General features: G+C 35.9%; 1 protein-coding gene across 1 annotated transcript; it reads left to right on the top strand.

Moving 5' to 3' along the window:
- The first annotated feature begins 16568 nt into the window (after positions 1-16568).
- Positions 16569-62363, top strand: SLC5A7 (solute carrier family 5 member 7). The gene is made up of 9 exons (XM_020979510.2): positions 16569-17167; positions 18589-18819; positions 25182-25295; positions 27332-27487; positions 36407-36555; positions 45484-45627; positions 49574-49727; positions 55835-56052; positions 58473-62363. The coding sequence occupies exons 2-9, from the start codon at positions 18642-18644 to the stop codon at positions 59100-59102; spliced, it is 1743 nt and encodes a 580-aa protein (XP_020835169.1). The 5' UTR covers positions 16569-17167; positions 18589-18641; the 3' UTR covers positions 59103-62363.
- Positions 62364-72089: the final 9726 nt, after the last annotated feature.

The raw sequence follows: 72089 nt of genomic DNA, 5'->3' as shown, positions 1-72089 counted from the left end.
CAGGGTGCATGAAGAATTCAGACAAACAGGACTTACGTGAAGATACACAGTGACAAAAACAGACCAAAACAACAAAAGAGTATATATACATATGTGTGTCAATGTATATGTATATATACATATATACATATACATACAAACAATACATATACATACAAATACCTGTATATATGTATATGTGTATATAAATAAATACATACATTATATACAGTGACAACAATATAAATAAAGAGAATATTATGAGGCAAAACTTAGGCCAACTACAATAGACAAAGTCGGTATGATACTATAAAAGCATGAATTTTTATTTTCTGCTAACAATTGTTAGGCTGCAAAAGTGGAAGGTATTAGCATGGTAGAGTAGAAAGAGCATTTGCTCTGGGGTCAGAGGATTTGGGTTCATAATTCTGCCTCTGACACTTAATCTGCGTGATCTTGGACAAGTCACTAACTTCCCTGGGCCCTAGTGTAATCTCTCTTCCAACTCTAGACCCATGAGCGTATGATTTCTAAAGCATTAGTTGTAATCATGCTATGCTTTATTGAGGGATTCATTTAGTTTTTTGTTGGTATTTGTTCAGTCCTTTGATGCTCAGTTATCTCTGGCATGTCAATCTTTACTAAACAACTCTGCAGCTAGACATCTTTGCTGATTAAACAATTGCCATTGATGCTGGATGGCTTTGATCAGTTGTTTTGTGATATTTGTCTTCAGCTATGAAATCTCTCCAGGTTCTTTGAGTACATCTTTCTTTCATAACTCAGTATTATACAGTAGCTAGCAAAAATTATGGGTGGCACTATAGGTAGAGCTCTGGGCCCGGAGTTAGGAGGACCTGAGCTCTAATTTGACCAAACTACGTATTATAGACAAACCATTTATTCTACAAGTCAGACAAATAAAAATCAACATAAGTCAATGCAAAGAAATATTAACTGTACAATAAAAAAGATCTACATGAACTGACACAGCATGAAATAAACAGAACCAGGAAATAATGCACATAATGAGGACAACAATGTAAATGAAAAGAATGTTAACAACAAAAATAACAAAAGGGAAATAATATTATGTGATTATACTGACTGAGCTTGATCCTGGAGGAGAACTGAGAAAACACACGTCTTCATTGCAAGATGTAATTAAGTCTAGATATAGAAAAAAAAGTATGTACAGTTAAATGTGATGGAGGTATTGGTTAGTTTTGTTTCACTGTTTTTTTTTCTTTTCTCACTTTAAATTTTTGCTACAAAGGTTAACTTTTTGAAATGGGCATATTCAGAAATGAAAGTGTTATAAAAATAAAAGGCATCAATAAAACAAGATAAAATATTAATAAATGTATAAATATGCTTCTGTGAACGTTTTTGTATGCATGGGTTGTTTGTTGTATAACTTGGGGATATATTCCCAGAAGTGGGATCTATGGGTCAAAACATATGAAACACTTTTCATCTTGTCTGATTTCCCTTATCCAATTTGATCAAGAACTCTTCCTGTATCTACAATTGCAAAAAATATCTTCTTCCCTGTTCCTATCATTTGTTTATAATGTGAGCTTTTATCACTATGCCATTATGCATTTTAGCTTATAAAATCAGCATATGAAATACTATTCTAACCCTAATTTTGGCCAATCTGCTTTCCAGTTTTTTTAGAAGCTTTTTTGAATAATTATTTTCACCTCAAGAATAAGCAAATGATTTGCCCAGGGTCACCTGGTAGCAGCTGTCTGAGGCTGAAATCGAACTCAGTTCTTACTGACTTCAGTCCCAGTGCTCTATCCATTGAGTCACCTAGCTGCCTCTGGGCATCTGAGCAATTGTAAGTGACAATCATATCTTTCTTTGCTTTTTGTTTGTTTGTTTGTTTTGGTTAGGCAAAATAGGGTTAAGTGACTTGCCCAGGGTCACACTGCTAGTAAGTGTTATGTGTCTGAGGTCAGATTTGAACTCAGGTCCTCCTGACTTCAGGGCCAGTGCTCTAGCCACTGCACCACTAGCTGCTCCAACAATCATATCTGTGATAATACTCCAGTCCCAGTACAGTTTGGTTGTTGCCTTCTCACAGAGAGTTTGGGGTCTATATTTGTAGAATGGTGATTCGTTATTTGTTACTTTATGAAGTATAGTATGTAATATCTCTCTGAGTATTTGGTAGGGTCTAAATTTTTGCAACCTATAGTGGAATATTACATAGTTCATTATGATATATTTCTAGTGCATAATATGCATATTCATATCTTCTCTCCATTTCATGAACATCCACAGTTTGCCCTCTTTCATAGTCAGCACCATCTGCATCAAAATATTTTCAATAGGTGAGCAGCAGAGAACCATAGGAAAGGAAAGAACCGTAGCTCAGTAGACAAATTAGCTTGCCCAATGGCAACACCAAAAGACATCAAAGATTCTGCAGCCCTTGAAGGAATGACTTTTCCCAGCCATGAGGTATATATATGACTTGGCTACATATGTTTCCCACAAATGTACTCTGCCACATCATTTCCTGTGTACCTCCTACCCCACTATTTGTAACCTGTTTGAGAGTGTATATTTGTGTATAGAGGAGGAAGTTCAGATCTGGTTTCAATCACTTACTGTGGGACCCTATATAAGTCATTTATCTTTTGTCTGTCTCAACTTCCTCAAGTGTGAAAGGGAGAAAATAATAGCACCCAGGGTTGTTGTGAAAATTCAATGAGACAATACTTGTAACCCATGTAATACTGGCTCATGTGACCCTGGGCAAGTCACTTAACACTGCCCCAGTTTCCTCATCTGCAAAATGAGGTGGAGAAGAAATGGCAAAGCACTCCAATATCTCTGCCAAGAAAACCCCAAAAAGGGGTTGGACACAACTGAAAATGACAACAAATAGCATAAATCTGGCATACAGTAGACACTTAAATGCTTATTTCCCTCCTTTCTTTCTACAATCTGTGTAAACTCCACCTATGATAGTGTCATGATGTATCACTTTATTAATCCTGTCAAAAAATGGAAATGGGGTTAATCAAGCATTACCTTTTCTTAGGGAAGCCAGGCTGGCTCTTTGTGATCACTTTCTTTTTTTCAGATGTTCACTAACCATCCCTTTTATCACCTTCAAAAATGTTGCCAGTAATCAAAGTTAAGTTCATTGTTCAACATTGTATAAAATCCATTCACTTTGATTTTTAAAAAAATATATACAAACAACACTTGCCTCTCATAATCCTGGAATGCCTCTCTTCCAATATAGTATTATAAGGAATATTAACAGCAATCACATCTACCAATTCTTTCAGTATCCAATGATGTCATTTATGTGGGTTAAGTGAGAGTGTGATTCCCTCCCTCTCTCTCTTCCTTTCTTTCTTTCTTTCTTTCTTTCTTTCTTTCTTTCTTTCTTTCTTTCTTTCTTTCTTTCTTTCTTTCTTTCTTTCTTTCTTCTTTCTTTTTCTTTCTTTCTTTCTTTCTTTCTTTCTTTCTTTCTTCTCTCTTTCTTTCTTTCTTTCTTTCTCTTTCTTTCTCTCTCTTTCTTTCTTTCTTTCTCTCTTTCTTTCTTTCTTCCTTCTATGCTACTTTCCTTCCTTAGGCCTTGTAGAAAAATTGGGCAGGGTCAGGAATGCAGCCAGGAGAAGAATGAAGACGAAAGGCAATAGTAATGTCAGTGACATCACGCACAGTTCCTGGAACATAGTAAGTGGTTAATAAATGAAAGTATAGAAGTTTTAGTCTTCACACATAATGAAAAGTAACAAACACCCAGCATCAAAGCAAATAAACTGAGGCATTCTGTATTTTTTAATAATCAGATCTAGTAGAAACACTTTTATGAGATAGAATTAGACAATAGTATTCAAACCACTGTTTGGAACAGTTGCCTAACAAAAAACTTGCTCTATCAATAAGTGTCCCAGTTTGAGAAAAGGAGTTGGGGTCATGTAATCTTAAAAGAAATCCTAGAATTTACTTAATATTGTGGGTTTTACATTAAGTTACAAAGTAAGAATAAAATCATTTGTCAAAAGGAAAGGAAAAACAGATAGATGCAAGTTACATTTAGTGCAGTTAAATCAAAATAATAATGTAGAGCTTCAAGGACTTTGCAATGAGATAGAGATATGCAACTTCTAAGATCTGAACAATAGAAGTGTTATGAGAATAAGCTAAATACTATCTTATCTTGAATATAAAATGTTAATATCTTTACTATCTTAAAGTTCATGCTAGAATGTACATGTAGGTGATTTTGTTTTAATTACTAACTAGTAGCTTAAAATTGTAGAGGCCTAATAAGCTTTACCTAAAACTTATGAATTACTTTATTTCATTTTATTAGCAAATTTGGGACCTTACTATTTTTTTCACTCATAATGAATGATATCAAGTTTCAATTTGCCTTTAGTAAATCCATTCTCAAAAATGAGTGCTTAAAAGGGCAGCTGGGTGGTGCAGTGGATAGAGTACCAGCCCTGAAGTCAGGAGGACCTGAGTTCAAATCTGACCTCAGACCAAACACTTGACACCTGCTAGCTGTGTGACTCTGGGCAAGTCACTTAAACCCAATTGCGTAAAAAATAAAATAAAATAAATAAGTGCTTAAGATCATGTGTTAAATTTTATTTTGGATTCTGTTCCAAAGATTTCAATACTAGATCTTTAGATATTATGAATCCAATTTATATTTTAGCAGGCTATTACCAAGCTTGCTTTCCACCTGTAATTCTAATTTGGTACTGCATCAGTTTTGTAATTCTAGATTAGTGATCAGTGAACTTTGATGTGAATGTCAGAAGGTGGCATGCCACGGCAAGCTGCTTGGCATGCCATCTCATGCCCTGACCTCAATGCTGGCATCAGTACAATGAGGGCCAGATTTTGACTAAGAACTTCATCTCTTAGCCTAAAGTTATGTCTGCTAAGGCCAAAGGAACATAAGCAACATCATCCTGAGTAACAGCTATGGGTCATCTAGCCCCATAGTCATCTTTGGTGGTGTCACCCAGGCACATCTTTGGGAGCTTTAAAGAAGTGTCTAGAACAACACCTTCCTGCACCTCACCTCCTCTTTAATAATTTCCAACAAATATTATAAATATATCTTCTATGAATTTATCTAAGCTATTCTGGAAAAGAAAAATTCCTTTTCAGCTTATATCTCCTTTTGACAATCCCTACTTAAAATGTTTACTGTCTTTTTGTAAAAATAAATATCTCCTTTTATTTCTCCTTAAATCACCTTCTCTATGCTTCAAAGAAGGTGAACAAGGCAGCATGGGACAATGGACAGAAAGCCGGCCTGGACTGGAAGAGTCATCTCTGATATATACAGGTTAGACAACAGGTAGCACTTGAAGCTATATCTTCTTTGAAGCCAGCTTCATATAGTTCATATAAATCTTTGGATGTTTCTCTAAATTCCACATATTCATCATTTCTTAAAGTCCAGTAACATCCCATTACATTCATATATTTTGCATTTTACTATATTAAATATATAAGGAGATTTACTGGAATAATAGTGATGTTATAATAACAAACCTTTATTTCAGGGGGAAGTCTGGGATCATTGAAAATACTGCATAATTTTCCCAATGCAATGTAGCATGCTCTTTTGTCCTGATTCATCTGTGGGTTGGCCCCACTCATTGTTTATTTTCTGTGGCTATCCAAGATATGTGTATTCATGGACTATATCTATGGAGTGTCCATGTAACTAACTGTCATACTACAGGCAATAGTGATTTTTTTATCCACTTTATTTCTTTGTTTTCCTGTGTGGGCAGTTATATTGAACTATTTTCCATGATTATAAATCTCATCTTGGAAGCTTTGCAGTATTCCAGGGCTGGTTGTAATCAGCACAATTCATCCACCAAAAGGAGTATATGAAGTGGCTGGGTAAAGGGTGGCTTGTCATCAATCTTCTATTTGAATTCTGTGCTAGATATCCTCCAAACACTTTTGGTAAGTATCCATCTCACAGTTTTATGTTCATTTAATATGAATATGCTCATTTGATGGTAGTAAGCAGAGTTATCAAACAAAATTACCTTTGCTGTATGTCTTTCAAGGAATACTAAGTGATTTTGACATATAGAGGTGACATACACAGAGAAGAGCCTTTAATGCAGCATCTTGCTTTACTAAAGCAAATGTTTTTGATGGTGAACGAACAATAAGCCCAGTAGGATCTAGTATTCTTTGCACTTTTCAGTCTTCTGCTATCAAATATCATTTGTGATAGCCTTCCTATTCTCCTATAGTTGCATCAAAGATGCCCTTACTGTACATGGCTTATTTTAATAAAGATTTTGTAGAGGTGGAAAAGTAGACATATTCACTCCATAGTTATTGATAATCTCTAAATCATTTTTCCAGTAATAATGGCTGTGGTTTTGTCTCTGTGCATTTTGTGTTTACTCCTCTTTCAAGTATATTTAGAATTGATCCCTCAATGTCCTCAAAACTGTGTGATATCCAGCACAGACCCCTTCTGAGGACAGTTAGTCAAATTCAGCTGTCTTCCCTATCTTTTTTTTCTTTAGAACAATTTCTACATCTTTATATAATACATAAGAACTATCATGTTTTTGTCCATTGTTGTGACTCCAATGTACAAAAGAGTTTGTAACAGAACTTTGGAAATCTCTTTTCTATTTTTTTAGCTGCTTGTTGCCCACTTTCCCGTTTTATCCTTATATGCTTTCAGGTTGATCTGGCTCACCAAATTTTATATCCCCTACCCCTGCCTCTCATTGTTTTATGCTATAATTATTCTCAGAATCTTTCACTATCTTTCTCCATATAACAAACAAGTATATATTCTAATCTCATAATCCCTTTGCTTTGTAAGCTAAAATGGTTTTTAAGCTCTTTTATTCTTCTTGTATCATTTTAAATCAATTAATTTTCAATGATGATAGATAATGCCAATATTTTTTCCTTTATCCATTTCCCATTTTTTTAAAGAAAAATAGCTCATTTTGAAATGTCAAGTTAGAGCTGTTTTCACTATTCATTTTATCTTCTCATTTTTATTGTTTCAAATTTGACATTGATTTTGATCTTTGCCCTAATAAGCCAATGGTTCAGTAGATAATTCAGAAGTCTCATATCAATATTCAATCATATCTTATCCATTAAAGATATAATCAACTTCATTTTTGTGATGTTATTTGATATTTATTATCCCTAATGATTATTGGCATTTCTAGAAGAAAGTATTCATAATATATAATCCAAGATTTTCTCAATCATGGGCCCCCTAAAAGTTACTCCATATTTAATAAATTGATGAGAAGGAATTGATTAAGCACTTATGGGCAAAGCACTATGATGCTAAAGAATGTTTTGGATCAGCATGTGCTTAAAACAACAGCTGACCAGCCACCATTGATGTTCCTTTTATCTAACAACCAGAGGATACATTAGTCCAAAGCAAAGGCATTTATTTGAAATAAAAGTCAAGGACAACTACAAAGTATTAAATTAAGCAGAAGCATTCCAGGCTTCTATTCTCAAAATAGCTGCTCTATCCCACACTGGGAGTCATGTGTGTGTGTGTGTGTGTGTGTGTGTGTGTGTGTGTAAGGGAGGGCAGGGTAGATGAAGGAGAGAAGAGTGATCTTCTAAACCGCTTCTTCCACATCGAAGCAGGAGAAGCATACACCAAGTTACCCAAAGCAGGTGTTAGTAAATCCCCAAGGCAGCAGCATTTGGGTGCTCTGGGTATTAGCTCCATAATTATCACTCCGTACTATTCTTGCTTTCTACACACATACATATCAGGTCAGAGTTAGAGGCAGTTAACTTATGACCACATGATACAGATTAGAAATTTCACTATTTTTGTCCAATCTCTGCTTTGTCTTGCCCAGTTTCCTTTTTAGCCCTGTTCCCATGGGGCTTTACCTGACAAAACAAAGTACACTGACCCCCTGGGGCTAAGTACACCAAGCCACTTTTTTCTCTTCTGGCCAGACTGCTTCACCATAGAAAATATCTTATTTAGAAACTTACTTCTGCTCGTCCTCACATACTAGGATAGTAGAGTGCAGAATTCTCTGAACACTGCTAGAGGACAAGGAGCATCCCTTCTTGTTTCTGCTCTATTACTAGTCCATTATATTCTAATTACCATGTTTCCCATCCCTCCATCTTTTCTACTGAGACTTTGTTAAGGATAAAAGACAGCATTAGCATACTGCAAATTATCACACAGATACCTAAGAAATGCAATCTCTAAAGGATACCTTAACGATAATATTATATGAATTGTTCTGGTTCTGCTCACTTTGCATTACAGGGTTCATACACAAATCTTCCAGGTTTCTTTGAAATGATATCTAAGTCATCCCATTCCATTCATATATAGTAATTTCTTCAGCATTCCCCAATTGATAGGCACCCTCTTATTTTCCAATTATTTGCCACCGCAAAAAAAGAAATTCTATAAATATGCAAATGTATGTAAATATAAAAACAAAAATAAATATTTTTGTATACATGGCTGGTTTTCCTCCATTTTATCTACTTGGAGTATAAGCCTTGTAATATTATTACTAGGTCGAAGGGAATATACAATTTAGTAAGTTCTAGGGCATAGTTCCAAATTGTTTTTGCATGCCACCCAACTCCCCTAATAGAAATATGATAGATTCAAAATGCAGAATGTGACATACACACATTTTTGGATGTGGAAAATATGAGAACGTGTTTTGTTTAACATATTTGTTGAAAGATTGGTTTGTTTTCCAAAAAGAGTGGGAAGGAGAGAAAAAATGACTGTTCATCTAAAAAATAAATGGATAAATAGATACATAAATAAATAAGCAAAGAGACACACATATAAATAGATGATAAAGTGTGCCTATTCCCCTCACCTCATAGCAAGGCTTCTTTTAGTCTACCAATGCTTGGCCTCTCTTTTCTTGATGCTGATCCATATTTATCAACAAATTATTCACAGTTTTTCTTTACTATCCTCTCCCTTATATTAAAGTTATCAAATATCAAAGCACATATTGATCAAATATAGTGGGCTTTCTCAAGTTCTTTATAGACTTTCTCTAACTCTTTTTTTCATGCAATAGATGCAGATACATCTATTTAAATTTCCTTTCATAATCATCTTTTTGGAAATGTTTATCAGGAATGCTGAATGATGAGATGGCCAAGTGTTCCACAAAATGATGTCTTATTGTCTATAGATATACACTAACTCTGTTATTTCCCTCACCAAGGAAAATGTAAGTTACTCTTCCATTTAACTGCAACATTTTTGTCTTTTGATTTTGTTGATAGTGAAAATGTCAATATTGGTATGATTCAGTTCCTCCATTACTATGACAAAGCTGGAATGAGTGCTCACATTTAGAGTACCAAGAAATAAGTTAATATTTATAGAGAGTCTAAAAACTGTATGTTCCCAAGAACTCTTTATTATTTTTCTACCATTCCACTAGGCAGCTAGGGGTACAGTGGATAGAGTGCAAGCCTGAAGTCAGCAAGAGTCATCATTATGAGTTCAAATCTGAACTCAGGCACTTACTAGCTGTGTGATCTTAGGCAAATCACTTAACCCTTTTTGTTTCAGTTTCCTTATCTGTAAAATGAACTGAAGAAAGAAATGGTAAACTACTGCAGTATTTCTACCAAGAAAATTCCAAATAGGGTCATGAAGAGTGGGACACAATTGAAATGACTGAACAACAACAACTAATTCACTATCATCATTGCAAAAACTGAAAGGGGTCACAAGGGATTCAGTGCCATTTTGTAATTGTATGAGTTGCCATAATTTTCATGAAGTCCTACTTCAGTGCCCTGCTATGGCATGGAGATGACTGTTGGTTCTCAAATTCTATGCCAGCAGAGTGTAAGCTCTAATGGATTCTACTGTGCCAAAAAGACATTGTCTGTTCTCAGATACAGACTATACCCATTTTCCTTGTATCAGTCTAATTAAGTAAAGATAAGCTCAAAGCTTGCAGGCTGGCCACCAAGGAATGTATTCTTTGGTCACGGACAACTTTCTTATATAGAAACAGATAGACACATCTAATGTTATTATGTTTTTTGAATATCTAAGGTCCATGCTACCCATCTTGGCTATGTATGTTCTGATAGGTTATCTAAATGCTACTCAAAGGGAAACATAGAAAGATATTTCTGAAATCTTGCCTATGATTCTCCAAAAGGAGTATATTTTTAACTTTAAAAATGTTTTATCCATGCTATTTTTGTTTTAACTACATAGTCATCTCTGTATATATATATTCTTCCTGCCCCATGTTCCCACCAGAATTAAACACTACCTTGTTAAAAGAAAAAAAAACTAAATAAAAGCAGTTTAACCAAAAAAAAAAAGTTAAGCAATAACCATTTCAAACAAAATATTCAACGTTCTGCCCTTATGATCTCCTGTCTTTCCTTTGACAGTAGGGATATATGTTTCATTATCTATTCCCAGGCAGATTATTGGTTTATTAATTACTCAGAATTTGATTTCTTTTTATTATTCAGAATTTGACTTCTGTATATAATGTTCTCCTAGCTCTGCTCATTTAACTTTATATCAGTTCATACAAATCATACTGTGTTTCCCTGACTTCCTTGTATTCAATACTCCTAACTGAATAATATTCCATTATATTCATGTATTATAGTTTGTTCAATATTCCCCAATCTCTGAACACTTTTTTTTAATTTTCCAGTATTTTGCTACCAAAAATCAAGCAGCTGCATCATTTATGTCTGTTTTTGGCCTCTTTGAAATATATGCATATAGTAGGATCAATATTTCAAAGAATATGAATAGTTTCATGACTTTTCTTACATCATTCCAAGTTGTTATCTGGAAAGGCTGAACCAATTCCCACCTCTACCAACACTGTATTAGATGTGCCTCTGCTCTCACAGTCCCTGCAACATTGTTCTTATTTTTCTTTTGTTTTCTTTTTTGACTTTGCTATTTTGCAGGATGAGGTATAAAATTTCAGAGTTGTTTTACTTGGTATCTTAAAAATTATTATTAGTGATCTGAAACATGCTTTCATATAGTTATCAATAATTGATTTTCTCTTTTGAGTAATGCTAATATTCTTTTGAGTAATATTAATTCATATCTTTTGACCACATATGGGTCAATTCCTTATATGTCTTGAAGATTAGAATTTTATCAGTGATGCGTGATTTCCTCACTCTGTCATTTCTTTTTCTCATTTATCTGCCTTCTTTTGTTTGTGAAAAAGCTATTTAATTTTGTGTAATCAAATTTGTCCACTTTGTATTTTATAACAACTTCTATTTCTTATTTGGTTAAAAATCTCCCCCTACTCAGAGTTGTGATAGCCACTTCTTTTTTTTTCTCCTTTACTTTTTTATTTATCTTTTGACCTTTTCTCTTCAAGTTGCATATCTACTTGAAAGTTATTGCAATATATGACATAAGGTGTTGGTCTAAAGCTCATTTCTGCATAATAGCATTCTAGTTCTTCCAGAAGTTCTTGTCAAATAGTAAGTTCTTCCCCTTGTAATTTATATTTTTTTTCAGTTTATCAAACACCTCTACAAGATTACACATGAATCCCTATTTTAGCTTCATTCTACTATTCCAGCCTTTTAATCTTTTGGGGATTTCAGTTCAGTAAATCAACATAATAATTATCTCACTGATTTGTCATCTACAACTTTGAAAAGTGTGTCATACAAATATCCTAGGTCATAGCTTAACTGAGCAGGGTGATTTGAAATCATTGAGGATAGCCAATTGCTTCCTCATGATGGCCTTATTTATTTTGGGTTCCAACTTCCAATTAATCATTATTGTTCTATCCTCTTAAATCTAAGGACCATTACTATTGATAGACCCAACAGAACTATGATTAGATTTAAGCAATTTGCCATTTTCCTACCCCCACTAAGCTCTGCAGGTATCCTAACGTATGGTTGCAGCCACAACCATAAAAATACAATTTGAAGATTTGGCTTAAAGAAGGGATTTTATAATGTGGTCGTAAAAGCATTGGTGATCAAGTCAAATAGACTGGTATTCAAATCTTGACTCTGCTATGAGTTTTACTTTTCCATTTTTCCTAAAAACTCATTGACACTCATTATGTTAATGAAAGATCAGTCACTAGTTTGAGATACTGATTGAGACAGGAAAATGTCATTTCACTTAGAAACAGTCTCTTACTACTCTTCACCTATTTTGGATTTCAAGAGTTGTTTGATCATTTTTGTTTTCTTCTTCTCTGATTAAAGATTATTCTCCTTGACAGATGAAATGGAAACAAATTTGTAACTGAGTAGTTCTTGATATAAACATTGTTTTTAAGGCTCCCCTTTTTTGTCCTTAACATGTTTCTATTCTTAACATATCTTTTATCAATCTGTTATTCTCTGGCTTTATCAAAATGCAGGGGTCTGTTCAGATGCCTTCCCCTTTTCTTCCTCACTCAGATCATTTAAATTGGATGAATAAAATTTTATTTTTGAAGACCCTCATTCTTCTTGAATTATCTTTATTTTTAGAATCTTAGGCTCATGGTATCAAAACTATATAAATATAAAAATATTTCTCTTTCATCTCCTACATAAACATGTAACATCTCACCTTTTAAAAAGCAGTCATTTATCACAAATACTTTTTTAAAAATCTTGTCAATTATATTTGAATGGAATTGATTTGTATTCATGGTATAAAAAAGTCATTAATCTAGAATTAGCATTAATGCTGAAACTCTGAATATTTATTCCAATATTCGCAGAATCAAAATAATGGAACCTTTAGTAAAAATGCCAATTTGCTTTTCCTCCATGTACCTTTCTTTACCTTCATTCTTTTTCACTTGCTTCCCTTCTTTCCTTTCTGCTTCCATTTTTGCTTTCACCTCTATATTCATGACTAGCGTATCCAAAAATATCAACTACTAAGCTTATTCCCCCCACCCCCCAAATATGCTATATTGTCCTGGAATCAAGGAATGGTAAAATGTCAGTGTGATTGCTGGAAGGCAATATGGAAAGAACACTGGACTTTGATTTAGGAGATCTGGGTTCTACTTATCTATAGAAGTGAAGAGATATAATGGATAGAGTGCCAGACCACAGAGTCAGGAGGGACTTGAATTCAAATTCTACTTAATATACTTCCTATGAGATACTTCCTTGACCCTGGGCAAGTCACTCAACTTTTGTCAGTCTCAATTTACTCATCTGTAAAATGGGAGTAATAATAGCACCTATGGCACAAGGTTATTATGAGTATCACATGAGATAATATATCTAAAGCACTTTATAAGCACTAAAACACTATAAAATACTAGATTTTATTATTAGTCTCTTATACTACTAATTTTAAGCAAGTCATTTAATTTGCCTGCATCTCAGTTTTGCTACCTGAGAAATGAAGGGACTGAACCAGATCCTTGTGGCTCCACATTCTACAAAACTCAAATTTTGTCCCTTAACCCACTCATCACTATTCTAGCCAACAACTACACAGTCTGGATTTAATTTGAAATTTCAAAATTAGTAAATTATAAAATAATATTAGGCAATTAAGGAAAATGTAAGCATGGGACTAAGGAGAGACTTAGCTTCTTCCAGTTCACAGAAGCAAAGATCTGGAAATAGATAGGTATCTAACCCAATCCCTTGTCTCTTAGGAGGAGAGTATTTCAACCTTTCATCTATACCACTGTATGAAAAAAAAAAACAAATAAACAATATATATAACTAGAGCCAAAAGAGAAGTAAGCTTCTGGGTGAGTGCAACATAAAACAGAGAATCAATCCTGATGCCTTTCCTGGATCAGACAGAGGTATTTAGGGGAATTTTTAAATGAAGAAATGTCTCCCCATTTCCAGACTCAATATATCTGAAGTTGTACTCCTCATCTGATGCCTCCTCTCCACTCAAGCATGGGAAAACACTGTATTTTCTTGCACTTTAATTACCAGGCTTTCTTGTAACTTTCAAGGTCATCATTTCCACCAAGTTTTGCTCTTCCCATGAAGACTGGCAAGTCAAGCTTCTCAAAGTGAATTAGATGGGTTTCTGTAGAGCAGTAAGTGTCAATGTGGCTCCTTTCCTTTCTGCTTATGATAGAGGCCTTATATGGAAAACAAAAGCATTTGCAAAACTAACATTCATCTATTTGGTTTCATTGTTGTTGTAGTTGTTGGATTTTGTTCAAGCTTCCTAATCTCTGCACTGTGCATCATTTTGTACTCCTGCATGCCTACATTGTAGCTTACTGAAGCTTTCTGTTACCATTTACTTGTGGATAGGGAGTGGACTTAGGACTATAAGTGATTTCATTGATACGAGGAACTCCCAAATAAATATGCCCCCTCTGCCTCTGTAGGTCAGTAACTTCTCTACAGCATTTAACATTATATAATATATAAGGCCGAGGTCCTCCTGGCTCTAAGACCAACTTTCTATACATTATACCAATGATATCAAACTCAAATAGAAACGGGGACCACTAAATCACGCCTAAAGATCTCTGAAGCTACATGTTGACTTGGAAAACCATATATTAACATTTTCTGTCTTTTATTGTATTTTATTTATTTTGTTAAATATTTCCCAGTACATTTTAATCTGTTTTGGCTGGCCAAGGAGTGTTGTCTGACACAAGTGGACAAGGGGCTGCATATTTGACATTTCTGTACTATACCACAGTGTTTCTCTGTCCTTGACTTAGGGATATTTTAATAATACATTTAAACTGATCCATAGCCAAAGATTAGCATCTGAAATAGCACTATCAAAGAAAAAGCATGGATTAAAAAAAAGTGCTTAAATTAAGCATTCAGATTTAAGATTATGCCAAAATCCTTATGCATTTACTTTCTTTTTCCAGTCTCACTTAGCTCCTTATTAATACAGGAGTAAAGTTAGCCACTATCTCAGATTTTTTTTTTAAAGCCATTAGGGTTAATCAGGTAGACCAGATCACCTCCCCCCATGCTGGATCTGGGCCTTTGTCTTATTTTCTGTTTGAACGCCATAGGGTTTCTCACTTGAAGGACTTTATCTTCAGCTCATGGTGGTTGTTTTTTACAGAGAACAAAGAAAATAGGACACAAGATAGATATGAAAGTTAGCTTCTAAACTTGGATGGTAATAATGTGGGGGGAAGGCTCTGAAACTGCTGATTAAATGAATGAGAATTCCACTTACATATTTTGATTGGATCAAAGGGTTGGCATTATTTTGCTTTGCAGTAGAGTCCTACCCTATAAGAATCAGCATGGGTCCTGGATAGAGAACTGGCCTTAAACCTAGGAAGACATAGGCTCAAAATTTACCCCTCTCCCAGGCAGGTTAAATGACCCTGGGCAAGTCACAGCCTCTCAGTACTCTAGGCAGATGCAGACCTCCATCGTGAAAAGAAATTCCTTATACCAAGGAATGCATCGTTCTGTTGTCACCACATAATGACATTTTACAGAAGTTAAGGGAGAATGAAATGCTATCCACAAGGATATGTGGCCAAACAGTCTTTTTCCCATTATATTTTTAATAATTTTTAAATTAATAAGCATTTATTTTTTTCTCAAAATCCTTGTAACAAACATGCATAATTTTAATTTGTCTTTACAAGCCATGTAGCTTTATTTTCTGCAGTCACTAAAAGCGATGGCAAAATTAATCATTTGTTCTCTTTCCTTGTTTTGTTCTATTTTACTGTTGTGTGGGACAATTTTTATTTGCTACTGTTACCTGGAGCAAGTCCCTTCCCCTCTCTGATCTCATTTCCTCATTTGTAAAAATAATGGAGTTAGAGTAGATGTCTAAGGTCCATTCCAACTCTAATATTCCATGGATCTGGAAAGCTAAAAAATTTCTTTCCAAAACCTTATTTTAAAGGCTTCCTTCAAAAGGCTAGTTCTTGGGGGTTCCATAACTCCTCTTCACATAGTCCCACAGAGGCCAATATTATTAGATTTATATCTGGAAGGTACCTGGGGGACTATGTAGTCCAACTCCTTCATTTTACAAGTGAGGAAACTGAGACCCTGATAGGTTAAATAAATTATTCAAGTGTGTTCCAGGCTATTATGTAGCAGAAATAGGATTGGACCCTGAAGCTTCTACTCCACAACTGCTAAGAAAGAGCAAAGGCTAGGGAATAGCTGGAGCAATATATCTAACTAGAGCCAAAAGAGAAGTAAGCTTCTGGGTGAGTGCAACATAAAACAGAGAATCAATCTTGATGCCTTTCCTGGATCAGACAGAGGTATTTAGGGGAATTTTTAAATGAAGAAATGTCACCCCATTTCCAGACTCAATATATCTGAAGTTGTCCTCCTCATCTGCTGCCTCCTCTCCACTCAAGCATGGGAAAACACTGTATTGGATGTTAGAGGTCTTAAGAGGCTGCACCTATTCACTTGTTGCTCTTCTTGAAATCAGATATTGCTCTGAACAGTCACTTTCCCCCTGGGGGGAGGGAAACTTGCCCATCTCTCCATACACCCTCTGTTTCCTTTTCCTCATCTCCCATTTCTCTCGTCACGGTCCCCCTCCTCTTTCACCACCAGTGGTTTTACTACCTCCATCATCCAAGGACTCCTCCTCCTCCTTCTCCTCTCCCTCCCCTGGCACACCGCCCTTTTTCACTCCTTCCCTCATCTCTCCTTTGCTTTCAACCTTTCGTCCACCTCGAGACGCCCAGACGGGCGCTGTCCCCAAGTACTCTCTTATTCACTTTTCTCTGACGTCCAGCTTTCGAGCTCTGACGAATACCCCTACTTCTCCTCCCCTTATAAAGAAAGGGTGTTTTCTTTAGCCTGACAATCACGTCTAACACCCACGGAATCCCCCAGCCTAGCTCCGCTCCTAAGCCCAGCTGTACCCCGGCCCTCCGAATCTCGTCTTCCCTACGAATATTCCATAATCCTGTGCCCCACCCACAAACTAGACTGAAACTCGGGGTGCTGAGATACTTGTAGACTAGAGGGAGGCTTCTACAAGAAACCTGCTGCTGTTCCTGCTGCCTCCAGGGCCGTTACCAATCTCATCCTCCGTCTCCCCAGAAGCCCACGGGGGGCCGCACGCATCTTTCCTGCTGGAGGAGCCAGCGAGGGTGTCCCCGGAGGAGGGCTGAGTCCCGAGAATCTCCTGCGGAAGGCTCACAAGGGAGGGAAAAGCAAGGTAGGATCAAGGTAGGACGTTCCCGCGTCCAGACTGGACTTAGGTACATTTTTTGGAGTTTGTGCCAGAGAGGAGGTACGCTCGCGATTCCCACTGAGGCGGGGCTGGAACATCTTTAACAGGTTTAACCTGAGTCCTTGAAAGGGTCTCTGGAGGGGATCATATCAAACTCTCCGTCCTCCTCCGCCCCGATAGATCGATCTAAATTACAGCGGAGATCTAGCAGGTTGGTGCCGGCTCAGGGAGGCGTGGAGACAAAGAAACTGAAAAGGAAGGGGTAAAGGGAAAAAGGCAAAGAGTGCAGTAGGTGATGGGATCAAAGTATTCCACTGGAAGGGGACAAGAGCTATGTGCACCTGGATGTCGGGGTGAGGACTGGCTGGGAGAGGAAGATATGGTAGAAATGTAGGAATGAGCATCTAAGGAAACTACTTTTGCTGACTAATTTCCAGAGATAGGCTTAGCCCTGCCATTCTCTTGGTCTACTTTTTCCTAGATAAGGAAAGTCCTTTCGTGCCCACCTACATGGGTGTATTCTCAGTAACCTGCTTGGTTAACCTGATAACAGTGGACAGGTGTGGCATCTAAAAGAAAAAAACAATCTGAGGGGAACAGTTAGAACCGGTCCCCTTAACTCAATATTCGACACTTTTGGTGATTTTAGGGATTTATTATATTTTTCGGCGTCTTGAAACTTAAAAGACAAATCCATTTTTTGTTCATGGAGAGATTGTCTGATTACATTCCATTTTAAAGACTGTGTGGGGGAAGGAGGGAGGAGTTGTTTTTTTTTTTCAGGGATGGGGGTGGGGAGATTCTACACCACTAGGTAGTGAGCAGCTATGGAAATGACTTAGTAAGGTGTATTTGATATTGACTTTCCTAAAAGGGTTTAGTTTATATTTATCAAATTGTTTTTAAAGCCATATATGTTTGTTTGATATTGCACATAAAGTTCTGATAAATTCACTAATTAAACAGACTAGTGAAGTTCTGATTCACTTAAGACATCAGAATACTCAGGTAAAAAAGTATTGAAAATTACTTATAAAATTATATAGAGCCATATTCTTAGCAAGTGTTCTCATAAACTTGGTGAGTTGATGTAAGATTCTTTGTTTCTTTCTCTTTGAAAGACCACTAAACACCAGCGATCAAAGCTATTTATAAGAAGTATGTCCAACTTAATTTTCTATGTAAAAATTCTTACTTGATTAAAAAAAACCCTAGCTTATAATTATATTCAATAATATTTAGTAATGGTTTTAGGTTGTTCTCGATATAATGCTTTTTTAAGCCATGCAGACTATCAAATTCATCACCTGGAGTGCACATAGCTTCTCCTCAGTTAATAGTGTATTACAGTTATTATTAGAACAATTATATTAATGAATTACAAGTCTTATTGTATTTTTCCTTAGAATCCTTAATGAAATAGCCAACCTGGGAGACAAATCAAGATCTCTAGCTGAAGATGGCTTTCCATGTGGAAGGACTGATAGCCATCATTGTGTTCTATCTTCTGATATTGATGGTGGGAATATGGGCTGCTTGGAAAACCAAGAACAGTGGAAGTTCAGAAGAACGCAGTGAAGCCATTATAGTTGGTGGCAGAGATATAGGTTTGCTAGTTGGTGGATTTACCATGACTGGTAGGTGCCAAGATTTTACCTTTCATCTTATAGGCTTCCTTTGAAGAAAAGCTGTGTTGATGCTTTGTGACTTATATAGTGATAAAGGCAAAGAGCTTGATCTTCAACTCCATGTACTCACTGATTTGAAGAAGCCCTCTCTGTTGCTAAACTAGTAAAGTTCTAATAGTCTAGATAACTATATAAAAGTTTTTCAAAATCAAAATGTTTTAAAGCCTAAGAGCCATAAAATTTTATAGCAAAATTGACTTTATAGTAAATTTCTTAGTAGAATATCAATGAATAAACACATAGACTGAAATGTTTCTCAATCAGGGTTGATTTTGGTTGATGGAATGGAAACAATGTGAAAGCAAAGAGACCGATGAAAAGCCTAAATCGGTCCTGGCTGTCAAAATTAAGATGAGTAGAGCATATAATCTCCAGTAATAAAGAGGAAACTAATCAGGGCCTTGTCATACTAGTAGATACCAGGGTAATATTGTTTCTAGTAAAATCTTAAATGACAAAAGGCAAGGAATATTACTTATTGGTTTGTCATTTAAAAAAAATCTAAGCAGATAAAATCAAGAGTAAAAATTTCCACTGGATTGAAATCTTAATTTATAACCAATATTCTTGTACTAAAAATTTATTTACTGAAAAAATGAAAATTGAATGTGAGCAATATAATGCTCTAATGCAAGATCATTGAAGACATATATTGCTAATAAAAATAGAGGAGAAGAAACAGTAGGGAGTGCCCTAGGAAAAAATTCACTCTCATCATTCTCTCTTCTCCATCAATTCATTGTGTTCTGCAGTATTGTCCAGCTTTTCATCCTTTTCACCAGAATGTCACTTCAGGAGATAAATGAAAATTAGTGGAAAAAGCATGTGCATATGTCTGTATTTGATACACAAATGTTCACTAATTACTAATGACTAAAAGAATTATGTTTTCAGCATCTCAAAGTCTATAGTGTATTAATGTCATTTTAAATTATTATAATACCCCTTGCATTGACAGTCTTTTCTTCTTTCTCCCAGTGCCAACTGAAAAATAGCAGCTCTGAAATTCTGATAGTCGAGCCCTGAAATTCCATTAACAATATGTGTTTCTACATAGCATAGTTATGTTGCCAGGACTGAGTTGGTGAAAAATATTTCTGTGTCTTGAATGTATGACTTTGCCTAGCTTAAGCATAAAATATTCTGGAATGATTTATTGGATACAATAATTCATATTTCAGAAATTTATATAGCCAGTGTACTACAAGTATCTGAGATAGGATTAAAGCACTAGGACAACTCCCTTCATAGATCTATAAACATTACTGGGGATAAAAAGGGTTGGGTGTGGATTAAGCACCTGCTGATCTGCTATGTCCATCACAGAATGGCTCTCAATTTGTTCTTGTTCAATTTTTTCCCAAGGTATGTGCCAAGTTATGAAAATATATTGGAAATATTTAGTTTCTAATCATTTTATTAAAAGAATCAAGATCTCTTTCAGGAGCCCTGTTTTTCTCATAACATAAATAGTCCACGATTTAATTTTATCTTGATTTTGTACATTAAATTTGTTAAATAATTATACAACCGTTTGACCATCCTGCATCTATTCTACAGGGAAGATAACTATCCTTTTAAAAAATAAAAGGTAAAAAACAATTCCTTGTCCCCCCCAACCTTTTGCACTCATTGCTTATAGTCACATAAGGAACGTTTTATCTTTTTTTGTTTGTTTTTGTTTTTCTTTAACAATGTAATTCATTATTTATTTATTTATTTTGACATTCTTTTCTTTTTAAATATTGAATTCCAAATTCTCTTTCTCCCCCACTCACTGAAAAGGCAAGCAATGTAACATCAATTATACACGTGAAATCATGCAAAATGTATTTCTACGTTAGTTGTATTTTTTTTGAAAAAAGCAAAAAAAAAAAAATAAAGTGAAAATTACACTTCATTTTGCACTTAGTTCATCAGTTCTCTCTCTGGAAGTGATAGCATTTTTTCATCATGATTATAAGGAACTTTCAATAGAAAAATATTTTTATTGCTTGATCAAAGGGTCTAAAATGAAGATTTTGTATAATCAAATATTAACTAAATTAAAATTATACAATTATAAGTTATAGTCAGTCTCACAGTAATTTTCCTTTTAGCCTAAAGGACAAAAGACCACCATGATGAAAAATTGTGTTTGTGCGACCAAATATTGCTGGTACAGGTGTCAGTCTCAATTGTTAACAACCTTTCCAGGAAGAAATAGCTACAGGTTTCGTAACTGTAAAAACACACTATTCCGTGATTAAACCCCTAGAAGGCTGTTTAATGAAAGCCTCTCTAAACTGTTTAATACTTAAATGTATAACTTGAAACTGTAACAGGGTTAGAAGTGAAGAAGAAGAATATTACTTATTATTTATTAGTTAATAATCCAGAAAAAAAGGCTTAGGGTCAAGGTAGAATATGGGGAGGATGGGTGATATATTACTCTATATCAACTAACTCATTTCAAATGTTCTCATTTTATACAAAGAATCTTTGGTATTTAATACCACTTGGTAATATATTTTGCTATTGTTTTTACCTTTTTAAAATAAAACAAACTAGAGACATTTCATCTCATTAAATTTTGTTTCGAGTTTCTCTAATAACAGCTTGGATCATAATAATAATATTAATTACAACTAATATAGATATGTGTGTATACATACAAAGCAAATTTTGTAAGCCTTACAACACTGATACAAATACACATGTGTATATCATATATGTGTACATATGTGATTTATGTATATATTGTGTGTATATGCACATACATATATGTATATACATATGTAGTATATACATATATATGTGTATATACATATATGGTATCTCATGTTGCTTATTATTTAGCAGGCTGGTATAGGTGACAGTAAAAGTTGCTAGATGGTACAGGGTACTCTATGGCACTGGATCTGGAGTCAGGAAGACCTGAGTTCAAATTTGGCCTTAGACACTTACCAGCTATATGAGTCTAGGTAAGTTACAACCATGTTTGCCTCAGTTTCTTCATCTGTAAAAATGAGCTGGAGAAAGAAATGGCAAACCACTCCACTATCTTTACCAAGAAAACCCTAAATGGGGTCACAAAGAGGGGAAAACAAATGACTGAACAATTAACAACATAGATGACAGTAGCAACTAAGGCTAATTGGTCTGTGCTGAAAAAAAAGGAGATAGTGTAGCCATGTCTTTTCTTTAAAAGAAACATTCATTGCAATCAAATTCTAAACTCAACCTGTTCATACCAAATGAAAATTAGCCTGATAGATGTGTGTAGACTGTTTTGAGGAAATATCATGAGCTTTAGAGATTTCAAGACAGCAGAAAATTGAAAGAAAAAGTAAAAGGCTCTTCCACTGGTCAGATTTACTGAAAGGCCTGTGACATCTATTTCAATGCATTGTACTCACAATTTTAATGCACTGTAGTCACAAATGAACATGGGAATTAAGAACAAAAACATAAACAAGAATATGGAGAATCAGGAGCAGCTAGGTGGTACAGTGGATAGAGCACTGTCCCTAGAGTCAGAAGGACCTGAGTTTAAATCAGGCCTCAGATACTAGCTGTGTGACACTGGGAAAGTCACTTAACCCCATTGCCTAGGCAAAAAAAAAAAAAAGATTATGGAGAATCTCATGGTAAGAGGTAATGTACATAAAGGAAACTCTGCAAATTTTAAAGCACTGTATAAATATATCTACATATGTGTGTACATATATATGTATACATATATATATACATGTACATATATGTGTGTGTGTATATATATATATGTATACATATTAGATATATGTCACTTGTAATTATTACCATTATTACCACTGTGACCCAATATGCTGTTTATTCTGGGACTTCATATTGGATCTGTTACCAGGCAATAGTACTACTTGAACTCGGAGGTCCTTCCCATGGCTCGCTGGACCCACCACAATCCTAATGTCTGATTTTCATTGTTGTCCATATATGTCCAACTCTTTGTGACTTCATTTGGGGTTTTCTTGGCAAAAATATTAGAGTAGTTTTCCATTTCCTTCTCCAGCTCATTTTACAGATGAGGAACTGAGGCAAACAGGGTTAAGTGACTTGGCCACATAAGTGTCTGAGGCCCAATTTGAACTTAGGTGGATGAGTCTTCCTGACTCATCTGGCCTGACACTCTATCCACTGTGCCATCTAGCTGCATAATAGGTAATAGGTGTTTAATAAATGTCTATGGACTGACTGGTTTTAATAGTGATGCTTCAGTCCCCCTCATTTACATTCCTTTTCTTATCATCCTCCTCTCTACTGATGGAGTTGAATTTTACTTTATCTTTAACTCCTATAGCTTAGCACAGTGCCTGGCACATAGTGGATACTTAATAAAAGTTAACTGAGTGAATGCATATTTACTCATATATGCAACCCATTTTTATGTTGTTTGATGTTAATCTAATTTGTTGTTTCATTCTAATGGTGTAATTTAATTGAGTCTTTTCTGAAATAACTGTTTCATCTCAAGATCTTTCCTGGCATCAGATATGCTTCAGGTGGCCCCATCATGCCTTTGCCAGCAAACTAATTCAGTGCTATTACACTACAAAAACATTTGATTTAAGAAGAGGCACAATCATTGTCTAGGGAAAGGGAATATTTCTCACTTCTTGTTGCTCATGGAAAACTAGTCTAAAAGCAAACAAAATCTTTAGTTTAGAAGTTTTAATTGTCATATAGTGATGATGATGATGATGATATTTGCAAAGCACCTACTATGTGTCAGATACTGTGCTAAGCACATTTTACAAATATTATCTCATTTGATTCTCACTACAACCCTGTGAGGTGGGTACTATTATCAATGCCATTTTAGTTAAGAAACTGAAACAAGCAGAGGTTAAGTGACTTGCCCAAGGCCACACACCTAGAAAACGTCTAGGACTAGATTTGATCTTGGTCTTTCTGATTCCAGCTCTCTATCCACTATATCACCTAGATTTGTAATTCGTATTTCACCACATGAGTACTATACTGAGCATAGTTCATTCATTTGCTCATCAAGTATTTATTGAACTATCAAGTGTAACATGCTATTTTTGGAGGTAAAGAGATAAAATCATAAATAACATAAGGACTTTGCCCTCAAGGAGCTTACAATCGAGTAGAAGAAGATAAGACACATACCCAGATAAATAGGATGCAAATTAAAATATAAATATAAAATGTAATGGGATCAGATTAGGAGAGGTTAGTATGAAAGAAAGAGTCCTACTTGGATTTGGAGTCAGGTGGTTTAGGTTCATATAATGATTTTGGTATTTACTATCTCAGGGACTTGAACTATCTTTGGAATTTCTCTGCCTCAGTCTGTATAAGATGAGGGAGTTGACCTAAGGTAGTTAGAAGTCTAGTTTTTTTCCAGCTCTAATTCTATGATCCTCTGAGGTAAAACTGTTTCATAGTTAGAGGTGGGAGGGGCTCAGGGGTAGCATAATAAGGGAGGTGGGACTGATTAATTGTTAGGTTGCCAATAGGCAGAGACTGGGAAGGAGGGCATTATAGGCATAGGATACTGCTTGAGTAAAGTTTGGAACAAGAGTCAATTCAATTCAGTTAACAGACATTAAATGCCTACTAGGTACTAGAGCTACAAAGGCAAAAGCCAAGAAGTCCTTGTCCTCAGGGAGCTTATATTTTATTCTTTCCTGGCATAATGGCAACTGTTCTACTGAAAAAATTTTAAGGATTATCATCAATAAATATCCCATGCATAATTGTATCCTGTACACAAAAAGTATAGAAGTTTGCATTTAAAATAGACAACATTGGCATCATAAGCACCCGGAGAGGAGGGTTGCTTCCATTTTTACAATTTGTATACCCAATACTTAGCAAAGCACATAGTAGGTGCTTAATACACATTTGTAGATATGTTGCTTGACTGGCACAGTCCTGTGGATTCAACATACAAACAGCTGTACTGCAACCATCCCCACTTCAGAATAATCATGATTAGCAAGGAGAGAGCAAACATGTAAACTGGAGGAGATTATAGGGAAATGGAATCATAACACCACAGATTTAGAGCTAGAGGAAACTTTAGAAGTCAACTAATTCAATTTCCTCCTTTTACAAATGACAAAACCAACATTGAGATGAATATAGCCAGAATTCCACCTTTGTAAGGAAAATTTTTAAAAGATATGGGGAAGATTGCTTATTGTATTGTAGATAATAGTTTTTTCCTGCATCATATAATGAATAAAAATAATGATGGCCACTTAAAAGACTAAGTGATTGTGTAGAAATATAACTTGATTTCCTATTGTTTCATTCTTTTTCAGCCACCTGGGTTGGAGGAGGTTACATAAATGGGACAGCTGAGGCAGTTTATGTACCAGGTTATGGTTTGGCTTGGGCACAAGCACCAATTGGATACTCACTTAGCCTGGTTTTAGGTAAGAAAAAAGTTGGAACACAGTGACTAAGTAGACACAGATGGATCAATGATCTTAGCGTGGGCAAGCTCTCCACTGATAAAGTTTGAAATTCTGCTGTATTTCATTGTACATAATTCTCATACATATCTTTCCATACATCCTCCATAAGAAACACTAGATGAGCTAGACTCCTTCCTCTGGCTTTTAGAATTTTAAAAGTCACAACCTAGCATCTCAACTCTCCCTCTGTAGTCTACCTCACATTTTGGATGATGTCTTCCATACTTTTTCTGACACAAGCAATCGTTGGTGGCATGTGTCAGCCTTCTTATTGCCTCCATGAGTCTTTCCATTAGCTTTTAAGTTAATAACCAGTAATTTTACATCTTGATTCACCAGCATGTAGTGATGTACAAAACTATTGCTATGGAAGAGTGGGTTTTCTGGCACTTCTGCAATTGCTGCATCATTTCCCACAATGTACCCAAAGTTAAATCTCCCACTCCTCTTAAATTGGGGGCCCAAATCATTATTTTGCTATTGTACCTATTAAACATTTTATATTATCTCTATGCATACACACACACACACACACACATACATAGAGAGAAAAAGAGGAAGGAAGATGAAATTGGAGGTAGAGAGGTAAAGGTAGAGGAGAGGAGGAGAAAGAAGAGGGAGAGACAGACAGAAACAGAGAGATAGAGACACAGAGAGACAGAAATTAAGTCACTCAATATTCTGTCCATTAAGTTACATGCCATAATCTGGAAAAAACATATTTTTGATGCATTTTGTTTCGTCAGAATAGATGTATAAGAAAATGTCTTTTAATTGTTCTGTATTTCACTGTGGAAGTATTATAATAATAATCATTGCAGAAATCTATGTCTTTTTCTTTCTCTGTATGCATTGGGGATTTTTGTGTGATTACATTGGTAAAGGGAACTCTTAGTGATAAAACTCTCTCTACCAATGCATATCTGTAATTATTCTGAACTGATAGTTCAAGAGAATTGTCTGGGGTGTGGAGACATTGAATAACTTAGCCATACTCATAGTATTTGGTAAAGGTACAATTTGTATTCAGATCCTCTAGATTCCAAGGCTGACTCTCTAAGCACTACCTTATATTTATATAGGGAATATAATAGACACTATAGAAATATTTAACTGAAGTATTTATGAAAAAAATTTACACAGATGTACAAGCAGCAGAGTATTAAGGCATGGACAATTTGATCATTTGATAGAATGTCTCAAAGAGTTTCTTTTAAGATAATGACAGAATGCTAAGGATTCAATAAGTTTTATCTCTTATTTTACTTCTTTCGATGATAGTTTACCTATAGATCATTAGTATTTTTACTATTAGAATTATCAAATCATCTTCAAATGTGCGTGAATTTTGCATACCATTGGCATTGAATCTGAAGAAGAGACCACATAAATCAAAAACAAGAATGAAAGAAGATAATAGCAAGAGATAAAATAACTGTAACTATTCTGAATGTGTAGTCTCAGAGATTTGCCTAGGGCCCTGAGCTGACCATATTAGTCATAGCCTGGGTGAGATCTGCATTCAGATCCTTCTGAAGACTTGCATTGACTCAGACTAGAGCTTTGCACTCATACCAAATTCCTAAATAATATCTTGAAAATGCAAATACTATATGTTGAGTTTTGTAAGACTTAAGATAATGCCACAGGGGGGGACCTCTGTGTTATTTTAGTGTGAAGAATTTTTATAGTTTTCATTTTTCCATTGCTAAATTCTTCAGCTTCAACTTCAAGCAGAAACTATTTTAGACTTTGATTTCTCCTCTACCATCTTTCTGTGCTTTTAGATTTCACTGGGAGGTGAGAAACATTCCTTTTTTTCCTGATTTTTCCTCTATCCCCCAATTTTATGGCTTTCCCAAAAAACATTGAAGTCCCTTAGGAAATTATTACACTTTGCATAGATGTAAAAAAAAATTATAACATACATTATGGAAGATAATAATTGTATAATAAATTTTTAAAATTTTATGTTTCTTCTGTTTTGGTTTTAGGTGGTCTGTTTTTTGCAAAACCCATGCGTTCCAAAGGGTATGTGACAATGTTAGATCCATTTCAGCAACTCTATGGGAAGCGCATGGGTGGACTCATCTTTATTCCTGCCCTAATGGGGGAAATGTTCTGGGCTGCAGCTATTTTCTCTGCCTTGGGTAAGGAACCTAAAGAATAATTTCTACTATTTACTATATTGGTGACTTTGGACATAGATCATTTAACCTTCTTAAGCCTTGTTTTTTTTTTATCTTTTGTATGATATAGCTATTTCTTTTCCCATCTTTCCCCCAAAAGCTATTGCAAAAATAAGTGTGATCATTTTATGCAGTATCTGAGGTCCTCAACCGGAGGTACAACCAGAAGCATAGTTGGGGCAGGGCAATGACGTTGAGCCCTTGCACTTATTCATTATCATGGAAACAATCTTGCTTAACATCTAATTAACAAGAAAAATTAATTAAAATAGGAAGCCACAAACAGCTTGCTCCATCTATCTGCCTCACTCATTGATCATTTCAATATTCCCACTATACCCTTTTTGTGTTCTGTCTCCCTCACTGCTCGCTCCGCCATGCTCCAAAATGAATTTGTTTAATAAGTTGACTTGACAGAGTTTCTAATTGCCTGCCCTAGGCAAAAAAAAAAAAATTATAGATATAGCACTGGACAATAAACAGAATAAAAGATATTATCATTTCTGGAGCTTTTAACTTTTAAATTCCATTTCCTCTCATTCAAAAGACAAGCCTTGCTACTGTAAATTCCAATAGAAGATAAGCTAGGAATGATTTATAGTTTTTGTCTTTCTTTTCCAAGCACTGAATAATACTTTGCATATAATAAATGCTTAATGAAAGTTTGTTGAATTGAATCAGATTGAATTGAAAATGTTGACAGTACTTTGAAGGAAAATTCAGTACAAAAACAGCAACCACAATGAAAAACCAACCAATCCAGGAAGTCAATCAAGGAATTGAAGGATTTCAATACCAATCTAGTGAATTCTAAGGAGAAACTATTTTTAAAATGGATTATAGTATAGACATGCCACCAATTCATGTCAATAATTGTTACACACACACACACACACACACACACACACACACACACACGCACACAAAAGAACCAGCATTAGAGGAAATGATATTATAATAGTCATTGTGAAATAATATCAGTCATGGAAACGTTATATAGGAATGTCTTTAAGTTGTTCAGAATGAGCTCTCCTAGCTTCTCTAGAATATTAACTGGTTTGTGGGATCCTATTGGCAGGTTTCTTGGTCCTTGGGGAATTATCTGTCCATAAGAAACTCTGTAGCTGTGGCTTGCTGGCTCTCAATTACCTCTTTACTTTCTTTGATATCTAAATTGCTGCCAGCAAATTACTAAGATTCTCAGGAGAATATGTTTTACTGGTCCAATAGTTCTTGTGCCATGTTTATGAATCATCGTACTATATAGATAGGACCTTGAGATACCATCTGGTCTTTTAGGCAAAAGAAAGACTGGTTTTTTTCTCTCTCTCTCTCTGTATCCTAGACCCCTTTGGTTTGTGTTGTTGTTGTTCAGTCATTTCAGTTGTATTCAATTCTTTATGACCCCATTTGGGTTTGCTTGGCAAAGACATTGGAAGGGATTGCCGTTTCCTTCTCCACCTCATTTTACAGATGAAGAACTAAGGTAAATAGGGTTAAGTGACTCACTCAAGGTCACACAGCCATTAAGTGTCTGAGGCCAGATCTGAACTTCGGATGATTAGCCTTCCTAACTTCAGACCCAGCACTCTATCCACTGCATCACTAGCTGCTCAAACCCTTTGGCAGTGTGGTGAAATCTATGGACTCTTTCTCTGAATAATGTTTAAAGGCATAAAATGAGATATATAGGTATAAAAAGTAAACCAACTATATTTAAAATAATTATAAAAATTGTTATAAGTTAACAGAATTCAGATTAAGAAGTCTTGGGTCTAAAATATACAATCAGACAATTCTGTATATCAATTTAAGATTTTCAAAACACTTTTCCCACAACAATTCTGTGAAGTAAGTAGTTTGAGTGCTGTATTTATATTCCTACATTATAGCTGAGGACACTGAGGCTTAGAAAGGTTAAATGACTTCATCATAGTTTCACAATTAGCAAATATCAGTCAAGACATGAACCCAGATTTTCTTGCTACTGACCAGATGCTCTTAAACTCTCCACAGCTGCTGATTGCCTGTTTTTCTTGAATGTCTAGGATCGTAGATCTAGAGATAGAAGGTATGTAGAGGCCACCTGGACCACTACCCTCATTTCATAGTTGAGAAATGAGACACAGTAATATTAAATGATTTGATTAAAGTCTCCTTTGTCTGAGACATATGAATTGTCAATTAATTTATAAATTATTGATTTATTGTGACCCACATAAAAGGAAAAAAAATCTCCTGGGGAACTCATGGTTCAGCTACTTACCCTTGCTTTCTGCCCATGAATTCATTGCACCCAGCTTATTCAAGGGTAGGAGTTACTATGAATAGCATAAGCCTCAGTCTTTGTGCTCACTGTTTATGACTAAAGGAACAGGACCTCTAAGTGATCCTTTGGGTCAGAAAGGGGCAGGCACACTTGAGTTTTTGGATACTCCCAGGGAGAGACCAAGATAGCAGCAAGCAGTGAGGAATTCTTCAATCATACTTTAATAAGGCACAGAGAATACAGAGAGATGGGATGGTGGAAGAACATAGGCAGCATGGGGAAAAGAATGAAGAAGGGGAGGGACATAGAGAGTATTTACATAACCACAGATTGGAATTGGGAGGACTCAAACAGCATAGACCCATAACTGAGTGAGGTGTCCCAGGTCAGAGAGAAGCATAGGAGTTTGGGGATTCAGTTTTATAGGGTTTGGAGGGGATAGACTAACTCTTGCTGTCAGTTCATTAATATATCAACATCATCATTAGCATAATGCTTGAGATGGTGTTCTACTGGTTTTACTGTGTATGTCTGGAGCTTATCTGAGGCTTATAGACTACAGGACCAAGGGATCCTTACATTAAAACCTAGCTGGCTTCCCCTGTTTTAGCATATAGTCTCAGGATGTGATCTTAGTTACCTAGGAAGACAATTTTCAGTAGCTCCTATGTTCCTCTAATTTATGAGGGAGTTTGTAAGTATTGTTGTGCTCCCTTAATTTATAGGACAGTCTGTAAGTGACTTCTAGGTTCCTCTTTGCAATTTTACTTCCTACTATTGCTCTGTTATACGAGGTACTTATAAGCTTACATGCTATACTAATCGGAAGGGAGTGGTATTCAGGGGCATCAGAAAAAGATAGAATCTATAGTTAGAAGGAACCTGAGAAGTCATTATGTCCAATATATCCTACTTGCACTTCCCTAGGCAAAGAAATATAAGGGTAAAACGTGTGTGTGTGTGTGTGTGTGTGTGTGTGTGTGTGTGTGTGTGTGTGTGTTTGTAGAGGTGGTGTGACATAATGCTTTGAGTACTGGACTTGATATCACAAAGAACTAGATTCAAATCCTGCTTCTGACACTTGTGAGCTATGTGATCATGGATCAGTTAACCTCTTTAAGGGTTTGATGTTTCCATTTATAGAATGGGAATGAGAAAAAGAAAAAGATAACACGTAGGACCTACCTCACATGTTTGTTGGAAGGATCAAATGAGATGAGGTATATAAAGCACTCCTTGAATATGTACTTATGATTTTTGCCTTTGGTACGACCACGTTGGCCAATATTAAGCAGTAGGTTGGTTATGATTTTGTCCTCTTACAGGCAGAGAGGGAAAGAATGAGAGTCAGAGAAAGACAGAGAGAAAGAGACAGAGGGGGAGGAGGGGGAGAGAGACAGACAGAGAGAGAGAGACAGAACGAGAGAGAGAAAGTGAGAGAGAGAGAGAGAGAGAGAGAGAGAAGAGAGAGAGAGAGAGAGAGAGACTTTAAAAAAGGAAAGAAAGGAGCCTCATATCTCTAAGGTACCTTAAGAAACTGTAATGGCTGGTGCTGCTGCCTGCTTATGCCGGGTAATGATGCTCAGTAAACACTGCTGCTCCCACTTAGTAATGGAATTGTATGCAAAAGTGCAGCTCCTTTCTTGCCCTGCCTTCATTAGCTCAAAAGCAACAGGGAGCCTATTCACCATGATTTAATCATGAGACCCTTTAGGTTTCCAGAACAAACTGCCTGCTGAGTTGACAGGGAAGGAAGGAGTGGGCTGGAGAGCTTGGAGAAAATACACAATGTTCACTCTTGCTGACTGAAGATCAATTCATTTGGCAAGACCTTGGAAGGGAGAGGACAGGATTAATTAGCTAATGCTTTAAAAGTACATTTTAAAAATATGAAAAGCACCATATCTATAGTCTGGGGATATTGCAACATCTCAGCAATTTGATCTCTCAATAATTGAAGGAGAGAGGCACATGGCGTAGTAGATAGAGAGCCAAGATGCCCTGGATTCGTCCTGCCACTAACAATAGTGGATGACTGACCCTGGGCAAATCATTTAATCTATCTAGGTTCTAGGTGCCTACCTGAAAGAGTTTCCTCACCTGGGAGTCAAAGTACCGATGAAATTACAAGTCCAGCCCTAATTTATAACTGAAAGAGCCATCAAAGCATCAACTTGTTTGAGTGCTTTGACTTTATATAACATTATTGCTGTGGCTTAGTAGTTAGTATTAATAATTCACATTTCTGTAGCACTTTGCAAAATATTTTCCTCGGTGTAACCCAGTGAGATATATAGAGCACAGGGTATATGATATGTTCAGGGAGGACTAGCATGTCTGTCATGAGGGCTTGCTGAGCCCTTTTCAAGGCTACTCCTCTATCTTTGGTGTCCATCTGCCACTCAACTTTCACTTGTGGCTCCAAGAAGCTATAGCATGGGCAGCAGCCACACCCCAGGAAAACCGTCAGAGGGGCTAAAAGAGGTTGAGGCTAATTGACATGCCTCAAACCTATAGGTGAGTTAGAGGGATGTCTACCCCAATCTATCACCCAATGGAATAGGTGGATGAGCCTTTTTTTTTCCCAGTGGTCATGAAGATGACTGAAACAGGTGCTGTGGAATGCTTAAAGCTTGGTCAGACATTGAAGACACCAGGGTCATCTACTGCTTCCTGGGTCATTGCCAGTCATCTTGACTTTTGTCTTGTAACTACACTTTGATGACTCTGGAAGAGAGAGTGAAGCTGACAACTTTGTACAACTCTGCCTTGCTTAGATCCAATTCAGGCACTAGTCAAGACATCACCCTGAAATATCATTGGTCCTCTTCAAAAATTAAGGATGACTTACTAGCTGTGTGACCCTAGGCAAGTCACTTAACCCCAATTGCCAAAAAAAAAATTAAGGATGAACAACAACTCATTTTACAGAAAAGGAAATGGAGATTCAGAGAGATTGTCTTTTTTATAGTTGTGAAGCTTATAAATAGCAGAGCCAACACTTGAATTCACTGTTTCTGAATATACGGCCAGTTCTTTTTCCTCTTTGCTAAGCTACTGCTGCGACAGCTTAACTTTGTTTTTTAAAACATATTCATACAACGCCTATACAATTGTGACATGTCTAAGAATGATAAGATAATACAGTTGGTAATAAGAACTCAGAAATAGCTCAGTGAACCAAAATACCAGTGAAATAGTGAATCATTGTTATGTCACTGTCTCACAATTAACCATTTACTATTTACCACTACATGTATGAGAAGTACTGAACAGATAGAAGTTTTCATCTTGATGCTCACAGCAGAAGATCATAAACTGAAAAGCTCTCCATCAATGAAATTGACCTATTAAGGTTTTCTCTAATAATAATGACAGTAAATAACATTTACATAGCACTTCAAAGCTTGCAAAACACTTTATAAATTTTATTTCATTTTATCCTCACAACAACTTAGAAGGTGCTGTTATTATCCTCATTTTTATTAGTAGGAAGCCTAGCTAGCAGTTTAGGGCAGGGTCACAGAGATAATAAGTGTCTGAGACTAAGTTTGAACTCCAATCATCCTGACTTTAGACCTAGCATTCTATTTACTATACAACCTCACTGCTTCTAAAGAGGTACCTAGCTGCCTTCTGTAGCATCTCTGTATTTTTTTAGATATGTAGACAAAAGTATAACCATGGAGGTACTGCAATTCCAACTGAGACCTCATAATGGATTGACCTATTAAGACATTCAGGACAAGTTGTGGATAATAAAGTCATCTTACAATTAAGGTACAAAGTCAGGCTTTCTTGAAATATGGAGAAAACAAAATAGAATTAATTCTGAAAGGTTATGGTTAGATCTGAACTGGTTATTCTATAGAATCAACTTGGAAAAATAATTGAATAACTATAAGGGAGATAGAGAATAAAGCAACAAAAATATATAATGAAGAAAACAGCCAGAAAATACAATGAAAGCCTGAAGCATGTTATTAAACTGAAGTTATAAGAAAAATCGATCAATTAATTTCTTTTCCAATTGTTAAACTAAGGTTAATATTATTTTTCCTTGTTCTTTAGCCTTCTTTTGGATTTTCTGGCCTCCTTTCAGTTGAGTTCTCTTTAACCTGATGCTCTGATGAACCCATGATTTAACTAGTGTGAGATCTCCCTTCAGGGGCAATCATGTGGCAGTGGCAGCTAGGTGGCACAGTGGATAGAGTGCCAGGCCTGGAGTCAGGAAGGTCTGAGTTCAGATCTTACCTCAGACACTTATTAGCTGTGTGATGACCCTGGGCAGGCCACTTAACCTTGTTTGCCTCAGTTTCCTCATCTGTAAAATGAGCTAAAAAGGAAATAGCAAACCACTCCAATATCTTTGCCAAGAAAACCCCAAATGGGGTCATGAAGAGTCACATACCACTGAAATGACTGAACAACACCAGCAATGCCCTTCTCTGACAGAGACAGATCTCAGATCCCCCTCTTGTTGCACAATTTTTTTCTGTTTTACCATAATTCCCCAATGAAGATGTGCTTACATTTACCAGTCAGCCATTAAGACACAGTTCAGAACAAAGGTGTTTAATGGAACATCACAGCTAAAAAAAAAAACCGGTAATAGTATATCTCACACTCCCAAACTTGAGTCTTATTTTCCTTCAAATACATCAGCAGAAAGAATAAACATACATCGGGAGCACTCATGTGGAATCCCAAATAAGGAAAGCATGCAGCTGGAGCACATGCCTAGAAAGGCAATTCATACTTCTCACTCTGAAGGGTGTTGATGTATTCTGTGATACCCTCATATTGCCCTATCTGAACCGATAGTGGGAGCTGTTTCCAGCTGGGCCTATACCTGATTATGGCGCAATGTCTCTGGTCTTTCCCATGGAATATTATGTTTCAGAAATTATCTCTGTCTTCTCTTCTCCTCCTCCTCTTCCTTTTTCCCTTCTTTCTCCTTCTCCTTCTCTTTCTTTCTCCCTCACACTACCACTGGGCATGTGATCCTTTTGGTATCATTGTAACTTAGTGCTGCTCCCTGATTTATTGCCTTTTCATAGCAACTTATTCATCATTTCAGTTCTAGTCTAGAAGGTTGGTGTGACTAGGAAGACTCTCCCCAAAGACTCTCCCCAATAAATACAGGTTTCCATCTCTTCAGCCCTAACCAGAGGATACAAGCCACTATACACAGGTAATGAAAGGCGGGTAGAGTATGCCAGGCTGATTATCTTTCTTTTAAACCTCATGTCCGAAGTTGAAATTACATACTTTTGTCCCTAACAAATATGACTTAAGGTTAGAAAGTTCTAACGTCTTCTGACTTAATATGGAAATTAATTAATATTAATTAATTAAATATGGAATTTGAACTAGAACAAAAGGTAAGTGAAAAAAATAATGTCATTATATTCCACCCACATGGATGGCATTTGTACTTTCGTTATTTATACCTGACATTAGTAAAACCTCTACCATTGGTGTTATGTTTTAGTCAGCAAATAGCTTTACTGTCTCCATATGCACACACAAAATCAGAAAGGAAAATAAATTCTTAAAAATTCATATGTTTACAGGACCAAACAAGAGGTTTTTTAATCATCTATTCATTTCAATTATCTATCTTCTTGGTGTGAATACTTAGCTGTTAACTATATAATAAGAGGTAATTTTAAAAAGAGTAATTGCATACCACATAAAAGTGTAAAATATCTCATTTGCATGTTAATCTTAACAATATTACTGTTTAGTCATATCAAATGCAAATCCCTAGGAGACATAATTTCCAAAATATTTGCAACCGATAAAAGTCATAAAGGTAGAGAAAAATATAATTGATTTCTAAAACTACTCTAGATTCTTATTTTAAAGACTACTTAGAACAACAAGCAGTATTTTTTTTATCTGACTTCAAGGTATGTTGAACAGAATTACTAACTAGACAACCCAAATTAAAATAGTTACACATGCATTAAAATTATGTGAAAGGAAAATACAGTAACATTATTAATGGTTCCAAGAGTACTTCTATTTAAATGTCAGTAATAATAATAATGATAGCTAGCATTGATATAGCACTTTAATATTTACAAAAGTACTTTATGTACATTAATTATTTTATCTTTGCAACAACTCCAGGAAGCAGGCACTGTTATTATCCCCACCTTACAGACAAGGAGACTGAGGCAGACAGGCTAAGTGACATGTCCAGGGTTACATAGTTAGCAAGTTTCAATTCAGATATAAATATATAATTCCATCATTTGCAGAAAATAGTTTTCCTCCAATATGATGAATTAGAAAGAACATTGAATTTAAAGTCAGAAGCCCTAGGTTCTTATTCTGGCTCTACCTATTTACTATTTCTGTGACTTTGGAGAAGTTACTTCCCTTTTTTAATCCTCAATTTCTCATCTGTAATGTGAGGTTGGACCAGATGACTAGCTCTCTAAACTCCTCTTTCTACATTCTATGAAAATATCTCACGTATCAAACTACACAGAAAATAAAATCTAATTGTCCTTTAAGTTTAACTCATTTTTGACCATTCATGATCTTGAAAAGAAGTACAACTCATAACACTTCAATGATACTATTTTCTTTTTGTTTAGGTGCAACCATCAGTGTGATTATTGATATCAATATAAACATTTCAGTTATTGTTTCTGCCTTGATTGCAATTCTGTATACCCTGGTGGGTGGACTCTACTCAGTTGCATACACTGATGTCGTCCAACTCTTCTGCATATTCTTGGGATTGGTGAGTTTGGCCAACTATTTTTCCAGTTTTAAGACAGTGATACTGTATGACAAGTCAACTAAAAGTCAGTTGATAAGTATTTCCCATCATGTTGGCACATGGTTATTAACAGAGTAAACATTCCTACTTTCTTTAACCATGAAGCAGTCAACAAATTTCCAGTCATTATACAAAACAAAATTGAAACAAAGGTATGAACTTAATTTGATATCCAAGAATTTCTTAGGATTTTCAGAATTCTAATGCTTTTCAATGGTGTAACATCAAGTTGTAGAGATAATCTTTCCTCTCACATGGACTCTGATCCACACTTAGGTGTGAAACATTCTTTGATCTTAGGAGATAGTTACTATCATCAAAATTTGAGAGAAATAATCTCCTGCTAACTTGTTTGGTTTCCTTAAGCAAGTACCCTAAATCCATTGTGCATTATTTCAGGTGACATCTTAAAACCATTGTGAGAATGAATGCATGATTCATTACATGTGAGTTGCTTAGGAAAGAAAAACTATACCATGTGAACATATTCTTCTCTTTACCTTGTATCTCTATAACTATAAGATGCATTTATATACTTCTACATAAATATAAATATAAGACTAATCTCTCTGAGGAGTATAAATTAGATTCATTAGTGCTTTTGAATGCCATTTGTTATTATTGTTAACACAAGTGGAACAGGTCTATAAGCAGATTTGGTTTTTTTTGTCATTGAAACTCTCTGCTCAATACTTTCAAATTACTTTAGAGCATTAAAATTAAATGCTGTGATTATGGTTTTAATAACAATTCACAGGTAGGTGCCATGAGGGCACCAAGAATAAATAAACAAATAAGTAGACTCAGATACCACAGTAAGAGGCCAGACTCTATATTCAGCAATTTCCCCTAGTACATGTCAATATTTTGGATATATGATCCCAATAACGGGGATTATCCCATCAGGTGTAAAATTCACAACCCATCAATTCACATTTACTTCTGCGTGATTGTTGCCCACATCTTCCCAAGTGTAGTCCTCTGTGAATATTATTTAGAGTCCTTTCTTGTCATAAAACCATAGAACTCAAGCTAGAAGGGACCTCAGAGGCCAACCCTTTCCTTTCACAGATGAGGAAATTGAGTTCCAAGGGGATTAAGTGAGTTTCTCAAGATCACATAGAAAGTATCAAAGACAGAATTTGAACCTGGGTCCTCTTTCTACTGTTCCACATTTTTTCCTTTCTTCTCATAGTGCTCTAGTGCTCAAACTAGGTATTTAGAAGGGAAAAGGAAAGGAACAGAAATTTAAATTAATCTGACTCAAGATATTTTAGGCTTGATGGAGTAAGGTTGAAATTAATGGCTAAAATCAATCTTGGAGCTTAGGTATGGACTTATTCATTTATTGTTATCCTTTTATTATTACATATAGGAATTACTAAGGTCTATGGTGTACTCTCTTCTATCACTATAGATTTTATTTGTATTATTGAGATTTTTGTTCAACAGGGATTTATATTGGCCTTGAGATGCTTTAAATTGTTTCAGTTCTCTTTTATTTATATTTTTAATGGCAACAACAAATAAACTCTCTTGAAAAATCAAGGCTTTCACCCAGTACTAGAAGGCACTCTCAAACCACAAAGAAGAAAATAGAGAGTTAAAAGTTAATATATCAGGGCAGCTAGGTGGCACAGTGGATAGAGGTCTGCCCTTGGAGTCAGGAGGACCTGAGTTCAAATCTGGCCTCAGATACATAACACTGACTAGCTTTGTGACCTTGGGCAAGTCACTTAATCCCATAGCCTAGCCAAAAAAAAAATTAATATATCTTCCCAGAGGATGTCTGAAATGGGCTTAGTTTGGTAATGCTATGTCTGCCTTGGTACAGATAATGGATGACTGGTAATGTTTGTAAGAACAAAGGAGCTTAGAACACATAGCTATGTGATATCATAAAAATGGTAGGACAAAGAAATCTGAATTCAAATACTAGAAAACATAATTCAAGTGACACAGGGTACTGCAATCAAACTGTATATATGAAAGTAAAATGCTAGAAAATGCTAATTAGCTAATTGGCAAACAACTGACTCCCTCAGTGAAGTTACTATACAATTATAGCAAGGCATTTATCTTCCCATATTCAATAGTCTCCTACTTTAGAGATTGCTCAATTATCAGATTTATATTTCCTTCTTCTTAGGCTATAGCCATACTACATAAGGAGGAGTGGGGAAACAGGAAAGGTGGAAAGCTAGGAGATTATGAATAGAAAAAATAATGTTAGTTGAAGACCTCAGAGACATAGTGATATTAAAGTCCTATAGCGTGGCCATGTTTGTGGATAACTGATTCAGAATAGATATTGACATTGTTGGAATTGAAGAAATGTGAAAACGTTATTAGAAAAGCCTTTGACATGGATATTGAAGTCATGGAAGATGACTACCAAAGAGGGAAGACTCAACCAAGTGATGAAGTTATTGAGGAAGGAAGAAGGGTCAATAGATGGCTGTGACAAAGATTGAGAGAGAATTCAATCATAAAACAGCACCATAACAAAAATATCTCAGAGTTGTAAAGTACCATTTCATCCAACTTATATCTGAAGAGGAATTTCCTGAAAGCTTTGTTAATAAATTAAGTTAATCCATCCTATGCCAGAAGACCTCAAGTGATAGAGAAATAAGTTTTTAATAATCATTTGTTAAGCCCTTTTTAAGGAGCTAGAGATACAAACACAAAAGTAAAATAGGTCCACCCCCTCAGGGTGCTTACATTCTAACAGGAGAGAGATATATAGATGTACACAAAATGAATACAAGGGAATTTTAGGAGGGAGGGCACAAGTATCTAAAGAGATCAGGAAAGGCTTCAGGTAGCTTGTAGTGTTTCAGCTGAGCCTTCAAATAAACTAAGGATATTCAAAGATAGAGGTGGACAGAGTCAGTGCAAAGGCATGGAGATGGGAAATGAATATATGTGTGTATGTATGTGTGTATTTATATACACATATATGTGCAGAATAGAAAGTAGCCCATATGACTAAACCACAGAGTGTATAGAAGAGAGTAATAAGAAGACTTGAAAGTTAGGAAAAGGCTAGTTTGTAACACATTTTAAATGCCAAATAAAGGAATTTGTTTTTGTTCTTAGAAGTAATAGGGAGCTTCTAGAGTTTACTGAGCAGCTGGTTGATAGTTAGACTTGCACTTGAGGAGAATGACTTTGGTGGCTGTGTAAAGGATGTAATGGAATAAGGAGAGACTCAGGAGGGAGAGAACAAATAGAAAGGTATTGTAATAGTCCAGGTAAGAGGTGTTGAGAGCCTGAATTAAGATGAAGCTGTATAAATGAAAAGAAGGGGACATATGTGAAAGAAGATAATGGGGATAGGAGATTTAGCAAATGATTGAACATTTGGAGTAAGAATGAGGAGACAAGGATGACAATGAGATTACTAACCAAGGTGCTGGGGAGCACTTGGTACCCTTGATGGTAAATAGTAAGGGAAATTCAGAAGAGGTTTAAGTTTTGGAGAAAAGGTAACAAATTTTGTTTTAGATGTATTGAGTCTGAAATGCCTACAGAACATGTGGTTTATATATCAAAAAGACATTTGAGGATGTGGGATTGGAGGGCAGGATTAGGACTGAGGTTAGATACAGAGATATGGAAGTTATCTACAGATGGAGCCCCATAGAAGTTAATAAGGTTACCAAGAGAGAGAGCATAAAGAGAAAAAAAAATGAGTCATATGACAGAGATTTAGGAGATACTACAGTTATTGCATATTACATAGTTGATGAGCCAACAAAGGCTGTTAAGGAGTAATCAGACGGCCAAGAAGGGGACCAGAAGAATGTGTCACAAAAACTTTAAGAGGAGAAAAGATAGTCATCAATGTCAAACATTGACAGAGAAGTCAAAAAAGTTGAGGATGAAGTCATGGAAATGAAGTGTTCCTTAGTAATTTGGGAGAGAGCAGTTTCAGGTAAGGGATAAGGTCAGAAACCAGATTGCATTTAGGGTTAAGAAGAAAAGTGACAAAGTAGAGACAATGAATGTAGACAACTGTTTCAAGGAATTTGGCTTAGAAAGTTAAGAAAAAGATAAGATTTTAATTAATGGGAGTAGTAGGATCTAATGAGAGTTTGTTTATGGATTAGAATAGCCTAAGAAGAAACATCTACCTCCTCAAATAGTCCATCCAAAATTTGAACAGCTCTAATTTTTAGGAAGCTTTTCCTTTTTTGTACTAAAATCTGCCTCTTTGCAACTTCTAGTTCTTCATTCTGAAACTATGCAGAAGTCTAATGCATCTCCTAAGCATTTGAAATACTTGAAGACAACTACCATGACCCCCCATCTCTTCTTCATGTCATGTATCTCTTGTTACTCTAATCAATCCTTTGGTTGAGACCCTTATGGAAAGACCTGCAATATGCTCACTAAGCTGCTCACCCTGTTCTCCTGCCCAGTCTTCAGTTTGTCAATGTCCTTCCTAAAATATGGTGCTCATTAATGAACATAGTATTCCAGATGGTACCTGACCATAGTATAGTGAGATTATCATCTCCACCTACCAAGAGATTATATATCTATTGATATTGTCTAATATTAACATTTTTGGCTATCATTCCATATTTTTGACTCATAATTGATATGTAGTCTACTGAACTCTGATCTTTTTATTTCCATACAAACTCTTGTCTAGTTTTGACTTCCTCATCTGGTAGTCATACAGTTGATCAAGTTTTTTTCTCCTCTTTACATTTGGATTTTGAACATTAATTCACTATTAAAGGATTTGTGAATTGGTCCAGCTTGCTGGAAGATAATTTGGAACCATGTCCAAAACCTATCTAAATTGTGCATACTTTGGCCTAGTAAACTGTGACTGATTCTATACTTTAAAGAGCTCAAAGAGAAAGAGAAAAGGTCTTTATGTACAAAACCATTTGTTCAGATCTTTTTGTGATGGAAAAGACCTAGAAACTAAGAAGGTGCTCATCAATTGGGAAATGAATGAATAAATTATGATATACATATATAATGAAATATTATTGTGCCATAAAAATGATGAAACAGACAATTTCAGAAAAACTCTGGAAGGCACATATGAAATGATGTACAGTGAAGTAATAAGAACCAGAGTGATTTGCACAATAACAAGAATATAAAGTAAAGCCACTTTGAAAGACTTAAAAACTCTCATCAATATAACAATCAATAATGATTCCAGAATACCAGTGATAAAGCTTGTGACCCATTCCCTGACAGAGCCTCAAGATATAAAATGAGACATAAGTTTTGGGACATGAACAAAGTGGAAATTTGTTTTCAGTTATGATGCATATTTATTATGAAGTTTGGATTTTTTCTTTCAATTTTAAATGGGAAATAGGAGGGAGAGAGAGTGCAGGAATACTTCCCTCCCCCCAAAAAAATGAGAAGAGAACAGTAAGAAGATGAAAAGGAAGTAGAGAGAAGCAGGGCAGCATTGAATGTTGCATATTGAATTCAATATCTACTTTGAAAGAAAAATAAATTCTGCTTAACAGTGATTCATAGTTTCATGTATAATCCTCTCCTTATGTTCTACAATTTATATGAAAGTGATCATTTTATTTGGTATTTGTAATTGAAGAAATTAAAGAAAGGAAAAGAGAAGCATTTGGTCCTCTCCACTTGTTTGTTGAGATCTTTTTGGAACAAAATTGGTATCTAATGTGCTAGCTGTTACTCCCAGGTCTACGTCCTCTTCTTCCAAATCAAAGATAAAAATATTTAGTATCACATGGCCAAAGACTACATTAGAAACTTTTTTCAAGGTTAATATTACTTAATTAATAGCTGTTCTTTCAATGTAGTGAGATTCAACCTGTTTCATATCCACCTGTATGTACATATTGACCACATATCTACACATCCGTGTATTCTCTCTTTACAATATTCTTGTGATCGATTGATGTAGAATAGAACCCTTGTCAAAAATAAAGAAAATGGAGTTAGCCTGGCATGTCCAGTTCTTGATGAGTTCTTGATGATACTAGCTCTTAGTGAATACTATATCTCTCTAAATGTTTATCAATAATTATATTCTGGATTTTTTCTAGGAATAAATTGCCTTGTCTATAGTTTGAAGACTCCACTTTCTTCCTTTGGGTGAAACCCAAGACATTTTCCATTCTCTGGATTTAAAATAATTTTTCTATTCCCAGAATTATTCATTAATCCTTAATATTGATTATTCCATTAGCCAGGGATGTATTTTTTAAGGATTGATTACTCAAGATCATAACGGTAAAGGTTTAGACTAGGAGGAACCTCAGGGATAAATTCATTGAAAATAGCTACATCCCAAGGTTACTTCACTTTCCTGAACCTCAGTTTCTTTAACTAAAAAATGACAGTATTGGACAGGATGGCCTTTGATCTCCCTTCTAGCAATAAAACTATGATAACATGATCCTATGTTCCTTACTATCTGCTTACAAGATGAACATTAGTCATTTTTGTAATCTCCCTTCCATCCCAATTATCTGTCAATATTTTGGGCAGATAAGGTAGGAACACAATAATAGTTCGGCCTTTTCTTCACCATGCTCACTAATTTCCCATCTACCTCCACGGGTATCAAAAGTGGAGAGGTTGTTAGTCATGGCAACAGAACAATGGTCAAGAAGCAATACTGAGAGGCAAGGAGTCTGCTCACATCTTCACCTTACCCAAGTGCTGGAAGAGATGGGGGATAGGTAAAGGATTAACTAACACTGAATAAGGTAACTGAGAACAAGATCTCACTCAGAGGTGGTAAGGTTTCATTTAGAACCAAGAGTTGAATTTGCTTTTAAATTTTTTACTGTCTTGACTCTTGCATTGTTTTGAACTATCAAAATCTGCTTTTCTCTCTCTTTTTACCCCATCCCTCCTCAAAAGCCTGTTTTCCTTCTAACAACTGCCTCTCTTAATCTACCTTCCCTTTTATTTCCCCCTTTCTCTTATCCCCTTTCCCTTCTACTTCCTTACTGGGTAGGATAGTTCTATACCCAACTGAGTCTTTATGTGTGTATGTACATATTTTCCTCTTTCTTTAAACCAGTTCCAATGAGAGTGAGATTTAAGTGTTGCCCACCATTCCCCTTATGATTTCTCTTTCATATTTCTCTTTTTATGTTTCTTTTGAATCTTGTGTTTGAGTGTAAAATGTTCTATTCATCCCTGGTCTTTTCATCAAGAATATCCATTTTTCTCCCTGAAGAATTATAACTGAGATTTCCTAGGTAAATTTTTCTTAATTGTAATCCTAACTCCTTTGCCTTCCAGAATATCATATTCTAAGCCCTCCGTTCATTTTAACATGGAAGCTCCTAAATAGTGTGTGATCCTGAGCTCCATAGTATCTGAATGGTTTCTTAATGGCAGTTTGTGATATTTTCTCCTTGACCTGGAAGTTCTGAATTTGGCTATAATCTTACTGGGAGTTTCCATTTAGAGGATCTCTTTCAGGAGGTAACCAGTGGATTCTTATCATTTCTTTTTTACCTCCTAGTTATAGCATATCAGGGTAGTTTTCCTTGATAATTTCTTGACCTATGATGTCTAGGCTTTTTTTTTTTATCTTTATTGTGGCTTTCAAGGTAGTTTTAAAAGGCAATTCTTAAATTTTCTCACCTAAATCTAATTTCCAGATCAGTTCTTTTTCCAAGGAGATATTTCACATTTTCTTCTATTTTTTCATTCTTTTGGCTTTGTTATATTGTTTCTTGATATCTCACGGAGTCATTGGCTTCCACTTCCCTAATTCTAATTTTTAGGGAATTATTTTTTCAATGAGCTTTTATACTTTTTTTTTCATTTGGCCAATTCTGAATTTTAAGGAGTTCTTTTCTTCAGTAATTTTTTTTTGCCTCTTTTACCATTTGGCCAGTTCTGTTTTTTAAGGTGTTGTTTTCTTTGTTCTTTTATCTCTCTTATACCAATTTGTTATGAAAAGACATCTCATTTCATAATTTTCATGCATCACTTTCATTTCTTTTCCCATTTTTTTCCTCTAACACTCATTTCTTTCTTTAACTCTTCCAGGAATTCTTGTTGGCTTTGTGTCCAATCTGCACTTTTTCCTTTGATGCTTTACTTGTAGCTATGTTCACATTGTTGTCTTGTTCTAAATTGTGTCTTAATCTTCCCTGCCACCATAGTAGATTTTTATGATAAGGTTCTTTTTTTGTTGTTCACTCATTTTTCCAGGCTATCTCTTGACTTTTAAAAGTTGGGCTCTGGTGGAGGGGGAGAGGTAACACTATCTTAAGCTTCAGGTTTTATTGTGCTGATTTTTTCAGAACTCATTTTAGGGGTCTGTAAGTTTTCAGTACTTTTAAGGTGGTTTGATATGGGGAGAGGTGTGGTCACTACTTTCCAGATCTCTGCTCTGATCTTTACTCAGGAAGGACCCTGCTTCCACATGGCAAGAAGTACTAGTTCTCCTCTACACCCTGGAACTACAATGCACAAGTGTGTGTGTGGGCAATACAACAAGGTCCTGCACCCAGTGCCAGCTCAGGGTCCTCTATAACCTCTTTCTGACCAATTGTTTAACCCCCTTATCATTTCTGGAAGGACAGCTCCTGAAGCTACTGCTGCTGCTGTTTCAGTCACCAAAGCCTGCCACTGGTGCTGGGTGCTGCTTGTCCCACTCCAGTGTAATCGACTTCTTTTCTGACCACCTAAGTTATTTTGGGGGCTGGAAAAAAAAGTTACCTCACCTTTTTTTGGCTTTGTCACTCCAGAATTCAGCTGGATGCATTATTTTAAAGTTGTTTGGAGGGGAATGTTGGAAGAATTCAGCTGAGTTGCTGCTTCTATTCCACCACCTTGGCTGTGACTTGAACTATTAAAATCTGAATGTAATGTCATAATGTTAATTTTTTTTTCTTACAGTGGATCAGCGTGCCTTTTGCGATGTCACATAATGCCGTTGCAGACATTGGGTTCACTGCTGTGCATGAACTTTTCCAGGACCCTTGGTTGGGATCTCTTAAATCAAATGAAATCTACACTTGGATTGATAATTTTCTTTTACTGGTAAGTGATGTCTTACAAATAAAATATCTGTTTTTTCATGGAGTAAATCTTCATATTTTGACACAGTCAATAACTGACTAAAAGTCTTTAACTAAAGTAGGTGTCAGGTGGGCCAGGAAAGCCCACATTCTGTCACATTCTGTAAGATGAGCCAAGTAAACCCAGGGAGTCCTTTCATTTTCAATGAAGCATCAAATGTATGTGGCAGCATGGTGACAATAATGAAAAACAAATCTTGGCTTGTTGATGGAGTTTACTGATGCTAAAGTTAGAAAACAAGGTCACAGACAAGGGTAATAACTTTGGCTCTCAAACTGGTCTGTTCTTACACATAGGTGAAATATGCAGCTGTTTACACATTATAATTTAAAAGGCACCATAAGGCACCCTGCCAATTATTTTTCCCACCACCCTATTACAGTACCACAAAATCTCACAAAGCCTTTTTGAGTTAAAACACAAGAAGACAACAGTAATATATAAATTTTTGATTAAGACTTTAACAACTTATAAAAATTACTTACCAGAGGAGGGAGTGAGCCAATTAGCAATGTCTTCAAGGGATGGAACTTAAAACAAGTAATATTTGAGGGAGTGGGTGGTCTGGTAGAAGGAGAAATTGTCAAGAATGCTTTTAAGAAATGGTTCCCACAATAAGAAACCCTGGAAACAGAGTAAGGAACCTAGGTATTTTGGGGATAAAAGGAGAGAGAAGAATTAAGGAAAAAGAAAACCAACCTGCCAACTTAGGGTTCTGCCCATGTGAGAAGCAAAGGGGCATATTTTCAAAAGCATAAAAAGTATGACTTCACTAAATATTATTTCTTTGTTTGTAAAAGAAACTTTATCTTAGGAAACAAAGTAAAAATAATTAATTTTGCCAGCAATATGACCACCTTAAAAGTATTCCTTTCAGTAAGAACCCTTTATTTTTAATGCTTAGTATGATTAGATTTAGTATTACCACATTGACCTAAAAATTATTTTGAGTTCTAGTGGCTACTATAATTTTAATGAAGTTTATGTTGACATCCTGTCCAAAATTCTAAAAGGAAACTATATCAGAGATGTCTGAAATAGAATCATGGTTCTGAGAGGTTTAGGAGAATAAAATATTAGTTTATTATTTTTCCTTACAAAAAAGCATTTGATTCCAATGAGCATTCCATACTTTTAAAAGTTTTCCTTTAACAAAGTGCCTGGTATACATATATTAGGATTATACAAATTCCTTGATGGACAAAAATATAAAGATAACTTTTGAACAATGTCAAAGTTTATAAAAATGATGTTGCTTATTAGTGGAGGAGGCATTTTGGGCATAGGAAACTGTCTAAGCAAAGGTAAGGAGGTGTGACAGTAAAATATGTTTTAAAAGGTTAAAGAATTTTACAGTTTGGCTTGAGCATAAAAGGATATGGATGGGAATAATGTGAGATGAATAGAAAGGTAGAGTGGCACTAGGTCTTACTTAAAAAGCAATAAGGAGCTACTGAAGATTTTTTAGCAGAAGAGCAACATGACTACATCAATACATTTTTTAAAATACTCTGACATGAGGGGGAAGAAATTTTTAAGAGAGGATAGGGAGTAGTAAAGGATTCTTGTTCATGTTAAAGTTAGACTGGATGTACTCTAAGATTACTTCTAACTTTTGTATTCCATAATTCTGTAAAAGTTGATAGAAAGGACCCAAGGCAGAGGAAAAGATCGAAGATGCAGGAGAGTGGGGTGATGACTGTTGAACTAAAGTGTCATAGAAAGCAGGAGGAAACCTGAGAGAGAGGTATATCAAGGATGAAGTAGGAAAGTCTCTTTTGTGAAAAAAGGGAAGGACATTGAGCTACTGAGGAGTCTGGATGAGGTGGAGACTAAGGAAAGTCACATGTCATATTCAGTTTCTTTAAGGAATTGGACCTATTTAGCCTGGAGAAAAGAAGATGTAGTGGGGAGTGGACATAATAGCTGTTTTTAAATACTTGAAGGGCTGTCATGTAAAATGAAGGTTAAATTTAGGATCAATGGATGGAAATTTCCAAAAAGCAGGTTTAAGCTAGAAGTTGGGGTGGTGGGTGGAGAGGGAGAAACACTGCCTAACAATGGAAGCCATTCAAAAGTGAAGTACCTAACTTACGAGGTGGTGGGTCTTGAAGGTCTTCAAGTAGGGGCCAGCTAATCATTTGTCAGCTATGCTAGAGTAGGGTTTTCTTTTGTGTATAGAATAGGCAGCTGAGCTCCCTAGCAACTTTAAAATTCTTGTGATTTAATTCTCAGTAAAGTAGAGGACAAGACCAACTGATGTAAGTATGGAGCTTGTTGATAGATTTGGTTGGAAGAGTAAAAAATAAAAGATTTGGAACAGCCTCTCTGCAGATAGTGAAATGCGCTACCAATAAGGGTAGGCCTGAAAGATTTACACACATCTGCAAGAACCCAGCTGAAGTTAGATACCATGGATTCATACTGAACACAAGCAGAAAAAAAATTTACATTTTTTTCTGGTGATATCTAGCAGACAATAAGTATGAAAGGAGAAATCAGATGGCAGAGTTACTAAGGAATAAGAATTCATAGGTGAAGGACTACATCATCAGGGAATCTAGAAATTCTACAGTATCTAGTGAAGCAGAGAAGTGGCAAACCATAGGGCCAAGGCTGGGTATGAAGAAAAGCAAAGTCAGATGGAGGGAGATGGACTTGGAGAAATAGAATGACTCAAGGGACAAAAAAGACACAATAAAAATGAAAAACTGGCTATAGTACCTATGAGAGAAATAGAAGAAAAGGAGGTTGTGACTGACTGAAGAGTGTAATTTTAGAGCTCTGGATCTTGGAGGTAATGCAAATCTGAGAAATGATATGGTATAATTTGTGTGAAATGTAGTTGATGTGTGGTGGAAAAAGAGGTAGCTGGAGTTAAGGAAGTTGAAAAACTGGTAATTCAGTTTGCTAACACACACTCACAACTATATATATATATATATATATATATGACAACTATGGAGAGAGACAGAGAAAGAGAAAGAGAGAAAGGAAAAGTAATATTGTCTGAATAAAAGGAATAGAACTACTTTTAAATATAATGTCTTCAAAAAAGCCAGTGTAGTATCATAGGTAGAGGGCCAATTTTAGAGTAAGGAAGAACTCAGTTCAAGCACTGCCTCAGACTTGCACCAGCTTTGTAACCATGGTTATATCATTTAATCTTTCAGTGTCACAGATACTCACCACAACTATAAGTTACAAAAGAATTGCCATTCTCATTGGTGGAGAGTGTTTCCACACCAGGAATTCCCCATGTTGATGAAACCACAAATTTCAGAACATACATGCCATCATCAAGCTATATTTGATTGATATACATATATTTCCTCTGGAATAAACCTATTCTGCACTAGAGTATTTTGCCAGCTAGCCAGCAGTACATTTTCCCAGCAGCAACACTGGGAACTGATACATTTTGCTACTCAAGTTCTTTATCAGTTATCCAAAATTTGTATTATTACCAAACTTCTTGATGATAGATATTGTACAATGTCCAAGGTTACAGCTTCTCTTCCATTAATCATATTTTCAATTAGTGCCTTCCATTTAGGGAGGCATTCTTGGCCCCTTGCTAAGATAGAGATGTACTCTAGTCTAATCAACAGTGAGCTTATAAATCATATATTGGGTGGTTTATGATCTAGAGAGATTTCCACAAAATTCAATTATATTTATGTATGTGAGTGGTTGTAATCCTGATTTTAACAAAAATCAAAATCTGTACCCTATTTCTGGCAACTCACCATACATGAGATAAGAATTTCCTGTTCACTAACTATGGTACAATAGTCATACTTTGGAAGTAGAGCCATAATTGGATTATCAGGAAGCATATCATAGATGTCATTTCTGGCAATGTTTTCAGACTCAGACATAAGAGAAGTATTTGATTTATTTGCAGATGATGGGAGGAATCCCATGGCAAGCTTATTTTCAAAGAGTTCTGTCATCATCTTCAGCAACCTATGCTCAAGTTCTATCCTTTCTGGCAGCTTTTGGGTGCCTACTGATGGCCCTCCCAGCAATACTTATTGGAGCAATTGGAGCATCAACAGGTGAAGTCTTATCTTGTTACTGCCAACACCATGGTCACTAATACATATAGATTTGAAACTCCATGTTAGTTGGTTGATTTGGGTGTTGGTTTCCAACCTTTGAATTTACTTGGTATAAAATAAGCCATACAACAAATTACAGTAATTTCCAAATATGACCTGAGAATAGAAGGCAATACTTCACACAACTCTGGTGAATGAAAGAATTCTTAACCAAACAGGTGATACAGGAACTCACAAAGGATAAAATAGAAAATTTTAGACACTCAAAATGAAAATATCATTCATGCAGAGTAAATCAATCAAGATAAAACAAGATGAAAATAACTATTGGGAAAATATTTGCATCAAATACTACTGATGAAAATTGATAGCTAAGATACACACACATACACACACGCACACAAATATGCAATCCTGAATCGTTCTGACAGGTGAAAGGATATAACAGTTTTCAAAGGAAAACTTGTAAACTATGAATGGCCATATAAAATCATATTCCAAATTACTAGTAGTTACAAAATTTAAAATTGAAACAACTCTGTGTTTTTACCACAAACACTAGAAATTGCCAAATTTGACAAAAAGAAAAAGACAACAGATAGCACTGAAAAGAGTATGGAAAAAGAGATGCATTATTATTGGAGTCTTCAACTGGTCTAACCATTTAAGATAACCATTTGGGATTTTCCAGGAAAATGACTGAACTGTTCATACACTTTCATCCAGGGATTCAACTAGTACTACTTTTTCCCAAAGAGGGCAAAGTCATAAATAAAGATATATAATGTTTCAAAATGTTCATAGCACCACTTTTTTGTGGACTAGAAACAAAAAGGATGTTGATCAATTGAAGAATGGCTAAAAAAGAAATGGCAAATATAAGGAATTCAGGAAAAAGGAAGATTTTATGAACTTATGCAAAATGAAATATTCAGAAGCAAATGTACCACATGCAAAATGATACAATGTAGGGACAACAATCACTAAAGGAAAAACTAACTCTAAACAATTGTAAAACCAATAATGATCCCAGAGAGTAGATTATGTCATCTATCACTTTCCTTTCTGTAGAGAAATTGGGAATACCAAGAATGCTTTATCTCTTATCAGAGGCCAGTATATCAAGAGTGTTTCCTTACCTGTTGCTTTTTTTTTCTTTTGTTGTTACAAGGAAGAGTTTAATATCTGTTGGGGGGGGGGAGAAGAGGGAGGTATATTGTCATATCCAGAAGTGGCTATTATGTAAAAATAAAAGGCGTTAAAAAAAACTTTTTTAATGGGCCTTGAAAGATGTTGGTTTTATAGCTTCTATAAAGTAGCGCAAGTCACTTTTCAAGGAATCTGGGTTACATCTGATAACCTTCCATAATAACTGTCAGAGAAGAATATGCTACAGGCAAATGCACACATCCTTAGGACCTTGGGAGCTAAATTTTTTCCCTTATACCAGTTTGACTCAAGAATGCTTTAGAATCTTCCACTTTCGGGAGTCAACATGGGAGGAGTAAAAAAGCAGTTACTCTCACACTCCCCTATCAACCTATCAACCAGAAAATATCACCCCAGAAAAAAAAAAAACCTTGGAACAGCTGAACTAAAAGAAAGACGGGGAACAGCAGTGCAGCAGCCTAACAAATGGGTCTCCCAGTGCCTCAGCAAAAATAAAGGAAGCAGCACTACAAAGGGCCCCAGGCAGATAAGTTCCCCACAGCATTCATATGAAAGGTGCTGAAGAAAGCAACCTAGAGACTTCCTAAAGTCCCAGACTTTCTGATTCCAACCCAACACCAGGTAAGCTGTCAGAACCCTACAGCCTCCAACTGTCAACCAAGAGGAGATCCTGAAACCCAGGTGGTAGAGCAGGCAAACACCAACACCTGGACCTCCCAGTGCCTCAGTGAGGGTGGGGGAACTGGTGGAAACCAGCTCAGAAAACCACCAGATGCCTTGGCACTCTACCTCAAAGGAATCTCCCAGTGCATTGACAGAAATGAGGGAGGCAGCACTGCAAGGGACTTCAGGCAGATAAACACCCTGCAGCACCCATCTAAAAGGAACTGAAGAAAGCTAAAGGAAAGGAAAAGCAGGCAACCTAGAAGTGCCTGAAAGTCCCAGCCTTGCTGATTCCAGCCCAACACGAGGTAAGCCACCAGAACCCTACAGCCTCCAATTGCTCACATAAGATGCCCCAGCACACAAAGCCAGTGACCAAGACCTAGGCTCCCAACACAAGAAGCTTGGGTCAGTGCCTTCTGTTCCCCAGCAAGAAAGCTCAATCTCTTTACAAGCCAGGGAATAAATAAACCATGAGTAAAAGAAATTTACCATAGATTCATATTATGAGAAGAGTGAAGATCAAGACAGAAATTCTGAAGAAAACAACATTGTCAACAAACCCACATCTGCAACATCAAAAGGAAATATGAACTGGTCTGAAGCCCAAAAAGCCTTCTTAGAAGAGCTCAAGAAGGATTTAAAAGTCTAATGAGAGAGGTAGAAGAGTCCTTAAAAAACACAATTGGCCAAATGGAAAAAAAAAGTACACTGAAGAAAACAAATCCTTTAAAAATACAATTGGCCAATTGAAGGAGGAAGCACCAAAACTAACAGAAGTAAACAATCTATTAAAAACTAGAATTGGACAAATGGAAACTAATGACTCTATGAGAGAGCAAGAATCAGTCAAACAGGGGGCAGCTAGTTGGCACAGATACAGCACTGGCCCTGAAGTCAGGAGGACCTGAGTTCAAATCCAACCTCAGACCAAACACTTGACACTTACTAGCTGTGTGACTCTAGTCAAGTCACTTAACCCCAACTGCCTAAAAAAAAAAAAATCAGTCAAACAGAAACAAAAAAATGAAAAAATAGATGAAAACGCAAAATATCTCATCAGTAAAACAACCGACCTGGAAAATCAATCCAGGAGAGACAATTTAAAAATCACTGGACTACCTGAAAATCATGATGAAAAAGAGCCTGGACAGTATCTTTCAGTAAATCATAAAGGAAAACTGCCCAGAAGTCCTAGAACCTGAAGGTAAAATAACCATAGAGAGAATATACTTCTCACCACCTGAAAGAGATCCCAAATTGACAATGCCAAGGAATATAATAGCAAAATTCCAAAATTACCAGATGAAAGAAAAGGTGCTGCAAGCAGCCAGAAAGAAACAATTTAAATATCATGGAACCACAGTCAGGATTACACAGGACCTTGCAGCTTCTACGTTAAAAGACCACAGGGTGTGGAACATGATATTCCATAAGACAAAGGAGGTTGGATTGCAGCCAAGGGTCAACTACCCTGCAAAAATGAACATGATTTTTCAAGGGAGGAGATGGATATTCAATGAATAGGGGACTTCCAAACCTTCCTGATAAAAAGACAAGAGCTCAATAAAAAATTTGATCTTCAAGGACAAGATTCAAAAAAGACATTAAAAGGTAAATGGGACAGAAAGATACAAGATGTTATTAATAAGGGCAGACTGTTTACATTCCTACAAGGGAAGAAGACACTTGCAACTCTTGAGGACTGTATTGTTGTTACACCATGTTTAAGGAGTATACATAAAGGGGGGGTGGATATTAGTTGACTTTGATGTAATGATTAAAAAAATCTAATCAAGTGGGTTAAATGAATCCAAGTAAGTGGATTAGTCTGATCTTAGAAAATGTACTGAGAAAGGAGGAGGCAGACAAGGATAAATTACATTACAGGAAAAGACAGAAAATCCTATTACAGCAGAGAGAAAGAAGGGAGGGGGTGAGAATTGCTTAAACCTTACTCTCAACAGATTTGGCTCAAGAAGGGAATAACATAATCAGTTAGGTATAGAAATCTAACTTGTCCTATAGGCAGTAGGAGGGAAAAGGGGAAAGAAAAGGGAGGGGGGATAGAAGGGAGGGAAGAGAAAGGGATAATAGAAGAAAGACTGAAGGAGGCAGTGATCAAAAGCAAAACACTAGCGGGGGGGGGGGAAGGAGAAAGGAGAAAGAAAAGCATAAAGGGGGGGAAGCATGGAGAAAAAGACAAAGATAGTAATCATAATGGTGAATGTGAATGGGATGAACTCTCCCATAAAAAGGAAGAGGATAGCAGAATGGATTACAAACCATCACCCTACAATATGTTGTTAACATCAGAAAAGTTAGGTATGATAGACCTCTGGAGAAAACTGAATGGGGACATCTCCAGGGGCCTAGTGATGGAAAATGAATCCAAAAATCCACATCCAAAGAAAGGACTATGGAAGTTGAATTGCTATCTCTTTTTTTTTCTCTCTTCCGTTGAGTTTTGTTTCCTCTTTCTAATGATTTCCCCTATTAGTTTTAATTTTTACTTACAACTTCACTAATGTGAAAATATGTTTAATAGGAATGTAAATGTATAGCCTATATCAGATTGTGCACCATCTTGGGAAGGTTGGTGGAGAAGAAGGGGGAGAAAAATTTTTAACTCAAAAGCATGTGGAAGTGATTGTTGATAAATCAAAATAAATTAATAAAATAATTTTTTTTTAAAAAAAGAATGCTTTAGAATTCCATATTGCCTGGTACTGTTGCAGTGTAAGAGATTGAGACCCCTCAAAGACCAGATTATAAGATGAGGTCATTTGGAATGAATTCACATACTCAAGCATTCTTTGAGTTAAGGTGGCAAAGATTTATTGTTATGCTACACAGCAGGCAGAGGTCCTTAAGGAATTGAAACCTAACAGAAAAGATGCTAAAGCTTATATAGGAAAAGGAGTGAATTATGTGCCAAGTATGCTAATTAGATGATAATATACTATGTCATTTACTACTTGAAGCGCAGGGAAGAGAGGGCTTGTAAAGGTCATATTTTTGGTCTGTTATATCTGTAACAAGATAGTTTCAGGAGGTGACATCTATAGTTTGACCTCTGGATTGTATACGTAATTGTAGGTATCAGTACTTGATAGTTCAGCTGGTACAAGATAGTCCAGTTCATACAAGGGAAATTCTACAGAGGTCTGCTTGTTTTTGTAATGGGGAGAGATAGTTTGCCTCACTGGGCCCACTCATGAGTTACTGCCAAAGATAAGGTTGGGCTGGAAGGAAACTGTCAGGGATAGTGTTTCTGAGGCCAGGGAGAAATTGGAGTCCAACCACAGGCACCCAAGCAACCCATTGGTACTCCAGTCTCCAAAGTCCCAGTTCATTCTTATGGAAAAGCAGAAAAATAATAATCCAAGACACAGAATAAATAACCTTCACAAAGTAGCCACTTTTTAAAAAAACTTTATTGTTTTATTCCCATTTTTAACAAGGAATACATGTTAAATTCTCTCAGTATTTACCCAAAAAGCATTAAGAAACAGTTACTGCTATTTGACTTGTCACTGGGAATGTATAGTCTCAGAGAATCATTGAAATTAAGTGTTGGAAGGCCCATCTAGTCCAAGCCATACCAAGAAAAGAATTTGGTCTATAACAGACTGCTCTATAAAACTACCTTGGGAAGGAATCAGTTCTACTTCACTGAACATCTTTAAGCAAAGCCCAAATGACCATTTTTTGGATAATTCTAATTGTCATGAATTATTTCCTTGTATTGAGTTTAAAATTGCTCCTTCCCAAATTCCACCCATTTCTCCTAGATTGGGTGGCCTCTGCACCCAAACAGAACTAGTCTAATCCCTCTTTCATGTCCTAATCTTTCAAATACTGAAGCCAGTTATCATATCCCTTGCCTTTCTCCCAAATCTTCTCTTCTCTGGGTTAGATACACATATTTCTTTGATCAATCTTCATATGACATGAAATTGAGATCCTTCATACTCCTAGTGAACCTCCCCTGCATATTCTTCAGCTTATCAATGTCCTTCCTGAAAGTGTGAAACCCAGAACTAAAGGTCTGTATTTGAATTCCAGCTGGGTCTCTTTCATTGTCCATAATCTTACTGGGAATTAGTTTCCTTATTTATAAAGTGAAGGTATTTGGTGACAGTATGGGGGGAGAATTCTTTCTGATGTTTTCAGTTTTTGATATTTTCAGTTTCTGCTGTTTTCCAGTTCTATATGCTCATGATTTAAATGAATAATGTATCTTACTTTTACAAATTTTAATCCAACAGACTGGAATCAGACTGCATATGGTCTTCCAGAACCCATAGAAAGGCAAGAAGCAGATATGATTTTACCCATTGTTCTACAGTATCTCTGTCCAGTATATATTTCTTTCTTTGGCCTTGGTGCAGTATCAGCTGCTGTCATGTCATCTGCAGATTCTTCAATCCTATCAGCAAGTTCAATGTTTGCTCGAAACATTTACCAACTATCATTCAGACAAAATGTAAGTACTAATTTAAAAATAGTCATTCTCTCTTTCTTTTCCCTGAAGAGAAATGTGTGATTCCCATTTCATTTAAGGGCATAACATAAGTTGGGACATTATCCTATTGAAGTTGAATCATTATTTAAATGCAAACCATAATGTGTGTAATTATTGGTATTAGTACTAATAGAGACAAATCAGTTGAATAGATATAAGCTCATCTAAGCAGGATCTGGGTATAAATATTCTTTTAGCTTGATTTTCACTTTATACCTACAAAGCTGCTTAGCAGTGTCTCGTTAGCCAAAGTGACCAAGTGCCTTAGTCAAAGCAGCCTGAAGTTACATTCAACAATTCATCTCAATTCAATAAACTTATATTCAGCAATAAATATTTATTGCAACTTGTATGAGACACTATGCTAGGCACTGGGGATATGAAGAGAAAATGAACAACAAATCCCTGTTCTTAAGTAGCTTATGGCATGGATAACAGATAAGTAATACATTTGAAGAGGGAGCAAGGTCATCCAATATGCAGGTGAGATTATCAGGAAAGATTATCATGTAAGAGATGGCACTTGACAAAGCCTTGAAAGAATCCAAATATTCTAAAAGCCAGAAGTGAAGAGGGGGTATATTTCAGTCATGAGACACAGCCTGTGCAAAATCACCGATACTGGAAATGGAACATAGAGGCAGCTAGATGACATAGTGGATAGAGCACTGGACCTAAAGTCAGAAAGATCAGAGTTTGAATTCTACCTCAAGCACTTATTATCTGTGTTACCCTGTGAAAGTAACTTAGCCTCTGTATACCTCAGTTTTTTAATTTGTAAAATGAGGATATAAAATTTGTCATTTTATTTCTAATTGCATTTGTAAAATAGCACCTACTTTCCAGAGTTATTGTACGGATCAAATGAGATAGCAAAGTGTTTTATAAATGCAAACATTAATGTCCTATATAAATGCTAGCTATTATTATATAGAGTTCAGAGAAGAACTTGATTAAGTTAAGTTAGCCAGTTTATAAATATGTGTAAAGTTATAAAATATGTAAAGGGGAGTAATATAAAATGTAATCTGGAAACGTAAGGCACTTTAAGTCTTTTCTGACAAAGTTGACCTGGCTGAAAATACACATTCCTGTCAATAACATCTGGCGTTGATGCAATGCTTTGCAAAATGCTCTACATATATCATTTCACTTGATCCTCCTTATAGGTGCTAGAGTATTATTGTACTCATACTGCAAATAAGGACACTAAGGCTATAGATATAACATTGGACTTAGGTCAGGAAGATGGGTTCACATCACAGTTAATGCCCTTACTAGCAATATAATCTTTAGCACATCAATTAAATTCTCCATATTTCATTTATCTCATCTGTAAAATAAGGGACTTGGACTCAATAGCCTCTAAGATCCTTCTACTTTTAAACCTGTAATTCTAAAATTTACCCATAGTCATAAGAGCACAAAGTGTTGGAGGCAGATTTTGAATACAGGTCTCTGCTGACTCTAAGTGTAGTGCTCTTTCTACTATACCGCTTTACCAAGATTTTTCTCTCACAGCCACTGAAACAAAAAAATACAGGCTGATCCTACTTCATAGCATTTTTGTTGTTCACTTGTTTCAGTCATGTCCAACTCTTCATGATCCCATCTGGGGTTTTATTGGCAAAGATACTGGAATGGCTTGCCATTTCCTTCTCCAGCTCATTTTATAGATGAACTGAGGCAAACAAAGTGACTTGCCCAGGGTCACACAGCTAGTAAGTGTCTAAGGCCAGATTTGAATTCAGGAAGATAAGTCTTTCTGACTCCAGGACTAGTGCTCTATCCACTGTGCCACCTAACTGCTCCCTTGATTGCATAGTGGAGTGCTAGATTATCCCTACTGAAGGGCATGGAGAGATCAGAAAACAAACTCTCCAAATGCATGTTTACTCTCCAACTCCTACCCTACCATACTCTTGGCCATAATGCTTTTAGGGAGTCCTAAAGCCAGGGCTCATGCACTCTACTAAATTAAATAAATGTACAAAGTGTATCCAAAAAGTATACAAAGTGAAATATATCTTTCCTTATTATATTAGCTATAAGAAGAACATTGAGGTCATTCCTCCATTCTTTCAGATAAGCTATTCACCTCCTTTCTTATCCTTTATAATAAAAGGGACATGAGCTCATAACTGTATTCTTCCAACTCTTCACTATAGAAGATGTATAGGATCTTTGAAATGGCCCTCTACTAGGAGATCACTAGTACATTGGACATGGGCCTGTCGTTTAACTTTATTTTTGTACAAAGCTATCTGAACCACAAAAAAAAAAAAGATACAAAATTTGAAAAAAAAAGAAGAAGAAAAGAAGATAGATTTTTTTTTAATTGAAATGAGTCAATCCATTAATACTGTGAATTTTTCTTTTAGGCATCCGATAGGGAAATCGTCTGGGTTATGAGAATTACTGTGTTTCTTTTTGGAGCAGCAGCTACTGCAATGGCACTATTAGCCAAATCTGTTTATGGACTCTGGTATCTCAGTTCTGACCTTGTTTACATAATCATCTTTCCTCAACTCTTGTGTGTCCTTTTTGTCAAGGGAACCAATACATATGGTGCCATGATGGGCTATGTGCTTGGTCTTATATTCAGAATAACTGGAGGAGAGCCATATCTTTACCTTCAACCACTGATCTTATATCCTGGTCATTACCGTGATGAAGATGGCATTTATCACCAGAGATTCCCATTTAAAACATTTGCTATGTTCATCTCCTTCTTGACCAATATCTCTGTCTCTTACCTTGCCAAATACCTATTTGAAAGTGGATCTCTGCCTCCCAAGTTAGACTTCCTTGATGCTGTAGTTGCCAGGCACAGTGAAGAGAATATGGACAAGACAATTCTGGTCAAAAATGAAAATATTAAATTAGATGAGCTTGCACCTGTGAAGCCTCGGCAGAGTTTGACTCTTAGCTCCACTTTTACAAACAGAGAGGCCCTCCTTGACATTGCTTCAAGCCCAGAAGGCTCCAGTACAGAAGATAACTTGCAATGACTCCAGTGAAATGAAATACTATTTCCCTAGACAGGGTATTACAATCACATAGCCAACAGAGGATGATATGCAGCCTTTAAGGGAAAAGATTAAGCATAAGTAAGACTTCAAGATGTTGTGTAACCAGAGTTAAACACCACTGCACCAATCCAAGCCACATCAAGAGGGATGGGTGGGCAGCCTTCTATGAAATCAGTAATTATGTTTGCCACATTCGTTATTGTTTTAATAACATTTCTAGATAATTTTATAAATATTCAGGAATAGGGTCATCTCCTATTGGAAGGAGACAGCAGCAAGGGGTTTGTAGAGTATTTTTCAAAATGTATGCATTTTACAGGGGCTCCCTGGGATGAGGGGGATTGATGATCTCAATCAAAGTCTTGTGAGGAGATGACCCATACAGAAAAATAAGTAGTGATTCTTTGACACTGACTAAGTTAACAGCATAATGTCATCCTTCTAAAAAGTGTCCTGAATTAGCTACTAAATTGTTCTTGAAGTTAAGTTTCAAAAAATCCTATAACGTCTATCTGAAATAGAAGGCTGAACGTGTATCAGTTCTGTAACTTAGTTTTTGTTTCTTCAGTTAGGGATTTTCATAAGAATGGCTGCTAACCTAATGTTTTGAGCCCAAACTGTAAATTTATGAATATCTTCAAGTGGGTGTTTTCTGATGTTCAAGGTTTTAGCCAAACAAAATCTGCTGTCAGAGAGGAACTTTGGTTCTCTGAGTATGCCCACCAACAGTATCTATTTACAGAGTATATTTAGAAGCAGAAGAGAATTATTAGAAAACTTGGAAGCAATAACTTGAGCTAGAAATTTAACAAAAGGGGCTAGGGAAACAATACAGATTTATGTTTTGCCTGAAGTAAATATAATTTTGCCATCATGAAAAAAGAACAGTTTCTGGCTTTACTTTTGAAGTTGGCATTGGAAGGAAATATCAAGGCAGATGAACATAAATGTTGTTACCAGCACAGCTCAGGCTAAGCTTACTAAAAAGCAAATTATTAAATCATTGTGTATCCTACTAAATGTTTCCCACCAGCATTTCACATCCCTGGCAATCATCTTAATAATAGGAAAACTAGAAGACTAAAAACTACCTATCCTTGGATTTGGGCTAATGGCGCATGGCACATTGTGACATTTAGTCACTCCTAAACTCATCCTCCATTGAGTGGATAATCACAACAGAAGAGAATCCAGTGAATATAAAAGCCAAGATGAAAGTAGAGAATCAGAAAAGTGGAAATAAATCCTGCTGCCAAAAGGAAGAAGCCATCAATTTTAACATTTGGTGTTATTACAACTTTCATGAGGTTGCTCATTATGTTATTTTTGCTCCTTTTCTGGAGTTTTAAAAATATATGTGTACATATTAGTATATATGTATAATTGTATGCATTCATTTCAGAATCTTAAAATTCTTTGTCCATCAACAACATTTCAGTAGTAACAGAAGTTGTCTGTAAAATTAAGGTTGGGAACTGAGCAATTAGCAGATAGAAAAGCTAAATCATTATGGCCTGAAATTTTATTCTCCCAATAATTGAGTGTTGGCCCTAGACAGATATTATCCAAATTGATCTAGCTTTCAATATAGAATATGAACATCCATATTCCCGAAAAAAAAAAAAGAATCAGTTCCTGGATTTCCTTTATAATTTTCTAAAAGCACTGAATGAAACATAGATAAATTTCATTCTAAGTAACTTTTATGCACAGAATTGAGCTTTCAGAGTAAACAGAATAGGAAAGTTAATCACTTTATTATCACATGAATTTCCAGATCCTCAGGCTGTATTTTATCACATTTTCAATTGTTCGGCAATACTTATGAAGTGGGATGGTATGACCCACTCCCCACTGGCCACTAGAAATACTCAGATACAATGAAAATTCAATGCAAGTATTTGATAAGACAAGATAAGGACTGTGTTAGATGTAGAGAAGAGAAACATTCTCAGAGGCTAAGGTTATAAAGTCAAAGAATCCCCAGACATGGATGAAATTCTGCTGGTCCAGGAGAAGGATTCTGAGAAAGAGGAGGGAAGAGCCCAAAGCAACAAAGTGCTGGAAGTTTACAAAGGAAAAGTTGAACTACTGGGTAGAAAGGGCAATTCCAAGAATAAATAATGATGAAGTTATACTAGAATTGCCAACATGTCACAGAAGTATCCATCTAAAACCTATCACTACAATATAATTTCCATTTGGGATAGGGAAGAGTATTTTTCCAATGGGAACAGAACTCCAAATTTATAATGGAAATTGTTAGGGAAATAGTCACTTTACAAAAAAAAATCAGCCTTCTGGGTTCCTTCTAACTTTAAATCTATAATTGTATGATCTGAATAGAAATTTGTTAGAACACACATTTCGTAAATTAAGAAATTATCTGCATCTATAGTAAGGTTAGAGTAAGTTCTAGACCTGTGATTTTATTGTATTGGGAACCCTTAGGTAACGGAACTCCTTCTTTCAAAGCAGATCTGCATTTCCTCTGTGATTTAAAGTGTTGGAGAGTTAGGCCCACTACTTGTGAGTAAAGCATTCCTATCATGACTACATACTTTATTTTCATATGTTTTTAAATGACTAGGAATGACATGCTTCCATATTTCTAGATGTTTCAAGAGCTGATGCATAACATCAAGCTTTTTGTTTGGTTAACTGAGATGTTCAAGATTAGCCCAAGTAAACTATTCAATATATTGTTTAAATCCAACAAAATATTTGGTATATGTATAGATAAGATAATCTTATGTGACTGAACTGAATACAACCTTAAAAGGAATGAACCTAGTATGATGGTTGTTGGATTTTGATTATTGTTTTTATGCAGAGAATTGAGTTAATATTTTAGATATAAATGGCCATTTTCCCTTCCAGTCTTCAAGCTGATTTGCTCTGGTATAATGTGCAATTAGGAACCAATTTATTGTAAGTCTGCTATTAGCCAGGCCTATGCATATGGTGGTTCTAAAATATATATTTTTTGTCTGTCAAAAATATCATGTAAAATTATGCTTAATATTAAGTAGATTAAACATAATAGATGTATATGTTTTCAATGCAATAGTACTATATTAAATTGTGCCAATATAATTCAGGATGTCATTGTCTAGGTTTGCCTTCTTTTTGGCCGCCTCTTGAATCAAATAGAAATGTATTTTATCAGCAAGCAGGGTAAATGGTGCTTTATGAAAACTATGCAACCGAAATTAAATAAAATTAACCCGTTAATGAAGTCAGTGCACATGCTCAGTAAAACTGCTGCATCGTATGTAATTCTTGGGTGAAAACATGATGACGTATTCAAAATGCTAAAAGAAAGAAAGAAAGGTCATAGAAAATAAGTCCTGTACTTGGAGCTTTAGTAATGTACAGTAGTATCCCAAAACTCAAGGGATCACATAGTTTAGCCTCCGAAAGTCTCTACCTAAATCTAAGACCTCTAACTGCCAAACCTTCCCTTCTTGTGCTTATGCTCCTGGTGAAGGCCACTGTCCAAACAATTCATTGTAGCATCCTTAAGTAGTTTTTTGTCTAAAAAGGTCTTCCACATTCTTATCCTAAATCCCTCCTGTTACTTTTTTAGCTGTATTGTGGACACTGAGATCTCTCAACCCTTGGTTTTAGAATGATACTGTTGGGTGGGTGTGAGAAGCAGGGTATTAATAATGAACTCTTGAATGAAAAAGCAAGGTTCATCAGGGTTGAGAAATTTACCATATGTCCATACTCTTTGAGAGGTACATGTTTTGCTATTTCTTCAATCTATACAGTGAAATATGTGGAAATGAGACTGAGAAAGAATGCATTGAAACACCACTGGGGGAGTATCACTGCATGACACTGAGTCAGTTGGGTCATTTTTTTAGGGGAAATCTAAGTGAGCCTTATGTTCAAGTTTTAGGGTTCTGTTTGGGATCATTCATTAAACTAAAATGTTTTTTTAACCTCCCAGGCCAGAACTTTAGGGCACTAGAGAGAAAAATAAAACTTTATTTCCCAGCCCACTCCCAAGGCTACCCTACGCCTGACAATATTTAAAATCATACTCAACAAAATGGTAGAGAAGGGGAGGGAAAGAGGGAAAGGGAGAGGGGGAGAGGGGGGTGGAGAGAGACAGAGAGAGAACGCAAGCATTCATTAATTATGGAGGATATAACTACAAGTAAGAAGGATAATTCTTGCTCACAAGGAACTTATATTCTGATATTGGAAGGCAACACACAAAACTAGAACTAGAAATGTAACAGAAGGTGGAGGCTGGGCAAGATGAGGTGAAAGTTCTCCTATCAGAGTCCAACATCACTGAGGCAAAGTCCAAGGTTCTCAGGGAAAGAGAATAAGGATAATGGTATAAGTGTAGGCAACGTGGTGTGGACACAACCAGGAATTAAGCTTAATGACTAAATATTACAGCAATGGAAGATTAGCATGAATAAATCTCTGAACAAGATCATCAGTAGGAAGAAGGGAAAGAAAGACATTCTTCAGCTACTTGGTTTCAAAACTGAAGGGAGAAAGTCGCACTTCCTGCTGAGACTTCTTCAATTCTGTTTTGCCATTCTGTCTGTCTGTACTGTGTGATAAAAGTAGCCATCCCAGGGGAATCTCAGTAAACATTGACCATATTTGAAATGCCTCCATCTTTACCCTGTTCTACCCATCTCTGCTGCCATTGTTCTCAGCTTACTACTCCTTAACCCTACTGTTTCTAGCCCATACCAGCCCTGATGTTCATTTCACCTTATCCTTGTGTAAGAGGTAAGGAGGGGACTGAATTCCCAAGATGTCCAGCTGGCATTCGAAAGATTTGCCCTGGTGAGGTCTCCAACCTTGGCCAGTATTACAGAGCATTATGGATGAACAGTAGGAATTCTAGGATCTCAGAGTTGGAAGGACCTTAGAAGTCCAAAATGTCTACAAATGGTATTTCAACCTCAAAGCCTTCTAATAATGAGGAGCTTGAATTGTTTCAAAGATTTTTTCCCACTGAAGTATATTTTTGCCTTTTAAACTCTACCTCTTTACCCCTATAACAATTATTACCCATTATATCATTATCATCCATTCCACCATTGTTACTGGACAAAAACAGAAAATATAATCATTCTTCTATATTACAGCCTTTGAAGTAGTTGGAGACAGCTTTTATGTTCCCTCCAATCTTTTCTTCATGCTAAACGAAATCAATTCCTCCAACCAGTCCTTATATGCATGCTCCATTTTCCTCACCTTTCTGGTCACCTTCACCTAATGTGCTGCAATTGTCAAGATCCTCTATAAAATGAAGTGCCTAGAAATGAGCATAGTATGTTGTCTAACCAAGGAAGAACTACTCTCTTGCACATTCTAGATACAAGGCAACCAAAATTAGCTTTTTAGATATTATGTCACATTGCTAAATCATACTGAGCTTGTAGTATATTTAAACACTCAGATATTTTTCAGGTCAAGGATTTATTAAGCGGCTTTTATGTTCTAGTCACAATATGAAGTACTGAGGAGACAAAGAAAGGCAAAAATAGTCCCTGCTTTCAAGAAGTTTACAGTCTAATGAGAGAGATAATACACAAGCAGCTATTTACAAACAAGATATTTATTATATTATGACATGACATAACAACACAAGATAATCTGATAATAATATATTATATGATTAAATAATATTGTATAATAAAGCATAGTTTTATTATTATGTATTATAATACTGTTATATTGTATATTAAAATATAACATAATATCATTAATATAATAACAATGGTATACAGTTGATAAATCTGTGGCAATCTCAGAGTGAGAGGACTAGCATAAAAGAGAATAAGGAAAGACTTCTTGCAGAAGGTGGGACTTTAAGGACATACCTCAGAAATACTGAATAAAGCAAATATTGCGATAAAGTGAGTCTCACAATTTTTTTTAGTTTCCCAATACATATAAAAGTTATGTTCACACTATACAGGAGTCTATTAAGTGTACAATAGCATTATGTCTAAAAATGTATGTATGTTTATTTCAAAATACTTTATTGCTAAAAAAAATAACCATCATTTGAGCTTTTAACACATAATCTTTTTGCTGGTGGAGGTCTTTGCTTTGATGCTGATGGCTCCTGGTTGCTGAAGGTTTGGGTGGCTGAGGCAATTTCTTAAAATAAGGCAAAAATGAACTTTGTCTCATGGGATGACTCTTCCTTTGGCTCAAACACTTAGAAACCATTAGAGAGTTATTAATTGTCCTGATTTCAATATTGTTGTGTCTTGGGGAATAGGGAGGCCAGAGGAGAGGAAGAGAGTTGGAGAATGCCCAGTTGGTAGAGCAGTCAGGACATACACAACATTTATTAATTAAGTGTGAGTTTTATGTGGCCATAATTTGTGGTACTCCAAAACAATTACAATAGTAACATCAAAGATCACTGATCACAAATCACAATAACTGAATTAATAATAATGAAAAAGTTTGAAATATTGTGAGAATTACCAAAATGTGACAGAGACACTATGTGAAGACATGCAGTTGGGAAAATGGTGCTGTTAGATTTACACAATTCAGGGTTGCCACAAATTTGTAAAAAAAAAAAAAATGCAGTGTCTATAAAGCACAATGAAGCAAAGCATAATGAAACAAGTTATATCTATAGTTGAACTTAGAAAGAAAAAAATTACATAAGCTGCCCCTCATGCATGGAATGTTCTGCATCCTCAGCTTTATCTCTTAGAATCCCAATTTTCCTTCAGAGTTTGACATATGATATCTCCTACAGGAGAGTTTTCTTGATCCCCCTATTTGTTAGTGCTTTCTCCCTCCATAAATTAGAATGTATTTATTTATATGTTTAAATATTGTATCCCTCAGTTGAGTATAAACACCTTGAAGGCATGAGATTTAACCATTTTTTTATAGTCCCACTACCTTAAATATTTCTCTTTAAAATGTTACTTAATAAATGTTTGTCAAATTGGATCAGAAATTACCTGTAGGGGTGAATTCCTCAACACTTTTCATGCCAGTGAGATAAGCTCTCTGACTCTATTCATACCCTCCATGTGAGGGAGATTTTACCACCTATTGGTCCAGGTACAAAAAAAATCTGAGTTAAGTCACTGCCCATAATATCTTATGGCCAGCAAATTTAAATTCAATAGATTTGTGCAAGGAAAGAAGACCAGCACAAAAGATCCCAGGGCTGCAGAGAGACTAGGAAGTTTTATTTCGTGTTACCTTGTTTTCACTAACTACTGTTCAGATTTTCTGGAAATAGCATACATGCACACACACACACACACACACACATATACACACACACCTCTGAAAAGGTATATTAGAAGAGCAAAGTATGGAGAATTGTAAATCAGTAAGAGGTTTTCCAGCATTTTAAAGCCAAGTTTAATTTAGATTATTTACAAAATACATTTCTGTGCTTCCTGTTAAAATACAGCATATGATTCTAAGGCCCCTGGAGAGGGTAATAAAAGTGAGTCAGGGTTGAAGTAGTGAGACATGAAACATTTTAAATTACCCAAACGTGGCCTTGGTAGTTTATGGGGTGGGGAGAACGATTATTAAAACGCAGCAATAAAGATCCTGGAGAAAAAATATATTGATTGATATCAATAATCCTTTTGCAAATAATTTGAAGACAGAGAGGTCATAGATTATCTATTCCACAACGATTAAACTTTCTCCTTATAGAGATCTTGCAGTTGGCCCACAAAGCAAATTGCCATAGGCATAGACACAAGCAGTGACACAAGGGCAGCAGAGAAGTTTTGAGGTCTTCTGAGCTGAAATCAGGGAAAACAATAGTACTCAAGCTCTGTTGGTTTGTTCACAGAGCTGGAATAGGCAGAGTGAATGAATTCCCCTCCACATCTTTTTCCCCCTTTCATTGCTGAAATTAAAAAATAGAGTCCAACTACAGTAAAACTTAGCCAATGTAAAATTGATGTGGTCATCAAGTTTTCTTTCTATTGTTATTTCTTCTGTAGTGGGGCTATCTCCAAATGTCCTGATGTATATCTGGCCACTGGACCCAGATGGCTCCAGAAGAGAAAGTGAGGCTGGTGACTTTGCACAACCCTCCCTAACTTAAATCCAATTCACTTGTAAGTCATAGCATCACCTTCCTGACATCATGGTCCTCTTCAAGAATGAAGGACAAACAACAATTTCTTCTGTAAAGCCTTAATGAAACAGAACCTTTGTCTAAGTTTCTTTAGCTGAAATTATTTCCCATGATTCACATTATATGGAAGTATATATGATGTGTATATAGGAAACATACACATACACACATACAAATAAGTTCATATCTGGGAGGTTGTTTTTTTTTTCAATCCAATTTCAGGATAATATCCTGGGTACTATATACTCAGGGTGATAGAACTTTAGAACTGGAAATAATTCACAGAATCATAAAACTTAAAAGTTTGAAAAGACTTCAGGTATCATCTAGCCCAACTATACTTAAGCAAAGATATTTTCCATAATATAGAGGTGTCAAATACATGGCCGGTGACTCCATTGGATCTCTCAATACTCTCAAGTTTGGCAAAACCAGTTTAAAATGTTATTGGGGAATATTTAACAAAATAAAGAAAGAAAGAAAGAACATAGATAATGGCAATATGCCATTTTATATGTCAATATGGAGCCCACACAGATCCTTGTCTAAGATTTAGGCAAGCTTCTATTTGACTTTTGACACCACTGCTCTACAATATTCCCGAATAAGCCTTAATTTATTGATTTTCAGTGGAGGACACATACTTACTCCCAAGTCAGCCCTTCCTACTTTTTCACTCAATTGGGTTTGTAGTCTGTTAAATGTCCTCAAGACCCCCAAGTTTTTTTCATAGGAGCTATTTGGTTGCATACTCACACTACTCCCTTCCTATGCTTGTACTGATGATTTATCAACCCAAGTAAAGGATATATTTTTACCCTTATTAATCTTCATTTTATTAGACACCGCTTACAATTCAACCCATAGTTCTGACATGTTAAGATCATTTTGCATCTTGACTCTGTCATCCATTGTGTTAGTTATCCTTCCCAACATAACATCTGTAAATATGATAAGAGATGGGACCAGATCTATGATTATATTGGTGAAGAAAACATCCAGAAGAGAAAACTATCATTGGTAGCAATGCAGGTCAGCGTCTTCTCATAATACTCTTAGATAGTTGCCCAGAGAACTGAGAAGTTAAATTATTTTTCAGAAAGTATGTCACTCAGTTTGTCATTCAGTAAACATTTATTAAGAACCTACTATATTCTAGGCACTGTGCTAAGCATTAGGAACACAAAGGAAGGTTTAAAAAATGGCTCCTGCCCTTGAGGAGTTTATGATCTAATGGGGATACAACATACAAGTAAATGTGTACAAACTATATACAGGTTAAATTGGAAATAATCAACAGAGGTAAGGCACTATAAGTAAGGGAGATTGGGAAAGGCTTCTTGTAGAAGATAGATTTTAGCTGGCATTTGAAGGAAGCCAGAGAAATTAGGAAGCAGAGATAAGGGAGGAAAACATTCCAGGCATGGGAGACAGCCAATGAAAATGACAATAGTAGAAAGATGGAGTGTCTTGTTGGAGAACAGCAAGGACACTAGTGTTAGCAAATCGATGAATGTATCAGGAACATGCACTTATGTGTCAGAACTGGAACTTGAACCTTGGTCTTCTTGGCCCAAAGGATCACTCTGTGTCCACTATACAAATTTCATAAACTTGGTGTCATTTGCCTTCATCCAAATCATTGATATAAATCCTGCATAGTACAGCCAAGGGTGAATTCCTGGAGAACAATGATGCCATGCTATGCTTTAATTCATTGGCAGTCTTAGGAATTATTATAAAGCTGTTTGCCCACAGACTGACTACCTATTCTTGCTTCCTATTAATACTCATGTAGCCCAATTTTCAGGGATCCTGTTCTCAATACTCTTTGCAGATTTTTGCTTGCACTATTTCAGTGATAAAGAACCATTCCCAAAGCAGCCCATTCTATTTGGGAACAACTCTAATTATTTAAAAAATTTTCACCAATAAGGTCAATATCTCCCCTGACCTATAGCTTCCACTTAGTGACTGTAGCTCTAATCTCTGGGGCTATACCAAATGTCTAATCTCTCTTCTGTGCTACCAACTTGCAAATACATCAAGGCAATATCGTGTTCCCCTATATGTATATATTCAGCTTTACTAAAAATTCTTAATTCCTTTAATCATTTAGTGTTACTGAGAAGAGGACTAAAATGGCTAATGAAGACTTGAAGCCCAAGATAAGGGAGAAAATAATAAGAAATTTATGGAAGAGTCAAGGTATCAGACCTAGATTAGTTACATATCAGAATACCAAAAGAAATGACAAGGATGATTGCTCTTTGACAAATTATAGAAAACCAATGAGGTGCTGAAGAACTAGAGATGGGCTATTATTGTCCCAATTTCCAAAAAAAACCCAACCTGAATATATTCCTAAAACTATAAGAGAGTGATTAACCTTAATTTTGATTATTGACAAAATTCTAAAATGTACAATAAGTACAACAGACATACGAAGTTCTGCATGCAGAACACTGTTTGAGGCACTAGAAAAGCTGCAAAGATTGAGAAGATATAGCTCTTGGGTTCAAGGACCTTGAAAGCTACTTTATATGAAAGGATTTTTTTAAACATTTGCAAGAAAAGTGATCATCATAAAATTGAGAGTTGGAAAGAATATTGACTATCGAGTACAGCCTCATTCGGAAAATGAGGGACTTTAAGGCCAAAGAGGTGTTGTTGTTTTTTTAAGATGGCTTGAAAAAAATCACACATTTTTGCGAGTAGAAATACTAGGATTTGAGCCTTAATCCTCTAACTATAAATATAATGTCCTTTCCATGATACCATATCCACAGGTATGGAGATGCCTAGAGCAGAGGTATCAAACGCATGACCCATAGATGGTCAGAACAAAGCTAAAATGTAATTGGAAAATATTTAACAAAATAAATAAAAACACAACAAAACATAGATATCACATTTTAAAATTTAATCAGTATGTGGCCCAGAGGGATCCTTAAGTAAGCTTAGTGGCCCCTGTTCCTATTTTAATTTGACACCACTAGCCAGGTGTCCTAGACAACCATTTATATTGGTTCTTCCTTTTTTTGGTGGGGGGAGATGAAAGTGGCAGACCTAGCATACCTTGTAGGTTGCTTGTGATCACAGGGCATGACACACTAACCCTGGTATAGATGATAGAAAACTGGCCTCAAGTTAGGAAGACCTGGGTTTAAGGTCCAGATCTGAAACATATTGACTATGGGATTTTGGACAAATCATTTAACCTCTCAGTGCTCAAAATCCCTCTCTAAGATTCTCAGTTGGACAGAAAATGTCTATCTGCCTTAGAAAAATAGATTCCCTGTATTAGTCAAATCACACATCCAATACCAGTCCCCGTGGCTATAGTGATAAATTTGCAGATCACAAAAAGTTGGGGGAAATAGCTAATATCTGCTGACAGATTCAGAATCCAAATTGACAACAAGCTAGAATGCAGGGCTTAATCTAATAAAATGGAATTTAATAAGAACAAATATAAAGTCCTACACTTGAGTTAAAAGAAAATCAGCTTCACAAGTACAAGATGGAGGAGGAATATCTAGATAGCAGTTCAGCTAAAAATGATATCACTGTTTTAGTGCACCATGAGTTCAATGTTAGTCTATATTATTTGGTAGCCAAAAAAGCTAATATGATTTTAGCCTGCATTGTGAGAGACATAGTGTCTAGAACAAGGACATGATAATGCTGTCATACTCTTTTTTGGTGAGACAGATGGAATTTATGTTAAATCCATAGTTGCTATTTTAGAAAGGACATTGATAAGGTACAGAGTATTGATAGTAGGCCAACCAAGAGGATGAAGGATCTCAAGATCATGAGAGTCATTTGCAAGGATTAGGAGTATTTGTTTTGAAGAAGAGAAGTCTCAGAGGGAATATAAAAACTACCTTACTAAAAGCCATCTAGTTAAAGGGGGATTAAACCCATTATCCCTGGCCAGTGGAATGGGCATCTTTCATGGCACCACTTCAACAGTAATTTCAGTTCACATATTTCTCCAGAATGACACCCTCTCTTAATAAGAAGTGGAACTATTAGCAAAAGACAAATATTTAAAAGGTGGATGTAAGCTCCATGTAAGGAGCAACCTCCTAAAATTGAAGCTGTCTCCAAGGGAAATTAGATATCTCAAGAAGTAACAAATTCCCTCCATAGAAATGGCAAATACGATTGCTGAAACATTGTTGGCAATTTTGGAAAAAATGTGAAATACAGACGAGAAACTAAAGGACTGGAGATAGGCTGATATTATCTCAATTTTCAAAAAAGGAAAGAGTCTAGATTCCTCAAACATTAAGTCAGTGAATGATCTTTTTTTTTTTTTTGATTACTGGCAAAATTCTAGAATGCACTACAAATACAACATATATATTGCGTGCTTACCGTATGCAGAAGATGGTTCTAGGAATCATGGGAGTTACAAAATTTAGAGAAGACATTCAAAGCCCACAGTCCTTAAGCTTATGGAATGTACAAGCTAATACAATAAGGTTTTTTTAGGCACTTAGAAAGCAAAGTAGTGGTCATAAGATTTAGGCCTGGAAGAAATCAGTAGGGATTTTCAACAAGGATGGATTTTTGTAATTATCAAAGAAAGCATTCTTATTTATTCTTTACTATATTGCTTCTGAGATCCTTCTCAATTATGTAATTCTATAATTCTAGTAGATCAGAGTTAAATATAGCAAACCTGAATTGCATCAAGTCACTTTACTAATCTCTAATGATATAATTGTGATTAAGATGGATGTGTGGCCTTGAAAATAGTAGAGTTTAAATGATTTTAAATTTTTGGATGGCCGATCCAAAGAATAATGATCAATGAAGAAATGACA

This window comes from Phascolarctos cinereus, unplaced genomic scaffold (genome assembly GCF_003287225.1).
Source record: "Phascolarctos cinereus isolate Bilbo 61053 unplaced genomic scaffold, phaCin_HiC Scaffold_7;HRSCAF=346, whole genome shotgun sequence".
In the NCBI taxonomy this organism is placed as follows: Eukaryota; Metazoa; Chordata; class Mammalia; order Diprotodontia; family Phascolarctidae; genus Phascolarctos; species Phascolarctos cinereus.
Note: the sequence above shows the minus strand (reverse complement) of the source record. Positions and strands in the feature narration are given on the sequence as shown.

Excerpts from the sequence above, each read along its gene's own strand:
- SLC5A7 (XM_020979510.2), top strand. The coding sequence starts at position 18,642 with ATGGCTTTCCATGTGGAAGGACTGATAGCCATCATTGTGTTCTATCTT. Across the intron at positions 18,820-25,181 it reads TGGTGGATTTACCATGACTG|CCACCTGGGTTGGAGGAGGT; the intron begins GTAGGTGCCAAG and ends ATTCTTTTTCAG. Across the intron at positions 27,488-36,406 it reads AGCTATTTTCTCTGCCTTGG|GTGCAACCATCAGTGTGATT; the intron begins GTAAGGAACCTA and ends CTTTTTGTTTAG.